The 72,089-nt window shown below is 45.8% G+C and overlaps 1 protein-coding gene across 3 annotated transcripts; it reads left to right on the forward strand.

Moving 5' to 3' along the window:
• The first annotated feature begins 3,554 nt into the window (after positions 1-3,554).
• LOC139559054 (KH domain-containing, RNA-binding, signal transduction-associated protein 1-like) lies at positions 3,555-55,908 on the forward strand. 3 transcript variants are annotated; one of them, XR_011671681.1, is made up of 11 exons: positions 3,555-3,901; positions 9,753-9,877; positions 13,103-13,219; positions 15,181-15,327; positions 22,936-23,087; positions 23,204-23,432; positions 41,808-41,875; positions 42,424-42,482; positions 42,773-42,982; positions 45,204-45,337; positions 53,797-55,908. XR_011671681.1 is itself a non-coding variant. In XM_071374706.1 (9 exons), the coding sequence occupies exons 1-9, from the start codon at positions 3,805-3,807 to the stop codon at positions 42,877-42,879; spliced, it is 1,101 nt and encodes a 366-aa protein (XP_071230807.1). In that variant the 5' UTR covers positions 3,555-3,804; the 3' UTR covers positions 42,880-44,168. The 3 variants fall into 3 exon arrangements, 2 of the variants coding, with proteins under 2 accessions (XP_071230807.1, XP_071230808.1); XM_071374706.1 differs by lacking the exons at positions 45,204-45,337; positions 53,797-55,908 and having other exon boundaries at positions 42,773-44,168; XM_071374707.1 differs by lacking the exons at positions 41,808-41,875; positions 45,204-45,337; positions 53,797-55,908 and having other exon boundaries at positions 42,773-44,168.
• Positions 55,909-72,089: the final 16,181 nt, after the last annotated feature.

Genomic DNA, 72,089 nt, shown 5'->3' on the forward strand with positions numbered 1-72,089 from the left:
TTTGGTGTGGCGCCATTTCCGTTCCAATTTTCTGGAAGCTTGCTTCAGAGCTCGGGTATTTTCTGTATACCAGGGAGCTAGTTTCTTATGACAAATGTTTTTAGTTTTTAGGGGTGCAACTGCATCTAGGGTATTGCGCAAGGTTAAATTGAGTTCCTCAGTTAGGTGGTTAACTGATTTTTGTCCTCTGACGTCCTTGGGTAGGCAGAAGGAGTCTGGAAGGGCAATAAGGAATCTTTGTGTTGTCTGAGAATTTATAACACGACTTTTGATGCTCCTTGGTTGGGGTCTGAGCAGATTATTTGTTGCGATTGCAAACGTAATAAAATGGTGGTCCGATAGTCCAGGATTATGAGGAAAAACATTAAGATCTACAACATTTATTCCATGGGAATTGTCAGAGACAGTATCATGTACACAAATAAAATCTAGTGGTTCCACATATTGTTATGATATTCTGGCTGCTTCCACGCCAATCCATCAATAACCCTTTACGAGAGAGAGAAAGAGAGAATTGTTCCAGAAATTGTTCTGAGCGAGAGAAAATATCTCAAATGATCTGAATGTTGCAACACACCGCAAGGCACTCAGAGCTAGAGAGAGATATATCAAGGCACTCAGAGCTAGAGAGAGATATATCAAGGCACTCAGAGCTAGAGAGAGATATATCAAGGCACTCAGAGCTAGAGAGAGATATATCAAGGCACTCAGAGCTAGAGAGAGATATATCAAGGCACTCAGAGCTAGAGAGAGATATATCAAGGCACTCAGAGCTAGAGAGAGATATATCAAGGCACTCAGAGCTAGAGAGAGATATATCAAGGCACTCAGAGCTAGAGAGAGATATATCAAGCCACTCAGAGCTAGAGAGAGATATATCAAGGCACTCAGAGCTAGAGAGAGATATATCAAGGCACTCAGAGCTAGAGAGAGATATATCAAGGCACTCAGAGCTAGAGAGAGATATATCAAGGCACTCAGAGCTAGAGAGAGATATATCAAGGCACTCAGAGCTAGAGAGAGATATATCAAGGCACTCAGAGCTAGAGAGAGATATATCAAGGCACTCAGAGCTAGAGAGAGATATATCAAGCCACTCAGAGCTAGAGAGAGATATATTTGCTGAACCATGGGTTAAATCCATTGTGAGAACGTAGAACTGTTCTTACATCGATATCTGGCAGCAACATGGGAGGCGCGCAACAACATTCAGAACCCTGGGAGTAGGTGGAGCCAGCGGCGACCAGTGGCGACCAGTGGCGACCAGTGGCGACCAGCGGCGACCAGTGGCCATCAGTGGCGACCAGTGGCGACCAGTGGCGACCAGTGGCGACCAGCGGCGATCAGTGGCGACCAGTGGCGATCAGTGGCGACCAGTGGCGACCAGTGGCGATCAGAGGCGACCAGCGGCGACCAGCGGCGATCAGTGGCGACCAGTGGCGACCAGTGGCGACCAGTGGCAGAGCCCCACCTGTTTTGAGCTCTACGTTTTATAGAACATTTTATTTGGGGGGGGCTTGTCTGATTTGCATGTTATTTTGGCATTAATACCTGTCACGTATAAGTTTTGCAAACAGTGTAAAAAAAAAATATATATATCATTTAGTTAATAATATATATAATAATATATATATCACTGAGTTAATGAAGCTGCATACAAACATGGTTTCTTTTTTGTTTTCTTGAGTAAGGCAGCTCCAAAATGCAGGTGTTTCAGCCTGCCTCAGTGCTTTGTGTGGTGGTGGGGCAAGCCAGCGGAAAAAATGAGGCGTTGCGCCGTGATTGGCTCAGTGTTCTGTCACTCATGGGGACACTCTACGTCACCGCCAAGTCTAAGGGAAGAGCTAGAAAATTCTAGCCCCTTGGGTGCTGCTATAGAGTTATATTAGAAGTGTTCATCCAAGAAGGCTCAAGGTCATTGGCCACAGATAAAATGACGTCAAATCACGTTATATCTACAGTAGCTTTGATTGGACAGATCATGTCAACATCATACTTTCATCATCTTAGCTATCAGTCATCATCATGAATCAAGTCGACAATCTACTGGCGAATCCTTTTTAAATCCTTGTCATATGAAGAGAAATAATGGAGAGAAATTATCGATAAAAACGTATTGGTGCTCGATCAACCATTGGACATAAACATTACAAAACAAGTTGGAAATCGCAAATTCAACAATGAGTGGTTTGGAAGGAATCAGTGGCTAACTGCAGGCATTGCAAAGCATCACTAGCCTGCTATTCAGTTGAGTGGCTGTGTGGTCCCAAGTCTGGGTTTAATAAGGGTCTCTTTTCCAAGTTAAAATGATAAACATTCAACATCGGCCATGCTGTCAATGAAGAATGATTTGTGCCGCGCTCAAAACAACTGTTAACTCTGAACTGCGAAAACGTCGACTTCATTGAGTTCAAGACAACTGGGAAGTCGGGAATAAACGAGCTCCTACTGGGGAAAATACGTTTTGAACGGTCATCCAACTCGGAATTGTAAATCCGGCCTCTTTCTAGAGCTAAGACCTGAAGATCAAGGCCGTCATCATGATTCGACCTTGTTTTTTCCCCAGTTGTCTTGAAAGCGCCATAAATCCAGAGAACGCCAGGCTTTGATGACAAAATTTGCCCACGAAGGACCACCCTGCCACCTTCCTGTTCAAGTGAGCACAGCACAACAAGGTGAGTCCAAAAATGTCTTGTATGTTGCTGCATAAATGATGTAATATGCCAGGGAGATATGTGTACTGTAGCTAAGAAAGTAATACTAAGTGTATGTTGTGTAGTAAGCTGTTAGTAGCCCATGTGCCTCACCCTAATAATTTGGTCTATTTACCCCTCTTAATTTTGCCAACTGTTCTGAATTGGTGGTGTACATATAGTCTATAGCCTGTTTAAGAGACATGTAATCACCAAATATTGTAAGAGCTTTCATTGTCTGCTTATATGCCCCCTTTATTTATCCTATGGTTCTGACTTGGTGTACAGGGAGAACACTGTAAGAGCGGCCCATGTTCTGATTTCTGTCGCTGTACATTTCAAAGGTGCTAAACAAATAGTTATATTGACTACGTCCGTCCTAGCTCGCTCATTAATGTCTTAATCAAAATTATGGTTTGCCTGTTATCCACTTGTTGTGCCATTATGCCATAGTTTGTACATTTCAATTGTCATTAGAAACCACATTTCTTTAAGCAAGTCAGCCATATCAGCTATATTTTTTTTAAAGGCAGTAAATGAGTCTGAATTAACTGTTTCGCTGCCAGACAAGGCTCCACTGATAGCCAGGTGTAGCAGTGGTAAGGTGTTGGGACTGCTGTTGGGACAGCTTTATGTATGCCGTTTGTGGGCACCGTTTGTCACCGTTATGGTGCAACTAATGTAATGTATTGTTTAGTGTTGTGTTGTGTTGTGTAGTGGATTTGCTGGCATGCACGCCACTTTTTTTGTTGCCCCACCAAGATTGATCTGCTAAACTCGCCACTGGGTGGCGCCAAAGCAGCGGGCAGTAAACCTATCTCACTGAGCTCACTTCCGTTTATTCGACAGTCGCATGCAACCGTCTCCATTTTCAACAGGCAAAGCGCCGCGACAGGAGCACCCAACCGCCCTCGTCAGCAGCCGTGCGGTAGCAGCGAGAGCTCTACATGCGAAGCAGCGAAATTAATCTACACGAATAAGTGGATATTTACGCACTGATTACATAACTTTACTGGACTATTTATTCTACTGTTGTTGTTTATGTTTTCTATCCACCCGAAGTTTGTTTTTAATTGCACAATTCGCATTTATAACTGATTTCCAACTCAAAATGGAGAATCAAGAAGGCAAATACCTCCCGGAGCTCCTCGCGGAGAAAGACAGTCTGGACGTGTCATTTACGCACGCGATGAAACTTTTATCCGCAGGTAAAAACAAATGTAATTTGCAACATTTTGCCGCGTCCTTCGTTCAAAAGGATGTATATTTTATGGATTGCGTTAAGTTTTTTTGTTGTTGTTGTTGCTATGTGCGTTTTGAAAAGGACGCACCCTGGCTGGATTGTGTGCACCAAACGGGACGGGTATAGCGGTTCTGTAAAACCCTGCAAACAACAAATCCTTTCATAACCTGGCTACGACCCGTCACCACACCGCAGTTAGGCTACAGTGTGACACGTGATCTAGACACGGTTTAGCAAACGTTGGAAACAAATGGTTGAATGGAACCATTCCTAGTCGAGTTTGTGAACTTCCCCTCTTCTGAAATATCGAACTCACTTGAAAATATGCGCAAGAAGTAGCCTAAACGAAATCCTACGTTCAAAGCTGCATCCCCCTCTATACATGGACCGAATGGTCTTTCTATAGCCTATGTCCGCAACCCCGAGAGAGAGTACGATAGGATGTTCTCGGGTCTTTCTTTTGTCTGGCAGATACAGTACAGCCCTTTTGTGTGTGTGTGGTATAGTAGTTCACAGCAAATCACTATCACCAAAACTGAAACATATGTTTGCTGTTCTCTGGTTGGTAGGCCTAATCCCCCGCCAAAAATATTCTTTATTTTGGATAGAAAGAATGATATTCAGAGCTGTGATGTAGGTCACTTTGAAATGTGTATAATCACATGTCAACGTTTACCAGTTGTAGTGGTTTATCTTGAGTAGCCTGCTATTGAAGCGAAAGTTGTGAGCGTGGAGAGAAAAAGACAGCTAGGCGACGTTTTGTGACAGCTCTTTGATACATTATAACTTGTGTGTCGATATGTTGACACGTTGTAACTGCGTGTGTAACACTATTTGTATCGTCACAGTGTAAGAATGTATGGTAGGTAGCGTTTGTCTGCAAAAACACGTGTCCTAATCCTATTCGGCCAGTGATAGACGCTATGTGTTTATGGGCCGGTTTCCCGGACACCTTTTATGTCTAGTCCTGGACCAAAAAATGACGTTCAATGGAGAATCCTCATTGAAATTACAGTAGGTTTTAGTCCATGGAGAATCCTCATTGAAATTACAGTAGGTTTTAGTCCATGGAGAATCCTCATTGAAATTACAGTAGGTTTTAGTCCATGGAGAATCCTCATTGAAATTACAGTAGGTTTTAGTCCATGGAGAATCCTCATTGAAATTACAGTAGGTTTTAGTCCATGGAGAATCCTCATTGAAATTACAGTAGGTTTTAGTCCATGGAGAATCCTCATTGAAATTACAGTAGGTTTTAGTCCATGGAGAATCCTCATTGAAATTACAGTAGGTTTTAGTCCATGGAGAATCCTCATTGAAATTACAGTAGGTTTTAGTCCATGGAGAATCCTCATTGAAATTACAGTAGGTTTTAGTCCATGGAGAATCCTCATTGAAATTACAGTAGGTTTTAGTCCATGGAGAATCCTCATTGAAATTACAGTAGGTTTTAGTCCATGGAGAATCCTCATTGAAATTACAGTAGGTTTTAGTCCATGGAGAATCCTCATTGAAATTACAGTAGGTTTTAGTCCATGGAGAATCCTCATTGAAATTACAGTAGGTTTTAGTCCATGGAGAATCCTCATTGAAATTACAGTAGGTTTTAGTCCATGGAGAATCCTCATTGAAATTACAGTAGGTTTTAGTCCATGGAGAATCCTCATTGAAATTACAGTAGGTTTTAGTCCATGGAGAATCCTCATTGAAATTACAGTAGGTTTTAGTCCATGGAGAATCCTCATTGAAATTACAGTAGGTTTTAGTCCATGGAGAATCCTCATTGAAATTACAGTAGGTTTTAGTCCATGGAGAATCCTCATTGAAATTACAGTAGGTTTTAGTCCATGGAGAATCCTCATTGAAATTACAGTAGGTTTTAGTCCATGGAGAATCCTCATTGAAATTACAGTAGGTTTTAGTCCATGGAGAATCCTCATTGAAATTACAGTAGGTTTTAGTCCAGGCCTGCGCTTAATTTGTGTCTTGGAATCCCGACCGTTCTGTTTAGTCCGATCAAAATATTACAGATAAAATGATGAAAAGCTTTTGTCTGGAGAAGCACAAGCAGTGAGTTGTTAAACGTTTCCGAAAGGTGTACAGCCTCGACTTCCAGCTGGATCTGACACACTTTTTTCCATGATGAAATATGTTTTTCCATGGGTCCTTTCAACCCATGTGTTTAGCATTATAACACAGACCTTCTGGAATTAAAATCTAACACGGTACTGTAGCCTACCATTTGATAGGGGGTTGTAGAGGTAGTTTTATAGATATTGTGTAGCCGGCTGGCCTGAATTGTTAGTCAGTGTTTCCTAAATTGTGTGTGTGTTGTTGGGACCCTATCAACACCAGCCAGTCAGTGTCTTTTGAGATCACACATGAAGGCATGATTAATCATCGCTGCTGTATTAATGGAGACACTGTACTGTACCAGGATACTGTATCGCAGTGAATCACAATGCAAAAAAATAAATAAAAAATGACTTGGGAAATGCCAGGTTAAATCAGCCTGATGTGGTGTCTAATGTTACTGACCTTGATAAAGATAATCTGTCATGAGCTCATCCTAAAGACTAAAGACTGGAACCCGGCTGTGACTTTGTCCGTCACCTTTTTAAATGTCAACTCGAAGCTGTCTGAACGATGGGCTATACATGCCTACTATACAGGCCGTGTATGACCGGTGTAAAACAGGTTGCATAGATTGGCTACTGTATATCTCACCGTGGCTGTGTCCCTCGTGGACCCTTTGTCCAGTACTGATAATCATTGAAATTGTAGTGCGACACATGACTAGCGTGCTACAGAAGCCTGTACATGACTGTAGTAGTGTGTGACTGGCTGGTTAAATGAGTACAGAACTATAGATGTATAGTGGCACAGTTGAATGTGTGCGGAGCAGAGCAGCAACCCAGACACCACTGCTGGGCTGCTAGCAGACCTCTGGCTCTCAGCTGGTAGTGTAGTTGACACGTTTGCACGTGGCATGCTGAGACACTGTCATCGCAGGGAGTGAGGCGGTGGGCTGAATTAAATGGCGTTGTACCGTACCAGAGTCTTAAGGCTCTTCTATGTCTGTACTATAGACCTAAGGCTCTTCTATGGCTGTACTGTACTATAGACCTAAGGCTCTTCTATGGCTGTACTGTACTATAGACTTAAGGCTCTTCTATGGCTATACTATAGACTTAAGGCTCTTCTATGGCTGTACTGTACTATAGACCTAAGGCTCTTCTATGGCTGTACTGTACTATAGACGTAAGGCTCTTCTATGGCTGTACTATAGAGCTAAGGCTCTTCTATGGCTGTACTGTACTATAGACTTAAGGCTCTTCTATGGCTGTACTATAGACTTAAGGCTCTTGTTATGGCTGTACTGTACTATAGACTTAAGGCTCTTCTATGGATGTACTATAGACCTAAGGCTCTTCTATGGCTGTACTGTAGACTTAAGGCTCTTCTATGGCTGTACTATAGACTTAAGGCTCTTCTATGGCTGTACTGTACTATAGACTTAAGGCTCTTCTATGGCTGTACTGTACTATAGACCGAAGGCTCTTCTATGGTTGTACTATAGACTTAAGGCTCTTCTATGGCTGTACTATACTATAGACTGAAGGCTCTTCTATGGCTGTACTGTACTATAGACCTAAGGCTCTTCTATGGCTGTACTGTACTATAGACTTAAGCCTCTTCTATGGCTGTACTGTACTATAGACTTAAGGCTCTTCTATGGCTGTACTGTACTATAGACCTAAGGCTCTTCTATGGCTGTACTATAGACTTAAGGCTCTTCTATGGCTGTACTGTACTATAGACTTACGGCTCTTCTATGGCTGTACTGCACTATAGACCAAAGGCTCTTCTATGGCTGTACTGTACTATAGACTTAAGGCTCTTCTATGGCTGTACTATAGACCTAAGGCTCTTCCATGGCTGTACTGTACTATAGACCTAAGGCTCTTCTATGGCTGTACTGTAGACTTAAGGCTCTTCTATGGCTGTACTGTACTATAGACCTACGGCTCTTCTATGGCTGTACTATAGACTTAATGCTCTTCTATGGCTGTACTGTACTATAGACTTAAGGCTCTTCTATGGCTGTACTGTACTATAGACCTAAGGCTCTTCTATGGCTGTACTGTAGACTTAAGGCTCTTCTATGGCTGTACTATAGACCTAAGGCTCTTCTATGGCTGTACTATAGACTTAAGGCTCTTCTATGGCTGTACTGTACTATAGACCTAAGGCTCTTCTATGGCTGTACTATAGACCTAAGGCTCTTCTATGGCTGTACTGTACTATAGACCTACGGCTCTTCTATGGCTGTACTATAGACCTAAGGCTCTTCTATGGCTGTACTGTACTATAGACCTAAGGCTCTTCTATGGCTGTACTGTACTATAGACCTAAGGCTCTTCTATGGCTGTACTGCACTATAGACTTAAGGCTCTTCTATGGCTGTACTATAGACCTAAGGCTCTTCTATGGCTGTACTGTACTATAGACTTAAGGCTCTTCTATGGCTGTACTATAGACCTAAGGCTCTTCTATGGCTGTACTATAGACCTAATGCTCTTCTATGGCTGCACTGTACTATAGACCTAAGGCTCTTCTATGGCTGTACTGTACTATAGACCTAAGGCTCTTCTATGGCTGTACTGTACTATAGACGTAAGGCTCTTCTATGGCTGTACTATAGACTTAAGACTCTTCTATGGCTGTACTATAGACTTAAGGCTTTTCTATGGCTGTACTATAGACTTAAGGCTCTTCCATGGCTGTACTATAGACTTAAGGCTCTTCTATGGCTGTACTATAGACTTAAGGCTCTTCCATGGCTGTACTGTAGACTTAAGGCTCTTCCATGGCTGTACTATAGACTTAAGGCTCTTCTATGGCTGTACTGTACTATAGACTTAAGGCTCTTCTATGACTGTACTATAGACTTACGGCTCTTCTATGGCTGTACTATAGACTTAAGGCTCTTCTATGGCTGTACTGTACTATAGACTTAAGGCTCTTCTATGGCTGTACTGTACTATAGACCTAAGGCTCTTCTATGGCTGTACTATAGACCTAAGGCTCTTCTATGGCTGTACTATAGACCTAAGGCTCTTCTATGGCTGTACTGTACTATAGACTTAAGGCTCTTCTATGGCTGTACTATAGACTTAAGGCTCTTCTATGGCTGTACTATAGACCTAAGGCTCTTCTATGGCTGTACTGTACTATAGACCTATGGCTCTTCTATGGCTGTACTGTACTATAGACTTAAGGCTCTTCTATGGCTGTACTACAGACCTAAGGCTCTTCCATGGCTGTATGACTTCTAACAAGTCAATGGTCTGGCAATTAAAGGTGCTATATGCAGAAATTGCTCTACCATTTCCTGGTTGCAAAAATTTGACTAGTTTAGATAATTTCAGTTTATTTGACAACAAAAAAAAAAAATTATAGTGTGTGTGTGTGCTGTGTGTGTGTGTGTGTAGAGAATCATTGTACCATCTAAACGGCTGTGAAATATATTTTCAATAACCAAAAAATGCTGTATTTTCAGCTGTTTGGAGCTGATGTACAAAATCGAAAGTAAAAGACGCCATAAAACTAAACGTAAGAATAGAGAGCATAGAAATATCTCACATAGACCATATCTACAGATCTACTACTCACATCTTTATGTGCATTTGGTCGGGTCACCCCCCCCCAAAAAAAAAGTTACATATTGCAGCTTTAATGTTTTCACAGATATTACATTAAGTGGTAACATAGTAAGACTTGGTGTTTGAATCGGTTGAATTCTCCCTTTGTAGAAATCGAGAGAATCCAGAAAGGTGAACCCAAGAAGGAAGGAGGAGACGCGTACCTGGACCTTTTCACCGTCAAGAATATCAAACTGAAGGAGCGCGTGCTCATACCTGTCAAACAGTATCCGAGGGTAAGTCTTCTACCTCTCTACTCCTGTCCTTCGTTCAGCAGCAGGGCTTGAATTACATGGGTGACTGGGGGGGGGTCAAACAGTATCCGAGGGTAAGTCTTCTACCTCTCTACTCCTGTCCTTCATTCAGCAGCAGGGCTTGAATTACATGGGTGACTGGGGGTGGGGTCAAACCAGGTTACAGAGTAGGAGTGTCTAAACGTTGGCCAACTTACTATTGTTCCCCCCCCCCCCCCCCCCCCCAAGGTGCCGATACGATATGTATAGCGTTTCCCACGATTCTATATGTATTGCGATTTGATACTGTGATTTATATTGCAATTCGATGTTCCAAACATATTGCTCATCATATGTCTGCTGCAGAGGGCCCAAAATAATATTGCAATTGTTGTCACAACTATACGATATATCGTCAAACATCATTTCCCAATATCTAACTGTATTGACGCCTCCCATCACCAGTAGGCATATGACAAATTTAAGTGTAGTTAAAAAGTGGTTCTTTCCGTGATGAGTCATTTTTTTTCCTGAGACATTGATCCGTCACTTGTCAAATCAAATCACATTTTATTGGTCACATTCGAGTGTTTAGCAGATGTAATTGGTCACATACACATGTTTAGCAGATGTAATTGCGGGTGTAGTGAAATGCTTGTGTTGTGTAGCTCCAACAGTGCAGTAATATCTAACAAGTGATGTCTAACAATTTCACAACAATACACACACACACACAACTAGATAGACTAACATACAGTAGAATAGACTAAGATACAGTAGAATAGGTGACTCCACTTAGACCAGAGAGACTGTCAACTTTCTCTAGACAGGGTTCCTCAAATCAGAGCTTTGATGTCTTGAGTAGTTCTGGTTTTATTTGAATAATGTTCACTAATTGGCCAGAGATTCCGGTCACCCAGAGTCCCAGTTAATCCATTTCCTGGTCCCTCATTATTTTAAGCTTCACTAAAACTCTGTATTTATATGGTGATTACATGGTAGGTAGAACTTTGCACGGTGTGTGTGTGACCACGGTGTGTGTGTGACCACGGTGTGTGTGTGACCACGGTGTGTGTGTGACCACGGGGTGTGTGTGACCACGGGGTGTGTGTAACCACGGGGAGTGTGACCACGGGGCGGGTGACCACGGGGCGGGTGACCACGGGGCTTTGCACAATTGTCGCATTATAGTTTCTTCATGCCTTGTTGCCAAATTCCTTACTCTATGGAAGGTCTGACACATTTGTATTGGGAAAGGCGATATGACCCATAGTGATGTGCGGGTTGACTTATAACCCGCTGTCCCTGTGGTTATATCCGCAGGCGGGTTTAGAGTCATGAAATGTTACGTGGATGAATGACGGGGCGGGTTGAATAAAGAAAAAAACGATACCTTAAAAAAAATCTAAAAATGTATAATTATTGTGCAATTTTATATCTATAGGCTACATCAAGGTTTTTCCCCTCCCATTATTTTAGGCTATCTGGCATAGTGCCCGTAACCCGTAGGACCTAACTGTACGCGTGCCAAATAGTCTACACGCCAATCGCCAAATGGTTTTGGGAACAGGCAGAAAAAAGTTACCGTCGATCCACAGAGGCAAAAAAAAAGGGACATTGTCGGAGTTTAATTCAATAAGAGAAAAGCTGGGAAATGGAGAGTTAAAAATAGACGGTGGCGAGAGAGGATGATGGCAGTGCTTCAAATAGTCCTATGACACGTCAAAGGGAACTGAGGCCTACTGTTCAGATGGGTTAAACTGACTCTGAAATCAGGACACTTGACTGTAGGTCTATAACCTCTCACATAGCCTTACTATTAACTCCTGCAGAATTAAGTGTTTATTGCAGTACAATGACACACACACCAAATGTAGGCTACGTTTTTTTGGACAGAAGTGGAGAAATATGTTTTAATTTGTATTTTTGCCATCTTGGGAGAATGCAAATGCAATTATTTAGCGTCTGTAGAGGTGCTGTCTTTATTAGCATCATCCAAGCTGATAGTATTTTAACCACATAAAATATGCATCCAAGGAGAACTGATATCTTATCAGAAACATGTTGGGGCGTTTTCACAGCTTTTCTGTTTCCTTACAACCGGTCAAACTGATGTCATTTGGAAACCTAGCACAGAAAATCTGTTTCCTTACAACCGGTCAAACTGATGTCATTTGGAAACCTAGCACAGAAAATCTGTTTCCTTACAACCGGTCAAACTGATGTCATTTGGAAACCTAGCACAGAAAATCTGTTTCCTTACAACCGGTCAAACTGATGTCATTTGGAAACCTAGCACAGAAAATCTTTAAATGTTTTACATTTTTTTATTTATTTTTGATCCAGACGGTTAGCTACGGCTTTTGAGTTATTGCATTTTCTCCCCGGTCAATTAAAAAAGGATCTTTGCTCTGCAAAAGAGGAAGAAATGACAGAGTAACGTATCGACGTCAACTAGCTTGAAGCATTCACATTCTATCCCTTTATGACATCATTCTGTTGAGGAAGAGTTGATTTAGTCTTCTGTAGGTCAACATGTAATGACAGAAGAGAAGCTACATCTATCTAATTATAGACAAAGTCGACTAACAAATAGCCTACCGAAATGTCTGGAATTATAGGCAGAAACATCTAATTTAGGCCCCCCCAAAAAATCGTGCACCCCCTGTCAAAAAATTGTGCACCCCCCTGTCAAAATATTGTGCGCCCCCTGTCAAAAAATTGTGCACCCCCCTGTCAAAAAATTGTGCACCCCCTGTCAAAAAATTGTGCACCCCCTGTCAAAAAATTGTGCACCCCCTGTCAAAAAATGGTGCACCCCCCTGTCAAAATATTGTGCACCCCCTGTCAAAAAATGGTGCACCCCCTGTCAAAAAATGGTGCACCCCCCTGTCAAAAAATTGTGCACCCCCCCTGTCAAAAAGTGATTCCGCCGTCTCTGACTGTAGCCAACAGAGCTTGTTCTATATTAGCTGGTTAGGGTGTGGCCTCTGATTTCTACTTCATCACATGTATAGTCGGGCAGTTACGTGTGGGTTATTAGCAATTGCGGGTGGTTGCAGGTGACCAAACAGCTGAGCCATGCACCACTAATGACCCACACTGAAACTCTATGGTTTATGCAACAAGTACAGAACACACAGCCATATGCTTCCCTGCACGCTGGTACACAAGAAACCATGTTAGATATTCTGTGGTCTGAACCTGTCTTGTTTGTCCTGTTTCCAGTTCAACTTTGTGGGGAAGATTCTTGGCCCTCAGGGCAACACAATCAAACGCCTTCAGGAAGAGACTGGGGCCAAGATCTCTGTACTGGGCAAAGGGTCCATGAGAGACAAGGCGAAGGTGAGTGACCTGGCATGTTACACACACACCTGGCATGTTACACACACACCTGGCATGTTACACACACACCTGGCATGTTACACACACACCTGGCATGTTACACACACACACCTGGCATGTTACACACAGACACCTGGCATGTTACACACACACCTGGCATGTTACACACACACCTGGCATGTTACACATACACCTGGCATGTTACACACACACCTGGCATGTTATACACACCTGGCATGTTACACACACCTGGCATGTTACACACACACCTGGCATGTTACACACACACACCTGGCATGTTACACACACACCTGGCATGTTACACACACACCTGGCATGTTACACACACCTGGCATGTTACACACACACACACACACACACACACACACACACACACACACACACACACACACACACACACACACCTGGCATGTTACACACACACACACACACACACACACACACACACACACACACACACACACACACACACACACACACACACCTGGCATGTTACACACACACACACACACACACACACACACCTGGCATGTTACACACACACACACACACACCTGGCATGTTACACACACACACACACACACACCTGGCATGTTACACACACACACACACACACACACACCTGGCATGTTACACACACACACACACCTGGCATGTTACACACACACACACACCTGGCATGTTACACACACACACACACACACACACACACACACACACACACACACACACACACACACACACACACACACACACACACACACACCTGGCATGTTATACACACCTGGCATGTTATACCCACCTGGCATGTTATACCCACCTGGCATGTTATACACCTGGCATGTTACACACCTGGCATGTTATACACCTGGCATGTTATACACACCTGGCATGTTATACACACCTGGCATGTTATACACCTGGCATGTTACACACCTGGCATGTTATACACCTGGCATGTTACACACCTGGCATGTTATACACACCTGGCATGTTATACACACCTGGCATGTTACACACACCTGGCATGTTACACACACATGGCATGTTACACACACCTGGCATGTTACACACACCTGGCATGTTATACACACCTGGCATGTTATACACCTGGCATGTTATACACACCTGGCATGTTATACACACCTGGCATGTTATACACACCTGGCATGTTATACACACCTGGCATGTTACACACCTGACATGTTACACACCTGGCATGTTACACACCTGGCATGTTACACAAACACCTGGCATGTTACACAAACACCTGGCATGTTATACACACCTGGCATGTTATACACACCTGGCATGTTACACACCTGGCATGTTATACATACCTGGCATGTTATATACACCTGGCATGTTATATACACCTGGCATGTTATATACATCTGGCATGTTATACACACCTGGCATGTTATACACACCTGGCATGTTACACACATCTGGCATGTTACATACACATGGCATGTTATACACACCTGGCATGTTACACACACCTGGCATGTTACACACACCTGGCATGTTATACACCTGGCATGTTATACACCTGGCATGTTATACACACCTGGCATGTTACACACCTGGCATGTTACACACCTGGCATGTTATATACACCTGGCATGTTATACACACCTGGCATGTTATACACACCTGGCATGTTATACACACCTGGCATGTTACACACACCTGGCATGTTACACACACCTGGCATGTTACATACACCTGGCATGTTACATACACCTGGCATGTTACACACACCTGGCATGTTATACCCACCTGGCATGTTATATACACCTGGCATGTTATACACACCTGGCATGTTATACACACCTGGCATGTTACACACACCTGGCATGTTACACACACAGACCCAGACCGGGGTGGCTTGTCTTCCTCAATAAGCTCTCTAACTGTCCTGTGTTGTTGTGTTTCAGGAGGAGGGTCTGAGGAAAGGTGGTGAGCCCAAGTACGCACACCTGTCTATGGAGCTGCATGTCTTCATCGAGGTGTTTGCCCCCGTGCCCGAGGCTTATCTACGCATGGCACACGCCATGGAGGAAGTCAAGAAGTTCCTGTTTCCTGTGAGTGGAATTAGACTTTTATTAAGTGTGGTGGTTCTGTAAGTTCCAGTGCTTTTATTTTCCTTGTCTGCCCCTAAAATAAATAATTAAAGGTGCAAGTTGAAACCAAATAAGGTTCTTGAGAGCGGTGCTATACGGGAACCATTTTAGTGTCTCTGAAGAACCACAAAATGGGAAGGTTCTATGAAGAACCAAACAAAACCAGTAATGTTTCGGCCCTCTAGGACCAGAGTTGCTGTATGGTTTTAAGCCTTATTTGCATATTTCCCAGGGTGCCTTTTCAAGTGAATCTTCAAGTTATCATTACCACCATGACTGTGTTTGCTAGTGACAGAGACATGATTGTTGCATTCATTTTTAGTCTTGTGGCCTTCACCAAGTGAGCTCCTAAGTGAATATGTTGTCATTAATAGTACAATACATATTTCATAAGGCCTTCTTTTAAGGGCCTAGTTTTACCCTAATACAGTGGCCTGAAACTCCTAGTTTACTCCCTTTTTAAGGGCCTAGTTTACAGGCTCCATCAAACTGCAAATCCCATTATACTGGCTTGCGAAGTAATGTGTAATTCCTATTGACATCCACCCAGAGTGGGGATATCCAACATTTGGATTTGTTATTCACCTGCAACATGCTTTCAGAATGACTGCCAGGGTATGATTTTAAATATCACACTACATACACCATATAAACTGGAGCATTTCAGTAACGGGTGCTATAAGTCCAAGTAACAGATTGGAATATTCTAGAAAAATGCTTTTATTTATGTTTAGGGGCTCCCAAGTGGCGCAGCGGTCTACGACACTGCATCTTAGTGCTAGATGCGTCACTACAGATCCTGGTTCGATTCCAAGCGGTGATTGGGAGTCCCATAGGGCGGCACACAATTGGCCCAGCGTTGTCCGGGTTAGGGTTAAGCCGGGGTAGGCTGTCATTGTAAAATAAGAATTTGTTCTTAACTTACTTAAAGATGAAAAAAAAAAATATTTGAGAAGCATAACATTAATTAATCAATCAATCAATGTACCTGCAGAAACAGATATTGAAACAAACACTTTTTCAACCTGCAATGAAGCATGCTGGGAAATATGATGCGTGGTTAAACTCTGGTTACTAACACCAACACTGGGGTTCTTTCCACACCACCTGAGTGTTAATTTAACTCTTGAATCGACACTAGAAACGTTACACTGGAAAAAAACAACACTAGCTAAGACTGCCCAATTTGCTGTGTCCTATGAAAGGGACACATCTGCAGGCTTCCATACATTTTCAAGAACCTTTTAGAATTCTGAAGAACCATTGACGCCACGTCAAGAACCCCACGCTTCACTCAAAGGTTATTTTTATCGGGCAAGAGTTCTCTTAAGAGCTGAGGAAGAACCATTTAAGAAACAGTGTACCTTGTCAAGGTCGTGATAAGTTGCAAAAACTGTAGTATTTTTATTAGGCAAGTGCAGGTTACTTTTCAAGACACAAATATATATATATATTTTTCATTATTTGTATGAAATGGTTCTGATACCTAAACAGTTATCAAATGCTATTGATTGGTCTGTTTGAACAGTTTGACACGATACACAAAGCAAGCACCATGTCATTCGATGGACTGACCGACGATGTGTCTGCTTACCTGGAATAACCAGCCTTGACAGGGCAGCGAGCCTGAGCCGATAAACAATAGGCTTAAAAAGAATTGGGTCACTTTCACCGTGCCTGCAGGGTGCCCCCATATGGCTCTAAATATCCGTAAGCCTCCTGTGTTAGAAGAGGAGGGCAGTGCTGCCCAGAGACACTCCTCTAACTGCCGAGTTACACTGGGGCATCTGGAAAATAGTAGGCTTTTAACTGCTTCTCTGGATCCGTAGCTATGCCAGCATGAGCGAAATTCTTGAAAATAGAATAGAGCATAATTTTACTGTTCAGTGCGAACCTCTCGCGAAGCTGTGTTGCTTACTCCCAGGTTTCATTGAAATTAGCAGGTTACTCATACAGGTTGTGAAGGCGTTTGTTCGGCATAGGCCAAGATCATAGCACCGATACTACAACAAAAATGGTACCTCTAATTATTTAGAAAAATTCTTAGAAACGTTTTGCATTTGGAGGTTGCTGTTATCCTAGATCTGTTTCTGTGGAGACCTTGAGTAACAGCATTGTGAGAAAATGTCCCCCAGCTCAACTCTGGTGGCCCATTCCTGTAGCTTTGGGGACTGCCATGTTGCCACTTATACTTTGGAAGGATTCCAAGCTGGAGAATTCTGGTTGGAATTCTGGAAGCTGATGAACTCTTTTGAATATTGCTATCCTACAGATGTAGGATCTTAATTTGATCACCCTGTAGTTGCAGGAAATGTCCTGTACAGAAGGAAATGCAAAATTGTAGTGTATTTTAGGCTTCTAAAATTTGTAATTTCCATTTCTGACTTAATTTGCCCTAACTAAAAATTGATCAACCCCTACAAAAAGGTCCATGAATGATAATCCACACAATGATTCACATTTCCTCTGGCCGTAGGAATATTTTCCTGCTGTGAGAAACTGGTCAAAATGAATATCCTGTATCTGTAGCTATGCGGTATTTTGTCGTGACTTTACTTTCATTCATCTGATGACAGTTAATTCGAAAAAATAACAATGTATAGTTGTTACCCGATTTAAAATAAAAGATTAATCATGTAATAATTAACTCATTAGGAATTTGGGGCACCACGAGAGCGGTTGTTTAAAGCGTGACCATCTCCCGAATGAAACTCGAAAGGTCCTTACCTATCATATACATAAAACAGTCAACGTAGTAAAAGTAAGAAATGTATTTACGCCGTTTATCTCTGTCGGAACCAGCCCTCCTTCGAAAGAGTGTTGGTTTGGCCTTTCAGTGGCATGCTTGTTTGTCCAAAAAGGGTCCCCTCTTTTTCCCAGTCTTCTTTCTGCTGTTCACTCTGGACGATGCGCCTAGGGTAATGGTTAGCCAGCTGTGTCGATGGTTCCCCTCGGTGATGCGAGTCGGAGAATACGGTGATTTGAGAATAGTGTAGGATGGGATGGTTTGAATAGTAGTAGTATGGTACCACTTAAATTCGCTTTTCTTGATATCTGACTTGGGACAGCTAATCAGCCATATCTGTGATTGTCTAGGAGATGAGCTTCTCTCCTACACCTCATGTTGATATTCAGTGTTCAGGATTCAGACCACTTTACACGCACAGCTGCAACCTGCCAATGTTCTGGTCTAGTATGTTAATTCTTAGCTCGTCCCTATGCTCTGGTCAAAAAGGACAGTTCCATCAGGCTGGCACACTCTCTGACCTCACTCGGGGCGTGGCTACTTACCATGCAAAGGTATATGATAGCAAATTATCTCTTATGACTCCTTCAATTTACATTCCTATCTTAACACGAATACTTTCATCATTTGGCATATTATATGCACATAGTATTGGATGGAAACTTGACAGATAAAAGGGATATTCTTTCCAAGTTACAGTATTTTGTTTATACCATTTTAATTGATATCACACAATAAAAACCAACATGACATTAGTTTTCTATAGCTGACCTCTGACCGTTCCCCACATTCTTCTGTTAGAAATATTGTTGCAGTATTCACTTTTGAATGTATTTGAGTTTCGGCAGGAAAAGCCTGTTAACAAAGACATTCCTTTTGTTCGTACTGGAGGGAGAGAAAGAGTCCCCTTCTGCTGTAATTTACAACAGAACTGTCAACACCTCCAGCAGCCCCCCCCCCCCTCCTCTGTGGGTGAGACAGGGTCTGGTTACTGTCATCTATTGCCAAGCTGATCATACCCATTCTGATCCTCACAAGACAGTCATGACAATTTGTTAACCTGTTGTGGTGTTATTCCCATATGCTGCAGAAGTTGTTTGGTTATTGATATTCTAGCTATGCAGTACTTGCATATCTTAATTTCCCTGTAAAGAGGATGCAAAAATCATATACAGTACCAGTCAAAAGTTTTGACACCTACTCATTCCAGGGTTTTTCTTTATTTTTTACTATTTTCTACATTGTAGAATAATAGTGAATACATCAAAACTATGAAAATACACATATGGAATCATGGAGTAACCAAAAGAGTGTTAAACAAATCAAAATATATTTGAGATTCTTCAAATTAGCCACCCTTTGGCTTGATGGCAGCTTTGCACACACTTGGCATTCTCTCAACCAGCTTCGAGGTAGTTACCTGGAATGCATTTCAATTAACAGGTGTGTCTTGCTAAGTTAATTTGTGGAATTTCTTTCCTTAATGTGTTTGAGTCAATCATTTGTGTTGTGACAAGGTAGGGGTGGTATACAGAAGATGGCCCTACTTGGTATAAGACCAAGTCCATATTATGGCAAGAACAGCTCAAATAAGCAAAGAGAAACAACAGTCCATCATTACTTTAAGACATTAAGGTTTTTATTTATATTTTATTTAACTAGGCAAGTAACTAGGCAAGTCAGTTAAGAACAAATAAACATTATTTACAATGACGGCCTACCAAAAGGCAAAAGGCCTCCTGCGGGCTGGGATTAAAAATATAACATAAAATTAAAATATAGGACAAAACACACATCACGACAAGAGAGACACTACTCAAAGAGAGACCTAAGACAACAACATAGCATGGCAGCAACACATGACAGCACAAAACATGGTACACACATTATTGGGCATAGACAGCAGCACAAAGGGCAAGAAGGTAGAGACAACAATACATCACACGAAGCAGCCACAACTTTCAGTAAGAGTGTCCATGATTGAGTCTGAGTGAAGAGATGGACGTAAAACGGTCCAGTTTGAGTGTTTTTTTGCAGCTGGATCCAGTCGCAAGTGGCAGCGAACTGAAAAGTGGAGCAACCCAGGGATGTGTGTGCTTTGGGGACCTTTAACAGAATGTGACTGGCAGAACGGGTGTTGTATGTGGAGGATGAGGGCTGCAGTAGATATCTCAGATTGGGGGGAGCGAGTCCTGAGAGGGTTTTATAAATAAGCATCAACCAGTGGGTCTTGCGACAGGTATACACAAATTACCAGTTTACAGGGGAGTATAGAGTGCAGTGATGTGTCCTATAAGAAGGAAATGGTGGTAAATCTGATGGCTGAATGGTAAAGAACATCTAGCTCCTTGAGAGCACCCTTACCTGCTGATCTATAATTTACGTCTCTATAATCTGGCATGGGTAGGATGGTCATCTGAATCAGGGTTTGTTTGGCAGCTGGGGTGAAAAAAGAGCGATTACGATAGAGGAAACCAAGTGTAGATTTAACTTTAGCCTGCAATCTTTATATGTGCTGAGAGAAGGACAGTGTACCATCTAGCCATTCTCCCAGTCACTTGTAGGAGGTGACTACCTCAAGCTCTAAACCCTCAGAGGTAGTAATCACACCTGTGGGGAGAGGGGCATTCTTCTTACCAAACCACATGACCTTTGTTTAGAAGGTGTTCAGAAAAAGGTTAAGGGTAGAGAATGCTTGTTGGATACTAAGAAAGCTTTGTTGTAAAGCTTTTAACGTCAGTTAACCAGTATAAGGTCAGTCAATCCAGGACAATTTCAAGAACTTTCAAAGTCTCTTCAAGTGCAGTCGCAAAAAACATGAAGCACTATGATGAAACTGGCTCTCATGAGGACCGCCACAGGAAAGGAAGACCCAGAGTTACCTCTGCTGCAGAGGATAAGTTCATTAGAGTTACCAGCCTCAGAAATTACAGCCCAAATAAATGCTTCACAGAGTTCAAGTAACAGACACATCTCAACATCAACTGTTCAGAGGAGACTGCGTGATTCAGGCCTTCATGGTCGAATTGCTGCAAAGCAACCACACCAATAAGAAGAAGAGATTTGCTTGGGCGAAGAAACACAACAATGGACATCTGAAAATCTGTCCTTTGGTCTGATGAGTCCAAATTTGAGATTTTTGGTTCCAACCGCCGTGTCTTTGTGAGACGCAGAGTAGGTGATCAGATGATCTCTGCATGTGTGGTTCCCACCGTGATGCATGGAGGAGGAGGTGTGATGATGTCGGGCTGCATTGCTGGTGACACTGTCAGTGATTTTATTTAGAATTCAAGGCACACTTAATCAGCATGGCTACCAAAGCATTCTGCAGCGATAAGCCATCCCATCTGGTTTGCGCTTAGTGGGACTATGATTTTGTTTTTCAACAGGACAATGACCAACAACACACCTCCAGGCTGTGTAAGGGCTATTTGACCAAGAAGGAGAGTGATGGAGTGCTGCATCAGATGACCTGGCCTCCACAATCACCCGACCTCAAACCAATTGAGATGGTTTGGAATGAGTTGGACCGCAGAGTGAAGGAAAATCAGCCAACAAGTGCTCAGCATATGTGGGACCTCCTTCAAGACTGTTGGAAAAGCATTCCAGGTGGTTGAGAGAATGCCAAGTGTGTGCAAATCTGTCATCAAGGCAAAGGGTGGCTACTTTGAAGAATCTCTTAATATATTTTGATTTAACACTTTGCTTACTAAATGATTCCATAGGTGTTATTTCACAGTTTTGATGTCTTCATTATTATTCTACAATGTAGAAAATAGTAAAATAAAGGAAAAACCCTTGAATGAGTAGGTGTTTCAAAATGTTAGACGGGTACTGTTTGGTTCATATGGGGCAATGTAAAGCAGTGATTTGATGTAACACTGTGATTTCCCAGACAGACTTGTTTAGATTGGAGTGCTCAGTATAACACCCATTAATTATCCCTCTGAAAATGATTCTAGGTTAGCGAGCTTCATTTGTCTCGTTTGAAGTGGATCGATTTTTTTTTTCTAAGCTGGGGAAGGCAGTCTGTCTCTCTCCCTGCCCCCCCCCCCCCCCTCTGTTAGTCTTAATAATTAGTTAGCTTAGGTAGAAACGATCTAATGTATAGCAAAGTATTAACTGTCTAAATTGTTAAGCAAAGGCAATGCCGTGTTGCTCTTGGCCATGGATTAGTACATAATCAGACAAATGGTTTTCTGTGTGTTGTCACTCTAGAGATGAGTGGAGAACATGCCGCCCTAAAGGGCTCTCTATTCCTTACATGATGCACGCAGTACTTTTGACCCGGGGCCCATAGTGCATAGTAGTGGGAACAGTATAAGGATGGTGGCATTTTGAGACGTGACCTCGGATCGTGGTTCTACCCCCAAAAATGACTCTCTCTGGGGAAAGACTACGTCCGATGCTTGGTGTGTGAAAGGTTCGCTCCTGCAGGAGGATGTATCATTATTTATCTGTTTCTCCAATAAACAGAGGAAAATATGGAAGATTTACCACTAGAGTACATTCACTAGTTCTTTTACCTTGACTATGTAGGGACTAGGGTGCTGCGTATACGCACACATACACACTTTGCGTGACACACACACACACACACACATACACACTGTTTTAAAAGGCTTCATGAGACATGCTCTTTATTGCCTGCTGCCTTGCTCTTTTAGTCATTAGAGGAATGGTTTGTATTGAGCGGCTTAGTAATTATCTTTCCTCTCTTCCCTCCTTCTCTATCCTCCGTCCGTCTTTACTACCAACCCTCCTCCTGTCTGTCCTCTTCCTCTCTCTCTCTCTCTCTCTACCTTCTTTCTCTCTCTGTGCAGGACATGATGGATGACATCTGTCAGGAACAGTTCATGGAGATGGGTTATCTGAACGGGGGCCAGGAGCACGGGCCAGGGGCCCCACGAGGTAGAGGCGGACCACCGGGCCCCAGGGGCCGAGGAGGGCCACCGGGACAAACAGGGGCATCCAGGTAACCAGACAGACTCAGGATGACATTTATCAAGGTGGCTGATGACAATTCATTGTTTGGTCTATCTATGTCTGGTCCTCTTCTTTCCTTCTTTCTCTCTTCCTCCATCTCTCCAGGGGTAGAGGTATGCTCCCACGTGGAGGTGCCACAAGGGGAGGTGCGCCCCGCGGAGGGCCAGCCAGAGTTGGGGTAGTGAGGGGGGCACCGGCAGGAAGAGGGGGACCTCCAGCTGCCCCCGCCCGAGGGGGAGCAACGCCCCGAGCCAGACCCCCTGCCCCTGGGGGACCACCCAGGATGCCCCCCCCACACCAACACGCCCCAGCACACGGACAATATGAGGAATATGTAAGTTAAAATATCAATTCGTTTTTAAAATAACTGTTCAGTCCTTTATCATTCCATACATGAAACATGTATTATCCAATGACGTTTTAGAGTCGTAAGATCTCTTACACGTTTTATTTTAGCTAGTCGATTTTTTTCCCCACCAATCATGTTGTAGTTATTAAGATACATTGTAACAATGACCATACTATGATTCAGAGAACACCTTCATTGTGTAAAGCTTTGAACCCTATAATGAATAGTTAAGAATGTAATCTGGTTCGTTTATTTAACCCTAATTTATCCAGGTTAGTTGAACTCTATTTCACCAGGGGAGATCAGACAGTACTAGTAGTGGGAGTCGACGAGTAATGCGTTATTGTAGAGAGCATATCGAGTGAAGCAACAGCCCTGCCTGGTCTACCTTTTTATAAGACATTGGTACAGTGGCATTTTAAAGAACTACCCCTGTTTTTATATTTGGATTCACATGTATGTTATGTACCTCTGGTTTGGTAATGACAGCTCAGTACCTCTGGGTTTGGGTTTGGTAATAACAGCTCAGTACCTCTGGGTTAGGGTTTGGTAATGACAGCTCAGTACCTCTGGGTTAGGGTTTGGTAATGACAGCTCAGTACCTCTGGGTTAGGGTTTGGTAATGACAGCTCAGTACCTCTGGGTTAGGGTTTGGTAATTACAGCTCAGTACCTCTGGGTTAGGGTTAGGTAATGACAGCTCAGTACCTCTGGGTTAGGGTTTGGTAATTACAGCTCAGTACCTCTGGGTTAAGGTTTGGTAATGACAGCTCAGTACCTCTGGGTTAAGGTTTGGTAATGACAGCTCAGTACCTCTGGGTTAAGGTTTGGTAATAACAGCTCAGTACCTCTGGGTTAAGGTTTGGTAATTACAGCTCAGTACCTCTGGGTTAGGGTTTGGTAATTACAGCTCAGTACCTCTGGGTTAGGGTTTGGTAATGACAGCTCAGTACCTCTGGGTTTGGGTTTGGTAATAACAGCTCAGTACCTCTGGGTTAGGGTTTGGTAATAACAGCTCAGTACCTCTGGGTTAAGGTTTGGTAATGACAGCTCAGTACCTCTGGGTTTGGGTTTGGTAATAACAGCTCAGTACCTCTGGGTTAAGGTTTGGTAATGACAGCTCAGTACCTCTGGGTTTGGGTTTGGTAATAACAGCTCAGTACCTCTGGGTTAGGGTTTGGTAATTACAGCTCAGTACCTCTGGGTTAGGGTTTGGTAATAACAGCTCACTACCTCTGGGTTAAGGTTTGGTAATAACAGCTCAGTACCTCTGGGTTAGGGTTTGGTAATAACAGCTCAGTACCTCTGGGTTTGGGTTTGGTAATAACAGCTCACTACCTCTGGGTTTGGGTTTGGTAATAACAGCTCAGTACCTCTGGGTTTGGGTTTGGTAATTACAGCTCAGTACCTCTGGGTTAGGGTTTGGTAATAACAGCTCACTACCTCTGGGTTAGGGTTTGGTAATAGCTCACTACCTCTGGGTTAAGGTTTGGTAATAGCTCACTACCTCTGGGTTAAGGTTTGGTAATTACAGCTCAGTACCTCTGGGTTAAGGTTTGGTAATTACAGCTCAGTACCTCTGGGTTAAGGTTTGGTAATGACAGCTCAGTACCTCTGGGTTAGGGTTTGGTAATAACAGCTCAGTACCTCTGGGTTAAGGTTTGGTAATTACAGCTCGCTACCTCTGGGTTAAGGTTTGGTAATACCAGCTCAGTACCTCTGGGTTAGGGTTTGGTAATGCCTGCTCAGTACCTCTGGGTTAAGGTTTGGTAATACCAGCTCAGTACCTCTGGGTTAGGGTTTGGTAATGCCAGCTCAGTACCTCTGGGTTAAGGTTTGGTAATACCAGCTCAGTACCTCTGGGTTAAGGTTTGGTAATGCCTGCTCAGTACCTCTGGGTTAGGGTTTGGTAATGCCAGCTCAGTACCTCTGGGTTAGGGTTTGGTAATACCAGCTCAGTACCTCTGGGTTAGGGTTTGGTAATACCAGCTCAGTACCTCTGGGTTAAGGTTTGGTAATACCAGCTCAGTACCTCTGGGTTAAGGTTTGGTAATGCCTGCTCAGTACCTCTGGGTTAGGGTTTGGTAATGCCAGCTCAGTACCTCTGGGTTAGGGTTTGGTAATGCCAGCTCAGTACCTCTGGGTTAAGGTTTGGTAATGCCAGCTCAGTACCTCTGGGTTAGGGTTTGGTAATGCCAGCTCAGTACCTCTGGGTTAGGGTTTGGTAATGCCTGCTCAGTACCTCTGGGTTAGGGTTTGGTAATGCCAGCTCAGTACCTCTGGGTTAAGGTTTGGTAATACCAGCTCAGTACCTCTGGGTTAGGGTTTGGTAATGCCAGCTCAGTACCTCTGGGTTAGGGTTTGGTAATACCAGCTCAGTACCTCTGGGTTAGGGTTTGGTAATAACAGCTCAGTACCTCTGGGTTAGGGTTTGGTAATGCCAGCTCAGTACCTCTGGGTTAAGGTTTGGTAATGCCAGCTCAGTACCTCTGGGTTAAGGTTTGGTAATGCCAGCTCAGTACCTCTGGGTTAAGGTTTGGTAATGCCAGCTCAGTACCTCTGGGTTAGGGTTTGGTAATAACAGCTCAGTACCTCTGGGTTAAGGTTTGGTAATGCCAGCTCAGTACCTCTGGGTTAAGGTTTGGTAATGCCAGCTCAGTACCTCTGGGTTAAGGTTTGGTAATGCCAGCTCAGTACCTCTGGGTTAGGGTTTGGTAATGCCAGCTCAGTACCTCTGGGTTAAGGTTTGGTAATGCCAGCTCAGTACCTCTGGGTTAAGGTTTGGTAATGCCAGCTCAGTACCTCTGGGTTAAGGTTTGGTAATGCCAGCTCAGTACCTCTGGGTTAAGGTTTGGTAATGCCAGCTCAGTACCTCTGGGTTAGGGTTTGGTAATGCCAGCTCAGTACCTCTGGGTTAGGGTTTGGTAATGCCTGCTCAGTACCTCTGGGTTAGGGTTTGGTAATGCCTGCTCAGTACCTCTGGGTTAAGGTTTGGTAATGCCTGCTCAGTACCTCTGGGTTAGGGTTTGGTAATGCCAGCTCAGTACCTCTGGGTTAGGGTTTGGTAATGCCTGCTCAGTACCTCTGGGTTAGGGTTTGGTAATGCCTGCTCAGTACCTCTGGGTTAGGGTTTGGTAATGCCAGCTCAGTACCTCTGGGTTAGGGTTTGGTAATGCCTGCTCAGTACCTCTGGGTTAGGGTTTGGTAATGCCTGCTCAGTACCTCTGGGTTAGGGTTTGGTAATGCCAGCTCAGTACCTCTGGGTTAGGGTTTGGTAATGCCAGCTCAGTACCTCTGGGTTAGGGTTTGGTAATGCCTGCTCAGTACCTCTGGGTTAGGGTTTGGTAATGCCTGCTCAGTACCTCTGGGTTAGGGTTTGGTAATGCCAGCTCAGTACCTCTGGGTTAGGGTTTGGTAATGCCAGCTCAGTACCTCTGGGTTAGGGTTTGGTAATGCCAGCTCAGTACCTCTGGGTTAGGGTTTGGTAATGCCAGCTCAGTACCTCTGGGTTAGGGTTTGGTAATGCCAGCTCAGTACCTCTGGGTTAGGGTTTGGTAATGCCAGCTCAGTACCTCTGGGTTAGGGTTTGGTAATGCCTGCTCAGTACCTCTGGGTTAGGGTTTGGTAATACCAGCTCAGTACCTCTGGGTTAGGGTTTGGTAATGCCTGCTCAGTACCTCTGGGTTAGGGTTTGGTAATGCCTGCTCAGTACCTCTGGGTTAGGGTTTGGTAATGCCTGCTCAGTACCTCTGGGTTAGGGTTTGGTAATGCCTGCTCAGTACCTCTGGGTTAGGGTTTGGTAATGCCTGCTCAGTACCTCTGGGTTAGGGTTTGGTAATGCCTGCTCAGTACCTCTGGGTTAGGGTTTGGTAATGCCTGCTCAGTACCTCTGGGTTAGGGTTTGGTAATGCCTGCTCAGTACCTCTGGGTTAGGGTTTGGTAATGCCAGCTCAGTACCTCTGGGTTAGGGTTTGGTAATGCCTGCTCAGTACCTCTGGGTTAGGGTTTGGTAATGCCTGCTCAGTACCTCTGGGTTAGGGTTTGGTAATGCCTGCTCAGTACCTCTGGGTTAGGGTTTGGTAATGCCTGCTCAGTACCTCTGGGTTAGGGTTTGGTAATGCCTGCTCAGTACCTCTGGGTTAGGGTTTGGTAATGCCTGCTCAGTACCTCTGGGTTAGGGTTTGGTAATGCCAGCTCAGTACCTCTGGGTTAGGGTTTGGTAATGCCAGCTCAGTACCTCTGGGTTAGGGTTTGGTAATGCCAGCTCAGTACCTCTGGGTTAGGGTTTGGTAATGCCAGCTCAGTACCTCTGGGTTAGGGTTTGGTAATGCCAGCTCAGTACCTCTGGGTTAGGGTTTGGTAATGCCAGCTCAGTACCTCTGGGTTAGGGTTTGGTAATGCCAGCTCAGTACCTCTGGGTTAGGGTTTGGTAATGCCTGCTCAGTACCTCTGGGTTAGGGTTTGGTAATGCCAGCTCAGTACCTCTGGGTTAGGGTTTGGTAATGCCAGCTCAGTACCTCTGGGTTAGGGTTTGGTAATGCCAGCTCAGTACCTCTGGGTTAGGGTTTGGTAATGCCAGCTCAGTACCTCTGGGTTAGGGTTTGGTAATACCAGCTCAGTACCTCTGGGTTAGGGTTTGGTAATGCCAGCTCAGTACCTCTGGGTTAGGGTTTGGTAATGCCAGCTCAGTACCTCTGGGTTAGGGTTTGGTAATGCCTGCTCAGTACCTCTGGGTTAGGGTTTGGTAATGCCTGCTCAGTACCTCTGGGTTAGGGTTTGGTAATGCCTGCTCAGTACCTCTGGGTTAGGGTTTGGTAATGCCTGCTCAGTACCTCTGGGTTAGGGTTTGGTAATGCCTGCTCAGTACCTCTGGGTTAGGGTTTGGTAATGCCTGCTCAGTACCTCTGGGTTAGGGTTTGGTAATGCCTGCTCAGTACCTCTGGGTTAGGGTTTGGTAATGCCTGCTCAGTACCTCTGGGTTAGGGTTTGGTAATGCCTGCTCAGTACCTCTGGGTTAGGGTTTGGTAATGCCTGCTCAGTACCTCTGGGTTAGGGTTTGGTAATGCCTGCTCAGTACCTCTGGGTTAGGGTTTGGTAATGCCTGCTCAGTACCTCTGGGTTAGGGTTTGGTAATGCCTGCTCAGTACCTCTGGGTTAGGGTTTGGTAATGCCAGCTCAGTACCTCTGGGTTAGGGTTTGGTAATGCCTGCTCAGTACCTCTGGGTTAGGGTTTGGTAATGCCAGCTCAGTACCTCTGGGTTAGGGTTTGGTAATGCCAGCTCAGTACCTCTGGGTTAGGGTTTGGTAATGCCAGCTCAGTACCTCTGGGTTAGGGTTTGGTAATGCCAGCTCAGTACCTCTGGGTTAGGGTTTGGTAATGCCAGCTCAGTACCTCTGGGTTAGGGTTTGGTAATGCCAGCTCAGTACCTCTGGGTTAGGGTTTGGTAATGCCAGCTCAGTACCTCTGGGTTAGGGTTTGGTAATGCCAGCTCAGTACCTCTGGGTTAGGGTTTGGTAATGCCTGCTCAGTACCTCTGGGTTAGGGTTTGGTAATGCCAGCTCAGTACCTCTGGGTTAGGGTTTGGTAATGCCAGCTCAGTACCTCTGGGTTAGGGTTTGGTAATGCCTGCTCAGTACCTCTGGGTTAGGGTTTGGTAATACCAGCTCAGTACCTCTGGGTTAGGGTTTGGTAATGCCAGCTCAGTACCTCTGGGTTAGGGTTTGGTAATGCCTGCTCAGTACCTCTGGGTTAGGGTTTGGTAATGCCTGCTCAGTACCTCTGGGTTAGGGTTTGGTAATGCCTGCTCAGTACCTCTGGGTTAGGGTTTGGTAATGCCTGCTCAGTACCTCTGGGTTAGGGTTTGGTAATGCCTGCTCAGTACCTCTGGGTTAGGGTTTGGTAATGCCTGCTCAGTACCTCTGGGTTAGGGTTTGGTAATGCCAGCTCAGTACCTCTGGGTTAGGGTTTGGTAATGCCTGCTCAGTACCTCTGGGTTAGGGTTTGGTAATACCAGCTCAGTACCTCTGGGTTAGGGTTTGGTAATGCCAGCTCAGTACCTCTGGGTTAGGGTTTGGTAATGCCAGCTCAGTACCTCTGGGTTAGGGTTTGGTAATACCAGCTCAGTACCTCTGGGTTAGGGTTTGGTAATGCCTGCTCAGTACCTCTGGGTTAGGGTTTGGTAATACCAGCTCAGTACCTCTGGGTTAGGGTTTGGTAATGCCTGCTCAGTACCTCTGGGTTAGGGTTTGGTAATGCCTGCTCAGTACCTCTGGGTTAGGGTTTGGTAATGCCTGCTCAGTACCTCTGGGTTAGGGTTTGGTAATGCCTGCTCAGTACCTCTGGGTTAGGGTTTGGTAATGCCTGCTCAGTACCTCTGGGTTAGGGTTTGGTAATGCCTGCTCAGTACCTCTGGGTTAGGGTTTGGTAATGCCTGCTCAGTACCTCTGGGTTAGGGTTTGGTAATGCCTGCTCAGTACCTCTGGGTTAGGGTTTGGTAATGCCAGCTCAGTACCTCTGGGTTAGGGTTTGGTAATGCCTGCTCAGTACCTCTGGGTTAGGGTTTGGTAATGCCTGCTCAGTACCTCTGGGTTAGGGTTTGGTAATGCCTGCTCAGTACCTCTGGGTTAGGGTTTGGTAATGCCTGCTCAGTACCTCTGGGTTAGGGTTTGGTAATGCCTGCTCAGTACCTCTGGGTTAGGGTTTGGTAATGCCAGCTCAGTACCTCTGGGTTAGGGTTTGGTAATGCCTGCTCAGTACCTCTGGGTTAGGGTTTGGTAATGCCAGCTCAGTACCTCTGGGTTAGGGTTTGGTAATGCCAGCTCAGTACCTCTGGGTTAGGGTTTGGTAATGCCAGCTCAGTACCTCTGGGTTAGGGTTTGGTAATGCCAGCTCAGTACCTCTGGGTTAGGGTTTGGTAATGCCAGCTCAGTACCTCTGGGTTAGGGTTTGGTAATGCCAGCTCAGTACCTCTGGGTTAGGGTTTGGTAATGCCAGCTCAGTACCTCTGGGTTAGGGTTTGGTAATGCCTGCTCAGTACCTCTGGGTTAGGGTTTGGTAATGCCTGCTCAGTACCTCTGGGTTAGGGTTTGGTAATGCCAGCTCAGTACCTCTGGGTTAGGGTTTGGTAATGCCAGCTCAGTACCTCTGGGTTAGGGTTTGGTAATGCCTGCTCAGTACCTCTGGGTTAGGGTTTGGTAATACCAGCTCAGTACCTCTGGGTTAGGGTTTGGTAATGCCAGCTCAGTACCTCTGGGTTAGGGTTTGGTAATGCCTGCTCAGTACCTCTGGGTTAGGGTTTGGTAATGCCTGCTCAGTACCTCTGGGTTAGGGTTTGGTAATGCCTGCTCAGTACCTCTGGGTTAGGGTTTGGTAATGCCTGCTCAGTACCTCTGGGTTAGGGTTTGGTAATGCCTGCTCAGTACCTCTGGGTTAGGGTTTGGTAATGCCTGCTCAGTACCTCTGGGTTAGGGTTTGGTAATGCCTGCTCAGTACCTCTGGGTTAGGGTTTGGTAATGCCTGCTCAGTACCTCTGGGTTAGGGTTTGGTAATGCCAGCTCAGTACCTCTGGGTTAGGGTTTGGTAATGCCTGCTCAGTACCTCTGGGTTAGGGTTTGGTAATGCCAGCTCAGTACCTCTGGGTTAGGGTTTGGTAATGCCAGCTCAGTACCTCTGGGTTAGGGTTTGGTAATGCCAGCTCAGTACCTCTGGGTTAGGGTTTGGTAATGCCACCTCAGTACCTCTGGGTTAGGGTTTGGTAATGCCAGCTCAGTACCTCTGGGTTAGGGTTTGGTAATGCCAGCTCAGTACCTCTGGGTTAGGGTTTGGTAATGCCAGCTCAGTACCTCTGGGTTAGGGTTTGGTAATGCCTGCTCAGTACCTCTGGGTTAGGGTTTGGTAATGCCAGCTCAGTACCTCTGGGTTAGGGTTTGGTAATGCCAGCTCAGTACCTCTGGGTTAGGGTTTGGTAATGCCAGCTCAGTACCTCTGGGTTAGGGTTTGGTAATGCCTGCTCAGTACCTCTGGGTTAGGGTTTGGTAATACCAGCTCAGTACCTCTGGGTTAGGGTTTGGTAATGCCTGCTCAGTACCTCTGGGTTAGGGTTTGGTAATGCCTGCTCAGTACCTCTGGGTTAGGGTTTGGTAATGCCTGCTCAGTACCTCTGGGTTAGGGTTTGGTAATGCCTGCTCAGTACCTCTGGGTTAGGGTTTGGTAATGCCTGCTCAGTACCTCTGGGTTAGGGTTTGGTAATGCCTGCTCAGTACCTCTGGGTTAGGGTTTGGTAATGCCTGCTCAGTACCTCTGGGTTAGGGTTTGGTAATGCCTGCTCAGTACCTCTGGGTTAGGGTTTGGTAATGCCTGCTCAGTACCTCTGGGTTAGGGTTTGGTAATGCCTGCTCAGTACCTCTGGGTTAGGGTTTGGTAATGCCTGCTCAGTACCTCTGGGTTAGGGTTTGGTAATGACAGCTCAGTACCTCTGGGTTAGGGTTTGGTAATGACAGCTCAGTACCTCTGGGTTTGGGTTTGGTAATGCCTGCTCAGTACCTCTGGGTTAGGGTTTGGTAATGCCTGCTCAGTACCTCTGGGTTAGGGTTTGGTAATGCCTGCTCAGTACCTCTGGGTTAGGGTTTGGTAATGCCTGCTCAGTACCTCTGGGTTAGGGTTTGGTAATGCCTGCTCAGTACCTCTGGGTTAGGGTTTGGTAATGCCAGCTCAGTACCTCTGGGTTAGGGTTTGGTAATGCCTGCTCAGTACCTCTGGGTTAGGGTTTGGTAATGCCTGCTCAGTACCTCTGGGTTAGGGTTTGGTAATGCCTGCTCAGTACCTCTGGGTTAGGGTTTGGTAATGCCTGCTCAGTACCTCTGGGTTAGGGTTTGGTAATGCCAGCTCAGTACCTCTGGGTTAGGGTTTGGTAATGCCTGCTCAGTACCTCTGGGTTAGGGTTTGGTAATGCCAGCTCAGTACCTCTGGGTTAGGGTTTGGTAATGCCAGCTCAGTACCTCTGGGTTAGGGTTTGGTAATGCCAGCTCAGTACCTCTGGGTTAGGGTTTGGTAATGCCAGCTCAGTACCTCTGGGTTAGGGTTTGGTAATGCCAGCTCAGTACCTCAAGGGTTAGGGTTTGGTAATGCCAGCTCAGTACCTCTGGGTTAGGGTTTGGTAATGCCAGCTCAGTACCTCTGGGTTAGGGTTTGGTAATGCCTGCTCAGTACCTCTGGGTTAGGGTTTGGTAATGCCAGCTCAGTACCTCTGGGTTAGGGTTTGGTAATGCCAGCTCAGTACCTCTGGGTTAGGGTTTGGTAATGCCAGCTCAGTACCTCTGGGTTAGGGTTTGGTAATGCCAGCTCAGTACCTCTGGGTTAGGGTTTGGTAATACCAGCTCAGTACCTCTGGGTTAGGGTTTGGTAATGCCAGCTCAGTACCTCTGGGTTAGGGTTTGGTAATGCCTGCTCAGTACCTCTGGGTTAGGGTTTGGTAATGCCTGCTCAGTACCTCTGGGTTAGGGTTTGGTAATGCCTGCTCAGTACCTCTGGGTTAGGGTTTGGTAATGCCTGCTCAGTACCTCTGGGTTAGGGTTTGGTAATGCCTGCTCAGTACCTCTGGGTTAGGGTTTGGTAATGCCTGCTCAGTACCTCTGGGTTAGGGTTTGGTAATGCCTGCTCAGTACCTCTGGGTTAGGGTTTGGTAATGCCTGCTCAGTACCTCTGGGTTAGGGTTTGGTAATGCCTGCTCAGTACCTCTGGGTTAGGGTTTGGTAATGCCTGCTCAGTACCTCTGGGTTAGGGTTTGGTAATGACAGCTCAGTACCTCTGGGTTAGGGTTTGGTAATGCCTGCTCAGTACCTCTGGGTTAGGGTTTGGTAATGACAGCTCAGTACCTCTGGGTTTGGGTTTGGTAATGCCTGCTCAGTACCTCTGGGTTAGGGTTTGGTAATGCCTGCTCAGTACCTCTGGGTTAGGGTTTGGTAATGCCTGCTCAGTACCTCTGGGTTAGGGTTTGGTAATGCCTGCTCAGTACCTCTGGGTTAGGGTTTGGTAATGCCTGCTCAGTACCTCTGGGTTAGGGTTTGGTAATGCCAGCTCAGTACCTCTGGGTTAGGGTTTGGTAATGCCAGCTCAGTACCTCTGGGTTAGGGTTTGGTAATGCCTGCTCAGTACCTCTGGGTTAGGGTTTGGTAATGCCTGCTCAGTACCTCTGGGTTAGGGTTTGGTAATGCCTGCTCAGTACCTCTGGGTTAGGGTTTGGTAATGCCTGCTCAGTACCTCTGGGTTAGGGTTTGGTAATGCCAGCTCAGTACCTCTGGGTTAGGGTTTGGTAATGCCTGCTCAGTACCTCTGGGTTAGGGTTTGGTAATGCCTGCTCAGTACCTCTGGGTTAGGGTTTGGTAATGCCAGCTCAGTACCTCTGGGTTAGGGTTTGGTAATGCCAGCTCAGTAGCTCAAGGTACACAACATTGCAGTAAAACCAGCTCTATCAGACTGATTGCTCCTTAATGGAAGTTCTTCTTTGCCAATTTATTTACAGTCTAGAACTCGTCTACAGGCGAATGTTATTCAAATCAAATTGTATTTGTCACATTCACATGTTTAGCAGATGTTACTGCGTGTGTAGTAAAATGCGTGTGTTTCTAGCTCCAACTGTACAGTAATATCTAACAATTCACAACAATACACACAAATCTAAAAGTAAAATAATGGAATTAAGCAATATATAAATATTAGGACGAGCAATGTCGGAGCGGCATAGACTAAAGTACAGTAGAATAGAATACAGTATATACATATGAGATGAGTAAAGCAAAAATATGTAAACATTATTAAAGTGACTAGTGTTCAATTATTAAAGTGGCCAATGATTTCAAGTCTGTATATGGGGCAGCAGCCTCTAAATCAAATCAAATTTTATTAGTCACATACACATGGTTAGCAGATGTTAATGCGAGTGTAGCGAAATGCTTGTGCTTCTAGTTCCGACAATGCAGTAATAACCAACAAGTAATCTAACCTAACAATTCCACAACTACTACCTTATACACACACACAAGTGTAAAGGGATAAAGAATATGTACATAAAGATATATGAATGAGTGGTGGTACAGAACGGCATAGGCAAGATGCAGTAGATGGTATAGAGTACGGTATATACATATGAGATGAGTACTGTAGGGTATGTAAACATAAAGTGGCATAGTTTAAAGTGGCTAGTGGTACATGTATTACATAAAGATGGCAAGATGCAGTAGATGATATAGAGTACAGTATATACATATGAGATGGGTAATGTAGGGTATGTAAACATTATATTAAGTGGCATTGTTTAAAGTGGCTAGTGGTACATTTTTACATAATTTCCATCAATTCCCATTTTTAAAGTGGCTGGAGTTGAGTCAGTATGTTGGCAGCGGCCGCTAAATGTTAGTGGTGGCTGTTTAACAGTCTGATGGCCTTGAGATAGAAGCTGTTTTTCAGTCTCTCGGTCCCTGCTTTGATGCACCTGTACTGACCTCGCCTTCTGGATGATAGCGGGGTGAACAGGCAGTGGCTTGGGTGGTTGTTGTCCTTGATGATCTTTATGGCCTTCCTGTGACATCGGGTGGTGTAGGTGTCCTGGAGGGCAGGTAGTTTGCCCCCGGTGATGCGTTCTGCAGACCTCACTACCCTCTGGAGAGCCTTACGGTTGTGGGCGGAGCAGTTGCCGTACCAGGCGGTGATACAGCCCGACAGGATGCTCTCGATTGTGCATCTGTAGAAGTTTGTGAGTGCTTTTGGTGACAAGCCGAATTTCTTCAGCCTCCTGAGGTTGAAGAGGCGCTGCTGCGCCTTCTTCACAACGCTGTCTGTGTGGGTGGACCAATTCAGTTTGTCCGTGATGTGTACACCGAGGAACTTAAAACTTTCCACCTTCTCCACTACTGACCCGTCGATGTGGATAGGGGGGTGCTCCCTCTGCTGTTTCCTGAAGTCCACAATCATCTCCTTTGTTTTGTTGACGTTGAGTGTGAGGTTATTTTCCTGACACCACACTCCGAGGGCCCTCACCTCCTCCCTGTAGGCCGTCTCGTCGTTGTTGGTAATCAAGCCTACCACTGTAGTGTTAACTTCTTGCAACTATAGGGGGTGCTGTTCCGCATTAGCATATTTGGGTCTCCAAATTAAACTGCCTCGTGCTAAATTCTTGATCGTACAATATGCATATTATTGTTATTATTGGATAGAAAACAGTCTATAGTTTCTATAGGAGTTGAAATTTTGTCTCTGAGTGGTACAGAACAATTTTTACAGCACTTTTCATGACAGGGTTCAGATTTCAGAAATTTTTACCTCTGATCTGGGGTCTGTTTATAAGGCCACAGTGAATGCTATGAAGAAACCGACACTGCCTACGTCTTCCTCTGGGTGTCTGTACGTCATCACGTTTTCAATGAAATCGATGGGACGTTCACAGCCATTATAAATGACCAAAATGTACAGAGACCGCCCTTTCTCAACGTGCGCCTCAAGCGTGAAGGCCATCGGACCTGTCTCGTTCCAAATCGTTTTCTAACCAGCTATATTTCTCCGGTCATGTTTTCAGTCGTTATAGTTGTTAAAAACATCAGAATGTAGTTAATTTTAACCGTTTTATAGCAATTTATATCCGTTTAGTGCGATTCTGAGGAATTTATTTGTCGTGCACTTTCTAGCTTTGGGAACGTTTCGCGGTCTCGGTCGTTGTTAGTGGACATTTCGAAGGACAGAGGACATCTATCGACCAAAAGACGTTTATAACATAGAAAGGATACATTGCCCAAGAATATGATGGAAGATCAGCTCAAAGTAAGCAATATTTAATATGATAAACCGTGTTTCTGTCGAAATATTTTAAACGCATACATCGCCATTTTGTTTGGTATAGCTTCACTTGGCCAACCCTGTATTGAAAAGTAAGGATAATTTTAAAAATGTAAATCAGCGGTTGCATTAAGAACTAATTTGTCTTTCGATTCCTGTCAACCCTGTATTTTTTAGTCAAGTATATGATTAGCTTTTAATTAAACTAGATCACTCTGATAGATGACGTCAGACATATTGAGGCTTGATTTCCTAGTATTTTTATTGTGTAACCACGGTTTTGTATGGCTAAATATGCACCTTTTCGAACAAACTGTATATGTATGTTGTAAAATGATGTTACAGGAGTGTCATCGGAAGAATTCTGAGAAGGTTAGTGAAAAAATTAATATCTTTTGGCGGTGATTACGTTATAGCGCTCTTTGGCTGGAATCGATGCTCTGGTAACGTTTTCACATGTAGTATGCTAACTTATCGATTTATTGTGTTTTCGCTGTAAAACGCTTAGAAAATCTGAAATATTGTCTGGAATCACAAGATCTGGGTCTTTCCAATGCTATGCTTTGTCTATTCTTATGAAATGTTTTATGATGAGTAAATTGGTCATACACGTTGCTCTATCTAGTAATTCTAGTCGATTTGCGATGGTCGGTGCAATTGTAAACTGTGATTTCTACCTGAAATATGCACTTTTTTCTAACAAAAACTATCCTATACCATGAATATGTTATCAGACTGTCATCTGAAGAGGTTTTTTCTTGGTTAGTGGATATCAATATCTTAGTTGAGCCGAATTGGTGATAGCACCTGAAGGAGTAAGAAACTGATGGAGTTAGAATAGTGGTGTATTTTGCTAACGTGTTTAGCTAATAGATTTACATATTTTGTCTTCCCTGTAAAACATTTTAAAAATCTGAAATGGTGGCTTTATTCACAAGATCTGTATCTTTCATCTGGTGTCTTGGACTTGTGATTTAATGATATTTAGATGCTACTATCTACTTCTGAAGCTATGCTATCTATGCTAATCAGTGTGTGGGGGGTGGGGGGTGATCCCGGATCCGGGGTTGAGGTTCTAGAAAGGTTAACCCTCGCAAGGCTGCATGAGTTGACGTTAATCGTATATTCAGTAGTCATCCGCAAACTTGATGATTGAGTTGGAGGCGTGCATGGCCACGCAGTCGTGGGTGAACAGGGAGTACAGGAGAGGGCTCAGAACGCACCCTTGTGGGGCCCCAGTGTTGAGGATCAGCGGGGTGGAGATGTTGTTACCTACCCTCACCACCTGGGGGCGGCCCGTCAGGAAGTCCAGGACCCAGTTGCACAGGGCGGGGTCGAGACCCAGGGTCTCGAGCTTGATGACGAGTTTGGAGGGTACTATGGTGTTAAATGCTGAGCTGTAATCGATGAACAGCATTCTCACATGGGTATTCCTCTTGTCCAGATGGGTTAGGGCAGTGTGCAGTGTGGTTGCGATTGCGTCGTCTGTGGACCTATTGGGTCGGTAAGTAAATTGGAGTGGGTGTCCGGTAGGGTGGAGGTGATATGGTCCTTGACTAGTCTCTCAAAGCACTTCATGATGACGGAAGTGAGTGCTACGGGGCGGTAGTCGTTTAGCTCAGTTACCTTAGCTTTCTTGGGAACAGGAACAATGGTGGCCCTCTTGAAGCATGTGGGAACAGCAGACTGGGATAAGGATTGATTGAATATGTCCATAAACACACCAGCCAGCTGGTCTGCGCATGCTCTGAGGACGCGGCTGGAAATGCCGTCTGGGCCTGCAGCCTTGCGAGGGTTAACACGTTTAAATGTTTTACTCACCTCGGCTGCAGTGAAGGAGAGCCCGCAGGTTTTGGTAGGGGGCCGTGTCAGTGGCACTGTATTGTCCTCAAAGCGGGCAAAAAAGTTGTTTAGCCTGTCTGGGAGCAAGACATCCTGGTCCGCGACGGGGCTGGTTTTCTTTTTGTAATCCGTGATTGACTGTAGACCCTGCCACATACCTCTTGTGTCTGAGCTGTTGAATTGCGACTCGATTTTGTCTCTGTACTGGGACTTAGCCTGTTTGATTGCCTTGCGGAGAGAATAGCTACACTGTTTGTATTCGGTCATGCTTCCGGTCACCTTGCCCTGGTTAAAAGCAGTGGTTCGCGCTTTCAGTTTCACGCGAATGCTGCCGTCAATCCACGGTTTCTGGTTTGGGAATGTTTTAATCGTTGCTGTGGGTACGACATCGTCAATGCACTTCCTAATGAACTCGCTCACCGAATCAGCATATTCGTCAATATTGTTGTTGGACGCAATGCGGAACATATTCCAATCCGCGTGATCGAAGCAGTCTTGAAGCGTGGATTCAGATTGGTCGGACCAGCGTTGAACAGACCTGAGCGCGGGAGCTTGTTGTTTTAGTTTCTGTTTGTAGGCTGGAATCAACAAAATGGAGTCGTGGTCAGCTTTTCCGAAAGGGGGGCGGGGGAGGGCCTTATATGCGTCGCGGAAATTAGTATAACAATGATCTAGGGTTTTTCCAGCCCTGGTAGCACAATCGATATGCTGATAGAATTTATGGAGTTTTGTTTTTAGATTAGCCTTGTTAAAATCCCCAGCTACGATGAATGCAGCCTCAGGGTGTGTGGTTTCCAGTTTACAAAGAGTCAGATAAAGTTCGTTCAGGGCCATCGATGTGTCTGCTTGGGGGGGAATATATACGGCTGTGATTATGATCGAAGAGAATTCCCTTGGTAGATAATGCGGTCGACATTTGATTGTGAGGAGTTCTAGATCAGGTGAACAGAATGACTTGAGTTCCTGTGTGTTGTTATGATGATCACACCACGTCTCGTTAATCATAAGGCATACCCCCCCGCCCCTCTTCTTACCAGAAAGATGTTTGTTTCTGTCGGCGCGATGCATGAAGAAACCAGCTGGCTGCACCGACTCCGTTAGCGTCTCTTGAGTTAGCCATGTTTCCGTGAAGCAGAGCACGTTGCAATCCCTGATGTCTCTCTGGAATGCTACCCGTGCTCGGATTTCATCAACCTTATTGTCAAGAGACTGGACATTGGCGAGTAGTATGCTAGGGAGTGGAGCGCGATGTGCCCGTCTCCGAAGCCTGACCAGGAGACCGCCTCGTTTGCCCCTTTTACGGCGTCGCACAGGGTCGCCGGCTGGGATCAGATCCATTGTATTGGGTGGAAGGCAAAACACTGGATCCGTTTCGGGAAAGTCATATTCCTGGTAGGAACGATGATGAGTTGACGTTAATCGTATATTCAGTAGTTCCTCCCGACTGTATGTAATGAAACCTAAGATTACCTGGGGTACCGATGTAAGAAATAACACATAAAAAAACAAAATACTGCATATTTTCCAAGGAACGCGAAGCGAGGCGGCCATCTCTTTTTCGGCGCCGGAAATAATCCTATAATCCACTCTAAGGTGCAGGATTAGGTAACTGGGTGGAAGCCACCTAGTGATGGCTATTTAACAGTCCGATGGCCTTGAGATAGAAGCTGTTTTTCAGTCTTTCGGTCCCAGCTTTGATGCACCTGTACTGACCTCGCCTTCTGGATGATAGAAGGGTGAACAGCCAGTAGCTCGGGTGGTTGTTGTCCGTGATGGTCTTTTTGGCCTTCCTGTGACATCGGGTGCTGTAGGTGTCCTGGAGGGCAGCTAGTTTGCCCCCGGTGATGCGTTGGGCAGACCGCACCACCCTCTGGAGAGCCCTGTGTTTGCAGGCGGTGCAGTTGCCGTACCAGGCAGCGATACAGCCCGACAGGATGCCCTCAATTATGCATCTGTAAAAGTTTGAGGGTTTTAGGTGCCAAGCCAAATTTCTTCAGCCTCCTGAGGTTGAAGAGGCACTGCTGCGCCTTCTTCACCACACTGTCTATGTGGGTGGACTATTTCAGATCGTCAGTGATGTGTACGCCAAGGAACTTGAAGCTTCTCCACTGCGGTCCCGTCGATGTGGATAGGGGCGTGCTCTCTCTGCTGTTTCCCTAAGTCCACGATCATCTCGTTTTGTTGACGTTGAGTGAGAGGTTGTTTTCCTGACACCACACTCCCAGAGCCCTCACCTCCTCTCTGTAGGCTGTCTCGTCATTGTTGGTAATCAGTCCTACTACTGTTGTGTCGTCTGCGAACTTGATGATTGAGTTGGAGGCGTGTGCGGCCAGTCATGGGTGAACAGGGAGTACAGGAGGGGGCTGAGCATGCACCCCTGTGTTGAGGATCAGCGAATTGGAGGTGTTGTTTCCTATCTTCACCACCTGGAGGCGGCCCGTCTGGAAGTACAGGACTCAGTTGCACAGGACGGGAATCAGACCCAGGGCCCCGAGGTTAATGATGAGCTTGGAGGGTACTATGGTGTTGAATGCTGAGCTATGGTCAATGAACAGCATTTTTACATGGGTATTCCTCTTGTCCAGATGGGATAGCGCAGTGTGCAGTGCGATTGCATTGTCTGTGGATCTATTGGGGCGGTAAGCAAATTGAAGTGGGTCTAGGGTTTCAGGTAAGGTAGAGGTGATATGATCCTTAACTAGCCTCTCAAAGCACTTCATGATGACAGAAGTGAGTGCTATGGGGTGATAGTCATTTAGTTCACTTTACTTTCATGGGTACAAGAACGATGGTGGCCATCTTGAAGCATGGTGGCCATCTTGAAGCAGCAGACTGGGCTAGGGAGAGATTGAATATGTCCGTAAACACTCCAGCCAGCTGGTCTGAGCATGCTCTGAGGACGTGGCTAGTGATGCCGTCTGGGCCAGCAGCCTTGCAAGGGTTAACACGCTTAAATGTCTTACTCACGTCGGCCACGGAGAAGGAGAGACCACTGTCATTGGAAGCGGGCCGAGTCGGTGGCACTGTGTCATTCTCAAAGCGAGCAAAGAAGGTGTTTAGTTTGTCCGGAAGCAAGAAGTCGGTGTCTGTGATGTAGCTGGTTTTCCTTTTGTAGTCCGTGATTGTCTGTAAACCCTTCCGCATACGTTTCGTGTTTGAGCCGTTGAATTGCGAGTCCACTTTGTCTATATACTGACGTTTTGCCTGTTGGATTGCCTTACGGAGGGAATAACTACACTGTTTGTATTTGGCCATATTTCCAGTCACCTTGCTATGGTTAAATGCGGTGGTTCGATGTTTTGGATCAGCCTTTGGAATCAGTTCAATTGCCCTGGGGGGTACGAACAAATTTGGGAAAGTCGTATTCCCGGTCGTAATGCTGGTGAGTTACCGCCGCTCTGATATCCAAAAGTTATTTCCGGCTGTATGTAATAACACAAAAAAAATCCTGGGCTAATAATGTAAGAAATAACACACACACAAAAAATACTGCAAAGTTGCTTAGGAGCTAGAAGCAGAGCTGCCCCATCTGTCCGCGCCATCTTGCATCATCATCAGTTCACAGGTCAAGGATCACATAAAGGCTTTTCTTATGTTTATTTTTACTCTGTCTCTCTGCTACTCTTTCTGACCCCCCCTCACTCTTTCTGTCTCTTTCTCTCTCCCTCTCTCTCGCTCTCCCCTTCTCACTAGGCCTATGATGAGGGCTACACAGAGCCAGCGTACGAGTCATACGACAATTACTACAGTCAACCACAGGCGTGAGTCACCAATCTCCATCTATTGGCAACAAACAACACACGCACCAGCGCATACACACTAGTGCATGCTCTGGCTCTCTCACGTCCTTGCTCTTCACGGTTACACGTGCCCTACTTTCAAACTGGATTATTGAGTTATGGGGACTGTAGGGACTGAAATAGGCTATATGTTTGAGTTCATACGGATGAACTTTCCTACCCCTGTGGTTGGATTATTTTGAGTCTACGTGTTATTTAATCGGAGAAAAATATGGGCTGCTGTCTTCAGCTAACTGTGACTAGGTTATCGCTTGGCTAACATCAGTTATTAAAGCTATTCTTTTTACATATTAAGTGATTTTATGAATGAAATGTCACTCAAAGATGAAAGCTGGTTTGCTTGGTTTGCTGGCTAGCTTGCGTTTCTGGTTAGCTTGATAAGCTAGCTAGTTAGCGACCAACTGGGTAGCTTGATGAGCTAGTTAGCAACCTACCTGGTTATCTTGTTTAGCCTGCTAGCTTGGTGTGCTGCTATTTGAAATGTTCTTTCTCCTCTGTTCTTCTCTTAGAGAGCCAGAGTACTACGACTACGGACATGGAGAGGTACAGGAGGCATATGAACCCTACGGTAAGACATCACTACTCCACTCTCAAGCCAAACCTCTCACCCTTTATGGAGAGGGAAATCTGTTTTCTTTTCTTGATTATTGCTCTCAGCATGTGCCAACATTTGCTTTGGTTCTGTAGTCGGTAAATTTCATGCATAATGCCGACAACAACACGTGTTCAATACATCCTTGTTGAAGTGCGCTTGGGAAACGGAAGGAAATGGTGTTTTAGTTGGAGATGTTTACTTGACAGCCAAGCTCGTTTTGTAATGACATTTCTGTTCTGTCTGTGTGTGGTTCACCCCTCTAGCCCAGGATGACTGGAACGGAGCCCAGCGAGCGCCACCGGCGGGAAAGGCCCCACCTTCCAGAGCGGCTAAGGGCCCTTACCGAGAACACCCCTATAGACAATACTGAACTCACCATGACAACGCCTAGCGACCAACGCTAACGAGTTGCCCTGACAACCAACAGACCTGTCTACCACGGCAGCTCTCGCTCTAAGCAACCCTCGAAAAAAGTAATTGTCCGTTTTTGTTTTTTTGTTTTGGTATTTTCTACTACGATGGACTTTTACAAACAGAAAATGAGGATCTTGACTGATTGCAGCTGGGTTGATATTTCATTCAGAGCCTTAAAGCGTTTTTTTTTTTTAGATGGGTTAGAGAAGATAACTGTATTTTAGTTTGGTTTGAAGTTTTAGTTCATCTGTTCTTATCTCTGACCCTATCTCTCCCTTGGCTTTTTTTTTTGCATTGTTGACCTTAAACTTTTTTTTTATTTTAATTTTTTACATTTTGGATTTAAACTAATTTCCAGTGGAGTTGGAGACTGCTTATCCACTTGTTAGCATCTTAAGAATTTTTTTTTTAATTATTTTGTTTTAAAAAATACTTTGTTAAGGGACAGTTGCAGATTCCCATTTAGGCTACATTTCAAAATTCTGTTTTAATATAGCAAAGTAAAAGAAACGGCTGTTTCAGTTATGTAATATAGACCAAACATAAAACGTAAAATCAAGTCAAAGGAAACAGTAAAAACAAACAAATGTTAATGGAATTTGCAGCTGCGATCTATTCATTCTTGATTTATAATTCCCATTTGTTTTAAATAGTCTTTTAATTCAAAGTTGTCAATTTAGATTTAGGCAGCGGGGATTATATAATGATATTTTGTCATTGTACATTAGAGTTTTGAAAAGTAGGCCTAATAACCACTGTTGAGATGGACTGTCCTCACATACTTCATTTGTTTATTAAAGTTGTTCAACAATTTTAAGTTAATTTTATTATGGCTCTGTGTTATTCTACTTCATCTTCGAAGTAGAATATGGCCTTAGATCGGCCTCATGATAAAAAGAAAACAACACATGTCACTGCAGGATCTTATTGGTTGATCTGAGTCTATAAACTGCATGTAAAAATGACGCAATGAAGGATTGGGACAAAAATCTCCACATGGGTTTTCTCTTTATACAGAGAAGGGATCCTGCAGTTTATTAATCTCATCTCTTTGTACATACTTTTTAAAAAAACGTCCAAACTGTACGTATCCACTATTCTGCCACTGGTATATGTACCCTCTCCGTTAAAATGCATTATGCTCTATGTGTAAGGCTTGTCTAAATAGGTACTACTACATCTGCCCAGAAGATGTTTTGTAGCAATTTGTCAATAAAGATTTAGTTTGTTTTTCTATGAAACTTCCGTAACTTGGTTTATTTCTTGAATATTTTTTAAATAACATTTAACAGCCTGGTAGTTAAGAGGTGTTTTTATTTGTATTTCTCTTCAAAAAACACATATATTTTTTTTTAAATTTAAATGATTTGTATTATAGTCTGAAGCCCTTAACATATACTAAATGATGTCTTGATTTATTTATTTAAAAAACAGCACGACTTATTCTTTCTCTCTCTTTCTATACTTTTAAAAAGGAGCCAGAGGGTAAGACCTCTAAAATAACCTGGATAGCTTCCTAATGTGTTTTAAAGCTCTAAAGCATTGAGTGCCTGGGTATGTATAAAGACTTTTTCAATCTATCTCACCTGTGGTCGTAGACGGTAATGAGAAATGCATTGCTAGACTCTTGTTCGTAAAATTGAACTGAACTCCCAACCATTTTAAGTCTTAGGTTTCAGGGTTTGACCTCGACGTTCGTGTCGTGTGTAGTGGCCGACGTGGTGGCTACTTTAGTAGAGAGAGTAATGGCAGTGCAAAGGAGAGGATGGTTTTAACCGTAAACGCTCCACTATAAAGGTAACCTTAACCCTAAATGTGTCATTTGATAGTGTGTTTATACATTGAATTAAGCTGCTGGTAAATGCGTGCAATTTAGTAAAAGATGAATTCTAGTCATGTCAACAACAACAAAAAAATCTAAAGTAAAGAAAAAGTAACTTCCAATATTATTGTAGTTGTAGATTTACTAAAATAAATTTGTGTACTAACAAAATATCCTAGAATAGTGTTAATAATGCAACTATTGCTAAAATAAAAATCTGCAAAGCTGAATCTTTATCAATATCTTCTGAACCAGTTGAGCTGCTGCTACTTTTTCTTTGCGATATTTGTGTAAACATTGCATATACTGTAACACGTTTTACATATTTTGTAGAACGTAATGGACAAAAGCTTGAGTTGCATGACTACAACTACTCTGTCCATTTTTGCATGATTTTAACTGAACTGTCCACTAGTGTTTTCCCATTGGTTATGGATTTAGTGTGTCTCTTCCCTCAGGTCCAACTATTAGTCAGTCAAGGACCAATCAGAGGGTGGCTTACTGGAGAGAGAACCAATCAGAGGGTGGCTTACTGGAGAGAGAACCAATCAGAGGGTGGCTTACTGGAAAGATGATACCATACGTACCTCAGGTAGGCATTTGTTTCGCTATGATGTTTTGGCAACCTAGTTTGCCAGTGCCCGGTTTCTCGATATCAATGGAATTTAGGCTTATTTAAAACTTAAATTTAAAACAAGTGTTTTTAACGATGCATTAACGGCTGAAGATGTAACATTAGTTTCCCAAAACACCTTGCAGAGAAAACGGTCGCTAATTACATCTTTGGAGCATGTGTCGATACTGATAGGAGGGAAAGAAAGGGAGCGCTGCTCTCGGATCAGCTTTCTCCATTCAAATCTTTCATTATAGTTATTTCACAATCCGCTCCTAGAGAGGTATTACCACCTACGGCTACAAATATCGAGGCGGCTTATTCTAATGCTTATGCCCTATAATGCACTAATCTCAGATTTGGCACATCGTTGCACACGTTAAACATCATTAAATATATTGAGACACATTTCAGACGGTAGCCTACAAGTAGCAAAAATAGAACTCAATTGATTTAACATAAAAATGTATTTCAATAGGATTGAAAAAGGCCTAGGTCACCTTGTCTGAGAGAGTTTTTACATGGTTATCAAAACGTCACGCCAGGGTGAGCCTACACGAAACACAGCCCTTATTTTAAGTGTTTCTAAAAATCCCCTATGGGAAAAATGAATGGTGTAAAAACTATTGGAACCATTTCCCTGTTTGACTGCCATGTTTTATGGTCATACTTATGAGTCATAATACCCATCTTAAAACAATTCCAAATGTTTTATGGTCATACTTGTGAGTCATAATACCCATCTTAAAACAATTCCAAATGCTTTATGGTCATACTTATGAGTCATAATTCCCATCTTAAAACAATTCCAAATGTCAGCTTAGAACCCCCCCCCAACGACTTAGACTTTTAATAAATAAAGTAACACGGGGGGGAAAAGCATCTATCGACGTACTTAGCTGATCTATGAGTGATCTGAGGCAGGCGTTAGATTACAAGCGTTTTCAAGTGCAACATTTAATAAAAATGGTTTTGGGAGAAACAGCTCTGAGATATAATGACTCTCCTACAGTGCATTTGGAAAGTATTCAGACTCCTTTGACTTTTTCCAAATGTTGTTATGTTACAGCCTTATTCTAAAATTGATTAAATTGTTTTGTTCCCTCAATCTACAAACAATACCCCGTAATGACAAAGCAAAAACGTTTTTTTTTTATACATTTTTGCAAATGCATAAAAAAAACATAAGTATTCAGACCCTTTACTCAGTACTTTGTTGACGCACCTTTGCCAACGATTACAGCCTCTGGTCTTCTTGGGTATGACTCTACAAGCTTGGCACACCTGTATTTGGGGAGTTTCTCCCATTCTTCTCTACAGATCCTCTCAAGCTCTGTCAGGTTGGATGGGGAGCGTCGCTGCACAGCTATTTTCAGATCTCCAGAGATGTTTGGTCAGGTTCAAGTCCGGGCTCTGGCTGGGCCACTCAAGAACATTCAGAAACTTGTCCCGAAGCCACTCCTGCATTGTCTTGGCTGTATGCTTAGGGTCGTTGTCCTGTTGGAAGGTGAACCTTCGCCCCAGTCTGTGGTCGTGAGCGCTCTGGAGCAAGTTTTCATCAACGATCTCTCTGTACTTTGCTCAAAGTGACCATCGGGTTCTTGGTCACCTCCCTGACCAAGGCCCTTCTCCCTCGATTGGTCAGTTTTGCCAGGCGGTCAGCTCTAGGAAGAGTCTTGGTGGTTCCAAACTTCTTCCATTTAAGAATGATGGAGGCCACTGTGTTCATGGGTATCTTCAATGCTGCAGAAATGTTTTGGTACCCTTCCCCAGATCTGTGCCTCGACACAATCCTGCCTCGTAGCTCTACGCACAATTCCTTCGACCTCATGGCTTGGTTTTTGCTCTGACATGCACGGTTAACTGTGGGACCTTATATAGACAGGTGTGTGCCTTTCCAAATCATGTCCAATCAATTGAATGTACCACAGGTGGACTCCAATCAAGTTGTAGAAACATCTCAAGGATGATCAATGTAAACAGGATGCACCTGAGCTCCATTTTGAGTCTCATAGCAAAGGGTCTGAATACTTAAGTTATATGGACAGGAAGGACCTGATCCTAGATCAGCACTCCTACTCTGAGACACTATGAATACAGGCCCAGATTTATAGCCATAATGTCAGCTATACTGATACTGAAACTCCACATTCCAGGAGTGTGTGTGGCTGATAAACCAATACACATGTTACTTCCAGAACCCTCTACAATGTCCGGAACCCTCTACAATGTCCAGAACCCTATACAATGTCCAGAACCCTATACAATGTCCAGAACCCTATACAATGTCCGGAACCCTATACAATGTCCAGAACCCTATACACTGTCCAGAACCCTATACAATGTCCAGAACCCTATACAATGTCCGGAACCCTATACACTGTCCAGAACCCTATACACTGTCCAGAACCCTCTACAATGTCCAGAACCCTATACACTGTCCGGAACCCTCTACAATGTCCGGAACCCTATACAATGTCCAGAACCCTATACACTGTCCGGAACCCTCTACAATGTCCAGAACCCTATACACTGTCCAGAACCCTCTACAATGTCCAGAACCCTATACAATGTCCAGAACCCTATACACTGTCCGGAACCCTCTACAATGTCCGGAACCCTCTACAATGTCCGGAACCCTCTACAATGTCCGGAACCCTCTACAATGTCCAGAACCCTATACACTGTCCAGAACCCTCTACAATGTCCAGAACCCTATACAATGTCCAGAACCCTATACAATGTCCAGAACCCTATACAATGTCCAGAACCCTCTACAATGTCCAGAACCCTATACACTGTCCAGAACCCTCTACAATGTCCGGAACCCTCTACAATGTCCAGAACCCTATACACTGTCCAGAACCCTCTACAATGTCCAGAACCCTATACAATGTCCAGAACCCTCTACAATGTCCAGAACCCTATACACTGTCCAGAACCCTCTACAATGTCCAGAACCCTATACACTGTCCAGAACCCTCTACAATGTCCGGAACCCTATACAATGTCCGGAACCCCGTACGCTGTCCGGAACCCCAGACGCTGTCCCCCGAACCCCAGACGCTGTCTCCCGAACCCCAGACGCTGTCCCCCGAACCCCGTACGCTGTCCCCCGAACCCCGTACGCTGTCCCCCGAACCCCGTACGCTGTCCCCCGAACCCCGTACGCTGTCCCCCGAACCCCGTACGCTGTCCCCCGAACCCCAGACGCTGTCCCCCGAACCCCAGACGCTCTTTTATAAGGTTCTTGTGGAGGTTAGGTTCCAAGCTGTCACCGCCAAGTTAGCATGTTACACTTGTACTATAGTTGGGGCTTTCGGTACAATTCGTAGCAAGCCACCCTGGAGAGCCAAGGATCATGCTGCAGTGATAACAAGACTTGACCTGCGTCCCACCCTATTCCCTATGTAGTGCAATATAAAGAGAAAATGGTGCCATTTGGGAAGCAGACCTGCTTTATCATAGACCCTTTCCCCAATAGCTGTTCTCCAGTAGCCAGTCCCAGTCAGCTCATTTGGTGTCAGCTGTTACCTAGGGAACATGACTAATGGGAATGTACAGATTCTAGAGTTGTGAGGTTGTGACAGGACAGTAACCATGTCGTTCTAGGGGGTTGTGACAGGACAGTAACCATGGAGCCCTGGGGAATTGTGACAGGACAGTAACCATGTCGTTCTAGGGGGTTGTGACAGGACAGTAACCATGGAGCCCTGGGGGGTTGTGACAGGACAGTAACCATGGAGCCCTGGGGGGTTGTGACAGGACAGTAACCATGGAGCCCTGGGGGGTTGTGACAGGACAGTAACCATGGAGCCCTGGGGGGTTGTGACAGGACAGTAACCATGGAGCCCTGGGGGGTTGTGACAGGACAGTAACCATGTCGTTCTGGGGGGTTGTGACAGGACAGTAACCATGGAGCCCTGGGGGGTTGTGACAGGACAGTAACCATGGAGCCCTGGGTGGTTGTGACAGAACAGTAACCATGGAGCACTGGGGGGTTGTGACAGGACAGTAACCATGGAGCCCTGGGGGGTTGTGACAGGACAGTAACCATGGAGCCCTGGGGGGTTGTGACAGGACCGTAACCATGGAGCCCTGGGGGGTTGTGACAGGACAGTAACCATGGAGCCCTGAGGGGTTGTGACAGGACAGTAACCATGGAGCCCTGGGGGGTTGTGACAGGACAGTAACCATGGAGCCCTGAGGGGTTGTGACAGGACAGTAACCATGGAGCCCTGGGGGGTTGTGACAGGACAGTAACCATGGAGCCCTGGGGGGTTGTGACAGGACAGTAACCATGGAGCCCTGGGGGGTTGTGACAGGACAGTAACCATGGAGCCCTGGGTGGTTGTGACAGAACAGTAACCATGGAGCCCTGGGGGGTTGTGACAGGACAGTAACCATGGAGCCCTGGGGGGTTGTCACAGGACCGTAACCATGGAGCCCTGGGGGGTTGTCACAGGACAGTAACCATGTCGTTCTGTTGGACAGGACAGTAACCATGGAGCCCTGGGGGGTAGTGACAGGACAGTAACCATGGAGCCCTGGGGGGTTGTGACAGGACAGTAACCATGGAGCCCTGGGGGGTTGTCACAGGACCGTAACCATGGAGCCCTGGGGGGTTGTGACAGGACAGTAACCATGGAGCCCTGGGGGGTTGTGACAGGACAGTAACCATGGAGCCCTGGGTGGTTGTGACAGGACAGTAACCATGGAGCCCTGGGGGGTTGTGACAGGACAGTAAACATGGAGCCCTGGGGGGTTGTGACAGGACAGTAACCATGGAGCCCTGGGGGGTTGTGACAGGACAGTAACCATGGAGCCCTGGGGGGTTGTGACAGGACAGTAACCATGGAGCCCTGGGGGGTTGTGACAGGACCGTAACCATGGAGCCCTGGGGGGTTGTGACAGGACGGTAACCATGGAGCCCTGAGGGGTTGTGACAGGACAGTAACCATGGAGCCCTGGGGGGTTGTGACAAAACAGTAACCATGGAGCCCTGGGGGGTTGTGACAGAACAGTAACCATGGAGCCCTGGGGGGGTTGTGACAGGACAGTAACCATGGAGCCCTGGGGGGTTGTGACAGAACAGTAACCATGGAGCCCTGAGGGGTTGTGACAGGACAGTAACCATGGAGCCCTAGGGGGTTGTGACAGGACAGTAACCATGGAGCCCTGAGGGGTTGTGACAGGACAGTAACCATGGAGCCCTGGGGGGTTGTGACAGGACAGTAACCATGGAGCCCTGGGGGGTTGTGACAGGACAGTAACCATGGAGCCCTGGGGGGTTGTGACAGGACAGTAACCATGGAGCCCTGGGGGGGTTGTGACAGGACAGTAACCATGGAGCCCTGGGGGGGTTGTGACAGGACAGTAACCATGGAGCCCTGGGGGGGTTGTGACAGGACAGTAACCATGGAGCCCTGGGGGGGTTGTGACAGGACAGTAACCATGGAGCCCTGGGGGGGTTGTGACAGGACAGTAACCATGGAGCCCTGGGGGGGTTGTGACAGGACAGTAACCATGGAGCCCTGGGGGGTTGTGACAGGACAGTAACCATGTCGTTCTGGGTGGTTGTGACAGGACAGTAACCATGGAGCCCTGGGGGGTTGTGACAGGACAGTAACCATGGAGCCCTGGGTGGTTGTGACAGAACAGTAACCATGGAGCCCTGGGGGGTTGTGACAGGACCGTAACCATGGATCCCTGGGGGGTTGTCACAGGACCGTAACCATGGAGCCCTGGGGGGTTGTCACAGGACAGTAACCATGTCGTTCTGTTGGACAGGACAGTAACCATGGAGCCCTGGGGGGTTGTGACAGGACAGTAACCATGGAGCCCTGGGGGGTTGTGACAGGACAGTAACCATGGAGCCCTGGGGGGTTGTGACAGGACAGTAACCATGGAGCTCTGGGGGGTTGTGACAGGACCGTAACCATGGAGCCCTGGGGGGTTGTGACAGGACAGTAACCATGGAGCCCTGGGGGGTTGTGACAGGACAGTAACCATGGAGCCCTGGGGGGTTGTGACAGGACAGTAACCATGGAGCCCTGGGGGGTTGTGACAGAACAGTAACCATGGAGCCCTGGGGGGTTGTGACAGGACAGTAACCATGGAGCCCTGGGGGGTTGTGACAGGACAGTAACCATGGAGCCCTGGGGGGTTGTGACAGGACAGTAACCATGGAGCCCTGGGGGGTTGTGACAGGACAGTAACCATGGAGCCCTGAGGGGTTGTGACAGGACAGTAACCATGGAGCCCTGGGGGGTTGTCACAGGACAGTAACCATGTCGTTCTGTTGGACAGGACAGTAACCATGGAGCCCTGGGGGGTTGTGACAGGACAGTAACCATGGAGCCCTGGGGGGTTGTGACAGGACAGTAACCATGGAGCCCTGGGGGGTTGTGACAGGACAGTAACCATGGAGCCCTGTGGGGTTGTGACAGGACAGTAACCATGGAGCCCTGGGGGGGTTGTGACAGGACAGTAACCATGGAGCCCTGGTGGGTTGTGACAGGACAGTAACCATGGAGCCCTGGGGGGTTGTGACAGGACAGTAACCATGGAGCCCTGGGGGGTTGTGACAGGACAGTAACCATGGAGCCCTGGGGGGTTGTGACAGGACGGTAACCATGGAGCCCTGAGGGGTTGTGACAGGACAGTAACCATGGAGCCCTGGGGGGTTGTGACAGAACAGTAACCATGGAGCCCTGAGGGGTTGTGACAGGACAGTAACCATGGAGCCCTGGGGGGTTGTGACAGAACAGTAACCATGGAGCCCTGGGGGGTTGTGACAGGACAGTAACCATGGAGCCCTGGGGGGTTGTGACAGAACAGTAACCATGGAGCCCTGAGGGGTTGTGACAGGACAGTAACCATGGAGCCCTAGGGGGTTGTGACAGGACAGTAACCATGGAGCCCTGAGGGGTTGTGACAGGACAGTAACCATGGAGCCCTGGGGGGTTGTGACAGGACCGTAACCATGGAGCCCTGGGGGGTTGTGACAGGACCGTAACCATGGAGCCCTGGGGGGTTGTGACAGGACAGTAACCATGGAGCCCTGAGGGGTTGTGACAGGACAGTAACCATGGAGCCCTGGGGGGTTGTGACAGGACAGTAACCATGGAGCCCTGGGGGGTTGTGACAGGACAGTAACCATGGAGCCCTGGGGGGTTGTGACAGGACAGTAACCATGGAGCCCTGAGGGGTTGTGACAGGACAGTAACCATGGAGCCCTGGGGGGTTGTGACAGGACAGTAACCATGGAGCCCTGGGGGGTTGTGACAGGACAGTAACCATGGAGCCCTGGGGGGTTGTGACAGGACCGTAACCATGGAGCCCTGGGGGGTTGTGACAGGACAGTAACCATGGAGCCCTGGGGGGTTGTGACAGGACAGTAACCATGGAGCCCTGGGGGGTTGTGACAGGACAGTAACCATGGAGCCCTGGGGGGTTGTGACAGGACAGTAACCATGGAGCCCTGGGGGGTTGTGACAGGACAGTAACCATGGAGCCCTGAGGGGTTGTGACAGGACAGTAACCATGGAGCCCTGGGGGGTTGTGACAGGACAGTAACCATGGAGCCCTGGGGGGTTGTGACAGGACCGTAACCATGGAGCCCTGGGGGGTTGTGACAGGACCGTAACCATGGAGCCCTGGGGGGTGGTGACAGGAAATAGAGCAGGAAAGGACTAGTAGCTGTTAAAATTTCAAGTGACGATAACATCAGAACTGTGTTGAGAAGTTAGTTCTTCTTAACGGTGGTGATTTAAAACGAGCTGTTCTTCAGTCCTTCCTAGTTTAGCCAGATAGATGGCTGTAGTTTAGCCAGATAGATGGCTGTAGTTTAGCCAGATAGATGGCTGTAGTTTAGCCAGATAGATGGCTGTAGTTTAGCCAGATAGATGGCTGTAGTTTAGCCAGATAGATGGCTGTAGTTTAGCCAGATAGATGGCTGTAGTTTAGCCAGATAGATGGCTGTAGATTAGCCAGATAGATGGCTGTAGTTTAGCCAGATAGATGGCTGTAGTTTAGCCAGATAGATGGCTGTAGTTTAGCCAGATAGATGGCTGTAGTTTAGCCAGATAGATGGCTGTAGTTTAGCCAGATAGATGGCTGTAGTTTAGTCAGATAGATGGCTGTAGTTTAGCCAGATAGATGGCTGTTGTTGAAGTAGAGGGGAGGAATGACCAACCATCCTCTTGGAGAGATCAAGGCTTTCCTTCCAGCCTTGATCCAATGCTCATTTATACTGCCAATACAGATCCTGGTCAGCTAATAGTCTAATACTTGAGTGGAATGTTGAATATATCAAGTTAGATTGGTTCTTGTTCTCCTTCCTCGAGGCATGTTGAATATATCAACGTAGATTGGTTCTCGTAAGAATGAATGCTAACATGATTGTTTGTCTGTGTTCTCTGTGTTCCCCTCTGCAGTGAGGTGGTGCAGGAGCAGCAGGGTCCTACATGACAGAGCACTGGATCTCTGTCAGGCTCCACAGTGAAGGACTGACCCAGTGGAGGGCACCAATACTGGGGTAGAGCAGTCCGGAAGGAGGGCAGGCTGCCAAGAGGACCAGAGAGCAGATGTAACCTACAGAGAAGGGAGCCTCGGCCCCGCTAGAAAATGAAGAGGGGTGATTCTATGAGGCTCTGTATTAGAATCTGGATGAGGGGAGAAGATTCTGGAATGTGAAGCTATGACACTTAACTGTGAAGCTATGACACTAACTGTGAAGCTATGACACTTACTGTGAAGCTATGACACTTACTGTGAAGCTATGACACTGAAGCTATGACACTAACTGTGAAGCTATGACACTGAAGCTATGACACTAACTGTGAAGCTATGACACTGAAGCTATGACACTAACTGTGAAGCTATGCTTGTGATGTCTGTGTGACTGTGGCGTTTTGATACTGTACTGCTTATTCACTGCCAGGTACTTTTGATACTAAACTATTCTATTGGTTTGTAATGTGAACAGTTTCCAAGACCCTTTACAATGTGTAGTAAGTGAAACTTCATTGTTATGGAAATGTACAATGAAAATGCCCACCCAGGCTGTAACCAGCTGTGAAATTGGTTTAAATTTCCCTTTAATTGGTTGTCTTCTATTTTCTTTGAAGGGTTGAACACATTTTTACTTTCAGCAAGGCAAGCTGTATTTATTCACCCCCTCATAGAGAGATTGTTCATTATACTGTTTTAACAGATACAGCCTGTGTCCATGTCTGTTTCTTTGTCTTCGTGGTTTAATATCATGGTAAATGATGCTATGTGCTTGTGAAATCAAGACACCCTAAGAGTGAATCTGTTTCTGTTCTGCTCGAATCCTCTGCCGCTCGCCACGTCATTCACACACTGAATATCACTCACACATACACACACACGTACAACAGACAATCCCTGGCATAACCCAGCCTATGTTGCCCTAAAGATGTGAAATGCATTTGCATGTTCTTTCCGCTCAAATGTGCAAAGCTTTCGCAACAAATGTTGGTTCAACGTCCAAGTCTGATAATGCTGTGGGATCTGGCTGTGAGGGGAAGTGTGTGTGAGGGAGATGGATAGATTACCAGCATTTTCTCTCTACCTCTGCTGCTCTCCCCTGACTCCATCCCTTTCTCTCCTGCTCTCCCCTGACTCCATCCCTTTCTCCCCTGCTCTCCCCTGACTCCATCCCTTTCTCTCCTGCTCTCCCCTGACTCCATCCCTTTCTCTCCTGCTCTCCCCTGACTCCATCCATTTCTCTCCTGCTCTCGGCTGACTCCCTCCCTACCTCCTGTCTCTCCTGCTCCCCCCTGACTCCATCCCTTTCTATCCTGCTCTCCCCTGACTCCATCCAATTCTCTCCTGCTCTCGGCTGACTCCCTCCCTACCTCCTGTCTCTCCTGCTCCCCCCTGACTCCATCCCTTTCTTTCCTGCTCTCGGCTGACTCCCTCCCTCTTTTCTCTCCTGCTCTCCCCTGACTCCATCCCTTTCTCTCCTGCTCTCCCCTGACTCCATCCCTTTCTCTCCTGCTCTCCCCTGACTCCATCCCTTTCTCTCCTGCTCTCCCCTGACTCCATCCCTTTCTCTCCTGCTCTCCCCTGACTCCATCTGTCACAACCTGGCCTTAGTTATCTTTGTTTTCATTAGTATTTTAGTTAGGTCAGGGTGTGACATGGGTTAGTATGTGTTTTTGTATTGTCTAGTGTGGTTTGTATGGTTGAGGGGGTTTCATAGAGTAGATGGGGTTGTGTTCAGTGTAGGTGTTTAGAATTGTCTATGGTTGAGTGTAGTTGTTTAGGAAAGTCTATGGTTGCCTGATTTGGTTCTCAATCAGAGACAGCTGGTTATTGTTGTCTCTGATTGGGAGCCATATTTAAGGTAGCCATAGGCTTTAGGTGTTGGTGGGTAAATGTCTATGTAGAACGTTTGTTGCTTGTCTGTGCACTTACGGTATTTAGCTTCACGATCGTTTGTTGTTTTTGGTTTGTTTTGTGTTTAGTGTTCGTTTTCGTGTTTTTTTTCCTATCTTCTAATAAAAGAAGATGTATTCATATTCCGCTGCGCCTTGGTCCGTCTCTCCACACGATCGTGACAGAATTACCCACCACAGGATCAAGCAGCGTGACAAGCGGCAACAGGAGCAAGGCATCAAGGATTCTTGGACATGGGAGGAGATATTGGATGGAAAGGGACCTTGGGCTCAACCTGGAGAATATCGCCGTCCCAAAGCTGAGCTGGAGGCAGCGAAAGCAGAGAGGCGGCGATATGAGGAGGCAGCACGGAGGCAAGGCTGGAAGCCCGTGAGTACTACCCAAAAATTTCTTGGGGGGGCTAGGAGGTAGTGGGCCGAGGGCAGGTAGGAGACCTGCGCCCACTTCCCAGGCTAACCGTGGAGAGCGGGAGTACGGGCAGACACCGTGTTACGCAGTAGAGCGCACGGTGTCTCCTGTACGTGTGCATAGCCCAGTGCGGGTTATTCCACCTCCCCGCACTGGTAGGGCTAGATTGAGCATTGAACCAAGTGCCATGAAGCCGGCTCTACCTATCTGGCCACCAGTGCGTCTCCTCGGGCCGGCTTACATGGCACCAGCCTTACGCATGGTGTCCCCGGTTCGCCTACATAGCCCGGTGCGGGTTATTCCACCTCCCCGCACTGGTCGGGCGACGGGGAGCATTCAACCAGGTAAGGTTGGGCAGGCTCAATGCTCAAGGGAGCCAGTACGCCTGCACGGTCCGGTATTTCCGGCGCCACCTCCCCGCCCCAGTCCAGTTCCACCAGTGCCTACACCACGCACCAGGCTTCCAGTGTGTCTCCAGAGCCCTGTTCCTCCTCCACGCACTCGTCCAATGGTGCGTGTCTCCAGCCCATTACCACCAGTGCCTACGCCACGCACCAAGCCTCCTGTGCGTCTCCAGAGTCCTGTGCATCCTGTTGCTGCTCCCCGCACTAGCCTTGGAGTGCGTGTTCCCAGCCCGGTACCACCAGTGCCGGCACCACGCACTAGGCCTAATGTGCATCTCCAGGGTCCAGTATGCCCTGTTCCTTCTACCCGCACTAGCCTTGAGATGCGTGTCCCCAGCCCGGTACCACCAGTTCCGGCACCACGCACCAGGCCTACAGTGCGCCTCATACGGCCAGAGCCATCCGTCTCCCCAGCGCCATCTGAGCCATCCGTCTCCCCAGCGCCATCTGAGCCATCCGTCTCCCCAGCGCCATCTGAGCCATCCGTCTCCCCAGCGCCATCTGAGCCATCCGTCTCCCCAGCGCCATCTGAGCCATCCGTCTCCCCAGCGCCATCTGAGCCATCCGTCTCCCCAGCGCCATCTGAGCCATCCGTCTCCCCAGCGCCATCTGAGCCATCCGTCTCCCCAGCGCCATCTGAGCCATCCGTCTCCCCAGCGCCATCTGAGCCATCCGTCTGTCCCGAGCCATTAGCCGCCCGTCTGTCCCGAGCCGTCAGAGCCGTTCGTCAGTCAGGAGCCGCTAGAGCCGCCAACCAGACAGGATCTGCCAGAGCCGCCCACCAGACAGGATCTGCCAGAGCCGCCCACCAGACAGGATCTGCCAGAGCCGCCAACCAGACAGGATCTGCCAGAGCCGCCAACCAGACAGGATCTGCCAGAGCCGCCAACCAGACAGGATCTGCCAGAGCCGCCAACCAGACAGGATCTGCCAGAGCCGCCAACCAGACAGGATCTGCCAGAGCCGCCAACCAGACAGGATCTGCCAGAGCCGCCAGAGAACCATGAGCAGCCAGATCCGTCAGCCAGCCATGAGCAGCCAGATCCGTCAGCCAGCCATGAGCAGCCAGATCCGTCAGCCAGCCATGAGCAGCCAGATCCGTCAGCCAGCCATGAGCAGCCAGATCCGTCAGCCAGCCATGAGCAGCCAGATCCGTCAGCCAGCCATGAGCAGCCAGCTCCGTCAGCCAGCCATGAGCAGCCAGATCCGTCAGCCAGCCAGGAGCAGCCAGATCCGTCAGCCAGCCAGGAGCAGCCAGATCCGTCAGCCAGCCAGGAGCAGCCAGATCCGTCAGCCAGCCAGGAGCAGCCAGATCCAGCCAGCCAGGATCCGCCAGAGCTGTCCAGCCAGGATCCGCCATTTAGTCCGGTGCTGCCCCTTAGTCCGGTGCTGCCCCTTAGTCCGGGGCTGCCCCTTAGTCCGGTGCTGCCCCTTAGTCCGGTGCTGCCCCTTATCCCGGTGCTGCCCCTTATCCCGGTGCTGCCCCTTATCCCGGTGCTGCCCCTTATCCCGGTGCTGCCCCTTAGTCCGGTGCTGCCTCTTAGTCCGGTGCTGCCACTTAGTCCGGTGCTGCCCCTGAATCCAGTGGGGTTAAGTTGGAGGGTGGTCATTTGGAGGAGGCTACGAAAGCGGGTAGTGACTATGGTGGGGTGGGGACCACGACCAGTACCAGAGCCGCCACCATGGACAGACGCCCACCCAGACCCTCCCATAGACTTTATGCTGGTGCGTCCGGAGTTCGCACCTTAAGGGGGGGGTTATGTCACACCCTGGCCTTAGTTATCTTTGTTTTCATTAGTATTTTAGTTAGGTCAGGGTGTGACATGGGTTAGTATGTGTTTTTGTATTGTCTAGTGTGGTTTGTATGGTTGAGGGGGTTTCATAGAGTAGATGGGGTTGTGTTCAGTGTAGGTGTTTAGAATTGTCTATGGTTGAGTGTAGTTGTTTAGGAAAGTCTATGGTTGCCTGATTTGGTTCTCAATCAGAGACAGCTGGTTATTGTTGTCTCTGATTGGGAGCCATATTTAAGGTAGCCATAGGCTTTAGGTGTTGGTGGGTAAATGTCTATGTAGAACGTTTGTTGCTTGTCTGTGCACTTACGTTATTTAGCTTCACTATCGTTTGTTGTTTTTGTATAGTTTGTGTAAGTGTTTCGTTTCGTGTTCATCTTCGTCGTTCAAATAAAAGAAGATGTATTCATATTCCGCTGCGCCTTGGTCCGTCTCTCCACACGATCGTGACACCATCCCTTTCTCTCCTGCTCTCCCCTGACTCCATCCCTTTCTCTCCTGCTCTCCCCTGACTCCATCTCTTTCTCTCCCCTGACTCCATCTCTTTCTCTCCTGCTCTCCCCTGACTCCATCCCTTTCTCTCCTGCTCTCGGCTGACTCCATCCCTTTCTCTCCTGCTCTCGGCTGACTCCATCCCTTTCTCTCCTGCTCCCCCCTGACTCCATCCCTTTCTCTCCTGCTCTCCCCTGACTCCATCCCTCTCTCTCCTGCTCTCCCCTGACTCCATCTTTTTCTCTCCCCTGACTCCATCTCTTTCTCTCCTGCTCTCCCCTGACTCCATCTCTTTCTCTCCTGCTCTCCCCTGACTCCATCTCTTTCTCTCCTGCTCTCCCCTGACTCCATCCCTTTCTCTCCTGCTCTCCCCTGACTCCATCCCTTTCTCTCCTGCTCTCCCCTGACTCCATCCCTTTCTCTCCTGCTCTCCCCTGACTCCATCCCTTTCTCTCCTGCTCTCCCCTGACTCCATCCCTTTCTCTCCTGCTCTCCCTTGACTCCATCCCTTTCTCTCCTGCTCTCCCTTGACTCCATCCCTTTCTCTCCTGCTCTCCCCTGACTCCATCCCTTTCTCTCCTGCTCTCCCCTGACTCCATCCCTTTCTCTCCTGCTCTCCCCTGACTCCATCCCTTTCTCTCCTGCTCTCCCCTGACTCCATCCCTTTCTCTCCTGCTCTCCCCTGACTCCATCCCTTTCTCTCCTGCTCTCCCCTGACTCCATCCCTTTCTCTCCTGCTCTCCCCTGACTCCATCCCTTTCTCTCCTGCTCTCCCCTGACTCCATCCCTTTCTCTCCTGCTCTCCCCTGACTCCATCCCTTTCTCTCCTGCTCTCCCCTGACTCCATCCCTTTCTCTCCTGCTCTCCCCTGACTCCATCCCTTTCTCCCCTGACTCCATCCCTTTCTCTGCTGCTCTCCCCTGACTCCATCCCTTTCTCTCCTGCTCTCCCCTGACTCCCATCTATCCTGATTTTTCTATTACTTAATTCAGTCAGTTCTACCAACCACTACTAATGGCCTTCTGTCAATGTCCTGGAGTAGGGTGTGTGTGCTGACAATGTCAGTACAGTAACCGTGCATTACTGTATTAAACACACTTAAAAAAATAAAATTATCAATCTGTCCCCACTGTGAGGCTTAACCAGCATCACAAATTACTTCCCTATTCCCTTTATAGTGCACTACTTTTGACCAGGGCCCATAGTCCGAATGTATAGGGAATAGGCTGTTAGTTGGTACGCAGCTGTCCTCTGTGTCTCCATGTAACAACTGGAAGACGGGAAGGATGGAAGGGAAGGAATGGAGGGAGGGAGGGAGGGAAGACGGGAAGGAGGGAATGAGGGAGGGGAGGGAAGGGGGAGGGGTTGGATGAAGGGAAGGAAGGGAGGGAGGGAGGGGAGGGATGAAGGGAAGGAAGGAAGGGAAGGGGCTCATCAAACAATCACTCATGTTTTGTAGAACCCAGGTTGTCAGATGTATTTATTTAATTTGGACATTTTATGTGGGATGAATTGCATAGATTAAACATTGTGTTCTGATGTGAAGTCAACATTTAAAAAACAGGTTTCTGTAGAGATGTCAACTGTGAAAATTAATTGCAGTGTCTGATGTATTTTATTGCATGTTTTGTAACAAATCTATTAAAATGACTGCTCTTGATACATGCTACAGTTGTGCCCATGTCTTTCCCTGTGAGTTCTGGCTGTAAGGTAACTCATTGCTGTGGGTTGGAGCGTTGTCTAATGTCTTCTCATCCCCTAGTTGCCAGCTGGTGGTGGCACCATGTTTTCACACATGGAGACGTGGTGGTGGTGGTGGTGTGAGGGGGGGGGGGGGGTCTGGAACAGGATTTAGTGATTTGGAGGCCCAGGGCAGAGGCCAGTCTGAGACATGTCATGTAACTGTAAAAAATGAATGACCTTTTAACGTGCCACGAACAAAACCAGTCATGATGTTTTTATCTGATGGTCAAACAAATCACTCTAGTAATCTCCCTACAGTATATACACACACAAAGTAATCTCCCTAAAGTATATACTCACAAAGTAATCTCCCTAAAGTATATACTCACAAAGTAATCTCCCTACAGTATATACACACACAAAGTAATCTCCCTACAGTATATACACACACAAAGTAATCTCCCTACAGTATATTCACACAAAGTAATCTCCCTAGAGTATATACACACACAAAATAATCTCCCTAAAATATTTACATACACAAAGTAATCTCCCTACAGTATATACTCACAAAGTAATCTCCCTACAGTATATACACACACAATATCCTTACAGTATACACACACAGAGTAATCTCCCTACAGTATATACTCACAAAGTAACCTCCCGACAGTATATACTCACAAAGTAATCTCCCTACAGTATATACTCACAAAGTAATCTCCCTACAGTATATACTCACAAAGTAATCTCCCTACAGTATATACACACACAATATCCTTACAGTATACACACACAGAGTAATCTTCCTACAGTATATACTCACAGAGTAATCTCCCTACAGTATATACTCACAAAGTAACCTCCCTACAGTATATACTCACAAAGTAATCTCCCTACAGTATATACTCACAAAGTAATCTCCCTACAGTATATACTCACAAAGTAATCTCCCTACAGTATATACTCACAAAGTAATCTCCCTACAGTATATACACACACAATATCCTTACAGTATACACACACAGAGTAATCTCCCTACAGTATATACTCACAGAGTAATCTCCCTACAGTATATACTCACAAAGTAACCTCCCTACAGTATATACTCACAAAGTAATCTCCCTACAGTATATACTCACAAAGTAATCTCCCTACAGTATATACTCACAAAGTAATCTCCCTACAGTATATACTCACAAAGTAATCTCCCTACAGTATATACTCACAAAGTAATCTCCCTACAGTATATACTCACAAAGTAATCTCTAATTTTGACTAGGGCCCGTAGCACCTATATGCACTACATAGGGACTAGGATGCCATTTGGGATGAACCCCCTCGTCTAGTGGTCAAAGTAGGCCAGCTATATAAAGGTGATGGATCTTGGCCCCCGAAGTGGTTGTTGGAGGACAGTGTTGTTTCTATGGAAAGACAGGGTTGATGCCTATGGATAGGCCTGTGCTGTGTGTGTGTGTGTGTGGGAAGGGAAGGAATGGAGGGAGGGAGGAAGGGGGAGGGAGGGAGGGAAGACGGGAAGGAGGGAATGAGGGAGGGGAGGGAAGGAATGACCTTTTAACGTGCCAGTATATACTCACAAAGTAATATCCCTACAGTATATACACACAAAGTAATCTCCCTACAGTATATACTCACAAAGTAATCTCCCTACAGTATATACACACAAAGTAATCTCCCTACAGTATATACACACAAAGTTATCTCCCTACAGTATATACTCACAAAGTAATCTCCCTACAGTATATACTCACAAAGTAATCTCCCTACAGTATATACTCACAAAGTAATCTCCCTACAGTATATACTCACAAAGTAATATCCCTACAGTATATACACACAAAGTAATCTCCCTACAGTATATACACACAAAGTTATCTCCCTACAGTATATACTCACAAAGTTATCTCCCTACAGTATATACACACAAAGTAATGTCTGTGTTTCGTACTTGCTGGTCCTGCAGTGCCTTCAGAAATACTTAAATAATACATATTTTTATGCTACAGCCTGAATTTTAATTGGATTAAATATATATTTTTCCCCCCCTCACCCATCTACACACAATACCCCGTAATGACAAAGCCTTCTAGACCACAATAGATAGAATGACATGGATAGAAGGGATCTGATTCTATCAACACTCATTATACTCATACTCAGAGACACTTTGTGAATATGGGCCAGGCTACGTCCCAAATGTCATCCTCTTCCTTACACGGTGCACTAATTTTGACTAGGGCCCGTAGCACCTATATGCACTACATAGGGACTAGGATGCCATTTGGGATGAACCCCCTCGTCTAGTGGTCAAAGTAGGCCAGCTATATAAAGGTGATGGATCTTGGCCCCCGAAGTGGTTGTTGGAGGACAGTGTTGTTTCTATGGAAAGACAGGGTTGATGCCTATGGATAGGCCTGTGCTGTGTGTGTGTGTGTGTGTGTGTGTGTGTGTGTGTGGGGGTGTGTTTGGGGGTGTGGGTGGGTGGGGCTGGTCAAACACCCGGCCCCCATAGCTCTGAAGTTCAAGGCTGCTGTGTTGTGGTACTGTAGGAATGAAATCTCTAGAGCAAAATCTTATAGAGAGAGAAAGATTGAAAAGATATAGACACATTTAAAAAGGTTCTTATATGTTCTACCTTGAACTTGTAAGTATTTGATGGAATATTATTGTATTATCTGACTTCTATGGGTGGCTACCATTTATACATAACATACATTTTGCATGTATTATATCTAAAAAAATATATGCAAACATTTTAGATACATGTAAGCTAAGCTTTTTAAGGTGGAGGAGGAGAAGGAGGAGAGGAGAGGAGGAGGATAGGAGGAGAAGGAGGACAGGAGAGGAGGAAGGAGGACAGGAGGGGAAGGAGGACAGGAGGAGGAGGAGGATAGGAGAGGAGGAAGAAGGACAGGAGGAGAAGGAGGACAGGAGGAGAAGGAGGATAGGAGAGGAGGAAGGAGGACAGGAGGAGGAGGAGGAGGATAGGAAAGGAGGAAGGAGGACAGGAGGAGGAGGATAGGAGAGGAGGAAGGAGGACAGGAGGAGGAGGAGGATAGGAGAGGAGGAAGGAGGACAGGAGGAGGAGGAGAAGGAGGACAGGGGAAGAGGAGAGGAGGAAGGAGGACAGGAGGAGGAGGAGAGGAGGAAGAAGGAGAAGGAGGACAGGGGAGGAGGAGAGGAGGAAGGAGGACAGGAGGAGGAGGAGAAGGAGGATGAGAGGGGGAGGAGAAGAGGAGGTAAGGAGGAGAAAGGGGATGAGGAGGAGAAGAGGAAGGGGAGGAGGAGGAGGAGAAAGGGGGGGAGGAGAATAAGAGGAGGAGGTGAGGAAGGGGAGGAGGAGGACGGAATGGGGGAGGTGTGGAGGAAGAGATGAAGTGGAGTGGGGAGGATGAGAAGGGGAGGAGGACGGTATGGGGGAGGGGGGAGGAAGAGATGAGGAGGACAGGAGGAGGAGGAGTGAGGAGAAGGAGGGAGGAGCAGGAGGAGGAGGATATGATTCCCATTAGCCAACGCCAATGTCGACAGCTAGTCTTACTGGGGTCCAACACATAACGATAAATACATTCCAGACAAAATACTTTACAATTTACATCCATTTAACATTAACATGTAGTGTGTGTGTGTATGCATCTATCAGTTACACATACATGTCAGTACATACACACAACAAGTAGGTCACATGGGGGAGAGGCGTTGTGAGGTGTTGATTTATCTGTTTGCTGTTCAGTTGCACAGTATAAGATGGAAGGGAGTTCCATGTACTCATAGCTCTGTAGTATAGTACTATATGTTTTCTTGAATTTCTTCTGGACCTGGGGACTATGAAAATACCTCTGTTGGCATGTCTGGTGGGGCGTGTCTGTCAGTGCTGTGTGTCAGTTGACTATGCAAATCATTTGGGATTTCCAACACATTGTTTCTTATAAAGAGAAGAAGTGATGCAGTCAGTCTCTCCTCAACTCTTAGCCAAGAGAGACTGGCATGCATAGTATTTATATCAGCCCTCTGATTACAATGAAGAGCAAGACGTGCCGCTCTGTTCTGGGACCAGCTGCAGTTTAACTAACTCTGTCTGTTCTGGGACCAGCTGCAGTTTAACTAGCTCTGTCTTTGCAGCACTTGACCATATGACTGGACATTAATCAAGAGAAGGTCAAACTAGAGCATGCAGGACTTGGAGTGCGGTGTCATAATAGCAGAGCATCTCTTTATTACGGACAGACCTCTCCCCATCTTTACAATCATTGAATATATATGTTTTGACCATGACAGTTTACAATCTAAGATAAAACCAAGTAATTTAGTCTCCTCAACTTGTACAACAGCCACAACATTCATTACCAGGTCTAGAACTTAATTTGTACCAAATACAATGCTCTTAGTTTTAGAGATGTTCAGGACCAGTTTATTACTTGCCACCCATTCCAAAACAAACTGCAACTCTAGGTTAAGGGTTTTAGTAACTTCATTAGCTGTGGTTGCTGATGCATATTAGTGTGAATCATCCGCATACATGGACACGCATGCTTTGTTTAATAGTAGTGGCAGGTCATTGGTAAAAATAGAAAAGAGTAGAGGGCCTAGAGAGCTGCCCTGCGGTACACCACACTTTACATGTTTGACATTAGAGAAGCTTCCATTAAAGAAAACCCTCTGAGTTCTATTAGATAGATAGCTCTGAATCCACAATATGGCAGAGGTTGAAAAGCCATAACACATACAGTACTGTGCAGGTGGGAAAAAATGCTGTAAAGTAAGAATGCTTTCAAAAACAGACACGTTAATAGATTATATTTATCAATTAACTAAATGCAAAGTGTGTGGACAGAAGAAAAATCTACATAAAACCATTATGTCGTGTGACCACCCTTTTCCCTTCAAAACAGCATCAATTATTCTAGGTACACTTGCACAAAGTCAGGGATTTTGTAGGCATATAGTCAGGTGTATGATTAAACAAGTATACCAAACAGGTGCTAATGATCATCAATTCAATATGTAGGTTGAAACACAATCATTAACTGAAACCTCTGTATGTTCAACAACAGGTTATGGTCAATAATATCAAAGGCTGCACTGAAATATAACAGTACAGCTCCCACAATCTTCTTATTATCAATTTCTTTCAACAAATCATCAGTCATTTGTGTCAGTGCAGTACATGTTGAGTGTCCTCTATCATCATGCTGAAAGTCTGTTGTTCATTTGTTTACGGAGAAATAGCATTATATTTGGTCAAACACAATTCTTTCCAACAGTTTGCTAAGAGCTGGCAGCAAGCTTATAGGTCTGCTGTTAGATCTGGTAAAGGATCTTGGGTAGCGGAATTAGTCTGGCTTCCCTCCAGGCCTGAGGACAAAGACTTTCCTCCAGGCTCAGATTAAAGATATGACAGATAGGAGTGGCTATAGAGTCAGCTACCATCCTCAGTAGATTTCCATCTAAGTTGTCAATGTCAGGAGGTTTGTCATTATTGATCGATAAGAATCATTTTTCTACCTCTCCCACACTAACTTTACAAAATTCAAACTTGCAATGCTTTTCTTTCATTTTTTGTTTTTTTATGCATGAATACTATGGCACACTGTTCATTGTTGGCATTTCCTGACTAAGTTTGCCCACTTTGCCAATGAAGTAGTCATTAAAATAATTGGCAACATCAAATGGTTTTGTGATGAATAAGCCATCTGATTAGATGAAAGAGTTTAATTTGTCTTTCTGCCCATAATTTCATTTAAAGTACTCCAAAGTTTATTTTCCAACATTCTTTATATCATTGATCTTGGCTTCATAATACAGTTTCTTCTTCTTTTTGTTGAGTTTAATCACATCATTTCTCAATTTGCAGTAAGTCAGCCAGTCAGCTGTACAGCCAGACTTATTAGCCACTCCTTTTGCCCCATCTCTTTCAACCATAAAGTTTTTCATTTCCTCATCAATCCATGGAGCCTTAACAGTTCTATAAGTCAGTTTCTTAAAAGATGCTTGTTTATCAATAATTGGAAGAAGCAATTTCATGAATTCATCAAGTGCAGCGTCTGGATGCTCCTCATTAATCACATCAGACCGACAAATGTTTTTAACATCATCCACATTAGAGTCACAGCACAATGTTTTGTATGATCTCTTATACACTATTTTATGCCCAGATGTTGGAACTTTGTCTTTCCTGGCTATAGACACTATTTTGTGATCACTGCATCCAATGGGTACCGATACAGCTTCAGAACAAAGTTCTACAGTATTAGTAAAAATGTGATCGATACATGTGGATGATCTTGTTCCTGTAGTTTGTAAACACCCTGGTAGGTTGATTAATAACCTGAACCAGATTACAGGCACTGGTTACAGTGAGAAGCTTCCTCTTGAGGGGACAGCTTGATGAAAACCAGTCAATATTCAGGTCCCCAAGAAAGTTGACCTCTCAGTTTACATCACATACACTATCAGGCATTTCACACATATTATTTAGATACTGACTGTTAGCACTTGGTGGCCTATAGCAACACCGCAAAAGAAAAGGCTTTAGATGTGCCAGGTGAACCTGCAACCACAACACTTCAATAACACTTGACATAAGATCTTCTCTAAGCATTACAGGGATTATGGCTCTGATAATATACAGCAACACCTCCCCCATAAGCATTACAGGGATATGGCTCTGAATATATACAGCAACACCTCCCCCATAAGCATTACAGGGATTATGGCTCTGAATATATACAGCGACACCTCCCCTATAAGCATTACAGGGATATGGCTCTGAATATATACAGCAAACACCTCCCCCATAAACATTACAGGGATTATGGCTCTGAATATATACAGCAACACCTCCCCCATAAGCATTACAGGGATTATGGCTCTGAATATATACAGCGACACCTCCCCCATAAGCATTACAGGGATATGGCTCTGAATATATACAGCAACACCTCCCCTATAAGCATTACAGGGATATGGCTCTGAATATATACAGCAACACCTCCCCTATAAGCGTTCCTGTCTCTTCTATAGATGTTAAATCCTTGTATTGCTACTGATGTATTATCAAATGAATTATCTAAGTGAGTCTCAGAAATGGATAATATATGAATGTTATCTGATGTTAACAAGTTATTGATTTCATAAACCTTATTTCTAAGGCTACATATATTAATATGGGCTATTTCCAGCCCCTTCCTGTGTAGCTTATCAGATATAGACATAATATGGAAAAGAGAAAAATATTTGCAATATAAATAATTATACATTCAGCAGTCCATTGATCAGTTGATGCTGCAGGGTTAAAGGTCATCCCTTCCATGCTTTTGCTTCATGGCTCTTTCCAGAACAGCTAACTTGTCCTTGAACCTCAGGAACTTGTTCTTGAGGAGAGGAGGAGGAGGGAGGGAGAGGAGGCGGAGGAGGATGAGGAGGAGGAGGTGGAGGAGGAGGAGGTGGAGGAGCGGGCGGAGGAGGTGGGGGAGGAGAAGGTGGAGGAGCGGGCGGAGGAGGTGGGGGAGGAGGTGGGGGAGGAGGTGGGGGGAGGAGGAGGTGGAGGAGCGGGCGGAGGAGGTGGGGGAGGAGGTGGGGGGAGGAGGAGGTGGAGGAGCGGGCGGAGGAGGTGGGGGGAGGAGAAGGTGGAGGAAGAGGTGGATGAGGAGGAGGTGGAGAAGATGATGAGGAGGAGGAGGTGGTTGAGGAGGAGGTGGAGAAGGAGGAGGAGGTGGAGGAGCGGGCGGAGGAGGTGGGGGGAGGAGAAGGTGGAGGAAGAGGTGGATGAGGAGGAGGTGGAGAAGATGATGAGGAGGAGGAGGTGGTTGAGGAGGAGGTGGAGGAGGAGATCGAGGAGATGGAGAAGATGATGAGGAGGAGGAGGAGGAAGAAGAGGAGGAATAACTTCAAGAGCAGCAGTGATTCTACTTAGTTATTAAGTGGACCTCTCTCAACAATCATTCTCACAATAGCACATTGGTAGTAGTCAGTGAAAAATGTCAACCCTTACAAAAATGAATTTGTTACTGCAAACTTCTTGCAAATTTTCAGGAACATTTCCTGAAAACAAAATGTTGCTAGAAGTTTGCAAACATTTGCCACTAGTGGTGAATCTGTGGTAAACCTTTGGTAACAATAATATTTATTGCCGTTACTAGAAACTGTTTCTGGTGAACACATAAGTTCCAGTGCCAGTAACCGTTGATGTCCAATCAAGGGGATTAGAAACATCTGTTGAAAAATGGAAACCAAGCTATCTAGCTAGCTACAGTACCTACCAAAGTTGTCCGGGAAGTGTTTAACTTATTCATTAAACTTCCTAATAAACGTGAACATTTTATGAGATAAGTGATGTCAATGTCATGTTTTATGGGATAAGGTGAAAAACATTTCGTTGAGTGCCACGGATTCATTCTGTCAGCGCCACTGACTGGCTAGCGCTTAGCTAGCTATTGTTAGCTATTCAATTTTTGCACAATTCATGTGATAGGTAGCTAGCTAACTAATGATTTGTGTATATTTTATAGGTGCATACGTTGCTGTATTTTAATATCAATATGCATGTCAATATGCTAGTGTCACGGTTCAGTAGCATGTTTGCTAGCACAACAGTTAAAGTAGCTAGCTAGCAACAATATGAGTTGATTTGACATAAGAGCAAAACTTCACTTTTGCAGATGAATAGTCCCCACAATTGTTTTGGGGCCCTTTTTTCTCCCCAATTTCATCACGCAATTTCCGATATGTTTCCGATTTTTTTTCTCTAATTTCTCTTCATATGACAAGGATTGAAAAGGATTTGCCAGTAGATTGTCAACGTGATTCATGATGATGACTGCTTGTCTAGCTAGCTAGCTTGCTACGAAGTTGACATGATCAGTCCAATCAAAGCTACGGTGGATATAAAAGTGTTTTGACATCATTTTATCTGTGACCTTGAGCCTTCTTGGACGTACACTTCTAATGTAAATCTATGGCAGACCCCAAGGGGTCTTGAACTGCCTAGCTCTCCCTGTAGATTCTGCGGTGACGTAGTGTCCCCATGAGTGACAGAACACTGAGCCAATCACGGCGCAACTAGAGAAGATTACCAAAGCCATCGCTCTGTGATTTCGCTGGCTGCCCCTCCACCCCAGAATGCACCACCCCAGAGCAGCCTGTAACATTTGCATTTTAGGAGTTGCCTTCTTGAAGAAAAAAAAAAGACACCATGTTTTTATGCAGCGTTGTTAACTCAAGGATTTATTTAGATTTTATTGTTTGTGACACGAATTAATGCAAAAACAGGCCAAAAAAATAAAATTTATGTTTGTCCCTGTAACGATCTTCTTCATCTGATGAACAGGAAATATCGGACTAAAACGCAGCGTGGTAAGTGTCCATGCTAATTTATTAAAACTGAACACGAAAATACAAAATAACAAAGTGAATGAAAGAAATGAAAATCGAAACAGTCCTGAAAGGTGACACAACACAAAACAGGAAACAACTACCCACAAACACAGGTGGGAAAATGCTACCTAAGTATGGTTCTCAATCAGAGACAACGATAGACAGCTGCCTCTGATTGAGAACCATACCAGGCCAAACACATAGAAATACAAAACATAGAATGAAAAACATATGATGAACATAGAATGCCCACCCCAACTCACGCCCTGACCAAACCAAAATAGAGACATAACAAAGGAAATAAGGTCAGGACGTGACAGTCCCAGCTGTTTTTAGCCACACCTGCCCTGAATGACGTGTCGCCACTGAAGACAGGGTTTGGGGAGATAAAGCTATAGAGTTGAGAGATATAGTCCTGCATCTTTGTTCTGTTTTCATGCATACTGGCTGTTGCCTGTCCTTTCCCGTCTCCATCTCTGAGCTGTCAGACAGAACAGCTGTTCCCCTCATCCTGTTCCAGTCATACGGACACATTTGGCAAAGCTACCAGCTGCCGGCGAGGCTGTGTGTGTCAGGAGGTGTGTGTGTGTGTGTGTGTGTGTGTGTGTGTGTGTGTGTGTGTGTGTGTGTGTGTGTGTGTGTGTGTGTGTGTGTGTGTGTGTGTGTGTGTGTGTGTGTGTGTGTGTGTGTGTGTGTGTGTGTGTGTGTGTGTGTGTGTGTGTGTGAGAGAGAGAGAGAGAGAGAGTGGGAGTGTGTGTGTGTTTGAGAGAGAGAGAGATGGTGTGTGTGTGTGTGTGTGTGTGTGTGTGTGTGTGTGTGTGTGTGTGTGTGTGTGTGTGTGTGTGTGTGTGTGTGTGTGTGTGTGTGTGTGTGTGTGTGTGTGTGTGTGTGTGTGTGTGTGTGTGTGAGATGAGTAGTCTACCAAGCCAGCACCTGTCACAAGGGACATCATTAGGCGCGTTGCGGCAGAGAGAGATGGAGGGAGAGAAGGAACAGAGAAGAGGATGACTTTGGGACCCATCATCCTCTCCCTTCTGTCTTATTCCCGTAATCAACTCCTTCACACACACACACACACACACACACACACACACACACACACACACACACACACACACACACACACACACACACACACACACACACACACACACACACACACACACACACACACATTGCTGTCGCAACAGATTGCCTGTCCCCAACCACAAGGTTTTCCCATTCCTCCTTTACTCCTGCCTTTCTCCATCTTCATTAAAGGAGAACTGCACCCGCTGATTTGGCCTCTTCTTTCAGCTCCTCAAGAAACGCTGGTGGCCATGACAGACGCCAAACGTGAGTTGTCTTGGGGGTGTGGTTTGATGTGGGTGTTTCTTGGGTGTGTCCTTGCCACCACCGATACACACCCCTCTGTCAGAACCTTGCCCACAGCTGTTTCCCCTCCACTCAATCACAACAACTAAACCTCCCCCTGCAGGTTGAGTTCAGTAACTACAGACAGATGTACGGTCAGATTTTTATTTATTTTTATTTCACCTTTATTTAACCAGGTAGGCTAGTTGAGAACAAGTTCTCATTTGCAACTGCGACCTGGCCAAGATAAAGCATAGCAGTGTGAACAGACAACACAGAGTTACACATGGAGTAAACAATAAACAAGTCAATAACATGGTAGAAAAAAAGAGAATCTATATACAATGTGTGCAAAAGGCATGAGGTAGGCAATAAATCGAATAATTACAATTTAGCAGATTAACACTGGAGTGATAAATCATCAGATGATCATGTGCAAGAAGAGATACTGGTGTGCAAAAGAGCAGAAAAGTAAATAAATAAAAGCAGTATGGGGGGTGAGGTAGGTAAATTGGGTGGGTAGTTTACAGATGGACTATGTACAGCTGCAGCGATCGGTTAGCTGCTCGGATAGCAGATTTTTAAAGTTGTTGAGGGAGATAAAAGTCTCCAACTTCAGAGATTTTTGCAATTCGTTCCAGTCGCAGGCAGCAGAGAACTGGAAGGAAAGGCGTCCAAATGAGGTTTTAGCTTTAGGGATGATCAGTGAGATACACCTGCTGGAGCGCGTGCTGCGGGTGGGTGTAGCCATCGTGACCAGTGAACTGAGATAAGGCGGCA

Source organism: Salvelinus alpinus, chromosome 29, assembly GCF_045679555.1.
Source record: "Salvelinus alpinus chromosome 29, SLU_Salpinus.1, whole genome shotgun sequence".
Taxonomy (NCBI): domain Eukaryota; kingdom Metazoa; phylum Chordata; class Actinopteri; order Salmoniformes; family Salmonidae; genus Salvelinus; species Salvelinus alpinus.

Coding starts and splice junctions, on each gene's coding strand:
- LOC139559054 (XM_071374706.1), top strand. CDS start 3,805: ATGGAGAATCAAGAAGGCAAATACCTCCCGGAGCTCCTCGCGGAGAAA. Junction 13,220..15,180: donor CCATGAGAGACAAGGCGAAG/GTGAGTGACCTG, acceptor GTTGTGTTTCAG/GAGGAGGGTCTGAGGAAAGG. Junction 15,328..22,935: donor TCAAGAAGTTCCTGTTTCCT/GTGAGTGGAATT, acceptor CTCTCTGTGCAG/GACATGATGGATGACATCTG.